Source organism: Gymnodraco acuticeps, unplaced genomic scaffold (genome assembly GCF_902827175.1).
Source record: "Gymnodraco acuticeps unplaced genomic scaffold, fGymAcu1.1, whole genome shotgun sequence".
Taxonomy (NCBI): Eukaryota; Metazoa; Chordata; class Actinopteri; order Perciformes; family Bathydraconidae; genus Gymnodraco; species Gymnodraco acuticeps.
This window is the reverse complement of record NW_022992313.1, coordinates 1,688,462-1,753,024: the sequence shown is the minus strand read 5'-3', so window position 1 is coordinate 1,753,024 and position 64,563 is coordinate 1,688,462. Positions and strand designations below refer to the sequence as shown.

At 41.2% G+C, this 64,563-nt stretch overlaps 2 protein-coding genes across 2 annotated transcripts; one reads left to right on the top strand and one right to left on the bottom strand.

Annotated features, from left to right (window-relative positions):
- Positions 1 to 4,126: 4,126 nt before the first annotated feature.
- Positions 4,127 to 30,965, bottom strand: LOC117541205 (diphthine methyltransferase-like). Its single transcript, XM_034208361.1, is given in 13 exon segments — positions 4,127 to 4,352; positions 4,355 to 4,705; positions 16,294 to 16,466; positions 17,826 to 17,891; positions 17,969 to 18,041; positions 20,228 to 20,263; positions 20,266 to 20,381; positions 23,037 to 23,131; positions 23,712 to 23,799; positions 23,884 to 23,949; positions 23,951 to 24,018; positions 29,925 to 30,097; positions 30,422 to 30,965. Coding segments are annotated over 12 exon segments (1,320 nt in total). The 5' UTR covers positions 30,057 to 30,097; positions 30,422 to 30,965; the 3' UTR covers positions 4,127 to 4,296.
- A 243-nt stretch (positions 30,966 to 31,208) lies between these two features.
- On the top strand, positions 31,209 to 58,418 carry LOC117541206 (endophilin-B2-like). Its single transcript, XM_034208362.1, is given in 18 exon segments — positions 31,209 to 31,227; positions 31,230 to 31,270; positions 31,798 to 31,939; positions 32,948 to 32,959; positions 36,437 to 36,565; positions 42,919 to 43,052; positions 47,471 to 47,563; positions 47,661 to 47,672; positions 49,185 to 49,247; positions 50,849 to 50,872; positions 55,290 to 55,379; positions 55,517 to 55,617; positions 56,876 to 56,903; positions 56,905 to 56,997; positions 56,999 to 57,064; positions 58,309 to 58,362; positions 58,364 to 58,387; positions 58,389 to 58,418. Coding segments are annotated over 18 exon segments (1,155 nt in total).
- Positions 58,419 to 64,563: the final 6,145 nt, after the last annotated feature.

The following is a 64,563-nucleotide window of genomic DNA, read 5'->3' as shown; positions in this document are numbered from 1 at the left end:
TATGTAAAATATTAATACTCTAGACGCTATGATTAACAGAACAGAACTACTACTACCCGGAAACAGGATGCAACGCGTCATCTGTGAAGCTCGTCACGTGCCTCAAAGGTTGAGAAGGTGGGGCCGTCCCGTCACGTGCCTCAAAGGTTGAGAAGGAGGGGCGTTGAGGCTCCGCCCATGTTGAGCTCCCGCCCATCTTGAGGTACTGCGCACTGCAGTGAGGGGCTTCTCCAAGCCCCCAGGAAGTGCGCCGGAGTCTGATGAGAATATTCGTGCTGGTCAAACGGCGGTACTACACTTCCTTTAGGTTGCTGGGCCCGGAAACACTTTTTCCCATTGACTTACATTGGGAAAGAGTGGTCTGTAACTCGTTGAATAATTTTTTTTAAACTAAATAAACTACCCAGTATGAACGTTTGTATAGCTCTTATTAAAAACATTCGTTCCTCAAGTTGTAAAAATGTGCTAATAACGTTATTCTGAGAGTTATTTCCCTCGGCATTATGAACGCGCATCTAACCCACGGGACCGCGCCGCCCGGCACGTTCATGTTTCTCTTTACCCATGGATGCACAATAACAACGGACCATATCGCCTTACTGCCAGCCCACGGAGCTGTAATAATGGATATATTGCACATGTTTGCTGTAATTCATCATTTGTAAAACATTATACTACATGGGATGTATGATTTAAATATTGTACCGTAAATGTTGTATTAAACAAAGTTAATATTACCGACGTAGATTAACGTTCCTGTAGCTTCTTATTGCACTTGCAATTGTTTTAGTTACTTGTGGGCTACTTAACATGAATAATCACAGTTACTATCTTTTACTCCATCACATTTCAAAAAGAAATAGGCTATTGTTATTTTAACTCCACCACAGTAATCCATCATCAGCTTTACTTTTTAGATAAAGTTTTAACTCACAATTGATCATAACAGGCTTCAACATATACATTTGTATATATTACCAAGTGGTTTCATGTACAACCCACACAAGTATCATGCTAAATGAAGCTCTGTTGCTTGGATATCACTAGATCCTGATGTCCGCGTAATATAAAAGTACATAACGATTGATGTGTAATTTAGCATAATTTACTAGCAAGCCGCTAGCTGCTAACTGCCCTGCCGCCTCGTTAATGTAAATCCAGTACCATGCTGTCATGAACGCGCGGTGCTGTTACGTGTACGCAAATTCACGTGCTTAATGTGAACAAGCCTTTTGGGCGGCGTGGTTAAAGTTGCGCATGCTCTATGAGTGCACATACGGGTACTTCTCAGGCATGCCGGGTAATCTGTGACGTTTCGCTCTCTCAAAAGTTGGGCCATTTTGTCATCATGCGCTAATGAGCAACTCTCGTAGGAATGAATGAGGCCCCGCCTCCCACGCTGTATCCAGTTCTTATTATACATCCATGGGCTTCTCCCGACACCGGCTATTCCCCAGAGTTTGCCCCTTGGTTGGACCCTGGTTGCGTTCCAATAGTCCATTTAGCTTAGAAACCTTCCTAACGGAGTAAAATGACCCGGAAGTCCCTCAGTGGCAGCCATGATAAGTGCCGTTCCAATTCTCCAAATGAAAGGAAAGGAGGTTTCAAACTTCCTTTATAACCTCCTTTAGCTTAGGAACCACTGGACCTCCCTAACCGAAAGGAGAGGAGAAAATGCTGCCCCACAATGCATTGCAGCCGCAACATTTGCCATCACAACAGTCGGCCGTTCACGGAAACAACCGATTATGACCGAGAAATTATATCATGAAAGTTACGGTACTTATTAAGCATTTTAAAACGTATGTGGTAAGTTGCCCAAGTGCTTTTTTCTGAACGTTCATCAGTATTATAATCAAAAAGAGAAATATGAACGTTAGTTTTTACTGAAATGATCAAATAAAGTCAACATCTCACAGTCTTTACTGAGCTGTGTGGGGTTTGTTCAACTTTTAAAAGATGTTTGAATGGTGATATACACAGTGATAGATGTTAAGGACTAACGTTTATAATAAATACATCTGTATTGATTTTAAGATCTTTTCATAGTTCATACAATCATACGTATTGGGATCATTTGTATTGATGTGGACCGGAGGGAGAGGGTGACGAGCATAAGTTTCACTTTCCTTTTTTATTTCAATTCCAACTTTGGTCATGAAGAATATGTTTCTCTGTTGTCCCCTTCATAAAGCATAAAGCAACAGCATCAGAGCACGGTGCAGAGTCTCTAGATGAGTTTACAGTAGTCCCTCGTTCTTATTGAACATCCATGTTGTAGTCCGCTGTATAGAAAACTGTAGTTTCCATAGTTTCCCCACAGCAGCAGACGCACATTCATGACGTCCGCTGGCGCATCATAAACACGTCGGATAGTGAAAGTGCAGTCGGATTCTCTAAAGTACCGCGGTCTCTTCTCCTAAGTCCTTTTGAATTCTCCTATCCACTATCCCTTAACCCCGTGACGTTTCACTCAGAGGTCAAGGAATAGGAGATAGGGTTAGAATTTAGGAGCTGATTTTTGGATTATCGGAACGCAACCCCTGTAGCAGAGGGGCTACTGCTGTGGCGCAGACTCTTCACAACGAAGGATCACTTCTCTTCTTCAAGGCAGGGAAGGTTTCGCAGTACGCAGTCTACTGTCCCGCAGCTGCTGCCTCTCTGTTGGACTCCGGTACTGCACCTTACTCATGAGACGTTGAAAAAAAAAGAGAAATGGGTGGGGGGCGAACGCAGTGTCACTGTCGATTTATTAAAAAGAACATTTTTCTTGTCTAATTGTAAAAGTCATTTGTTGATGGTCCCTAAGTGAAAGCCTCGTTTCGCGGAGAAGATCTCCCCGTTAAACTGACGCTGCTGGCGGGTCCGGGAATGTCCGTCGAATATCCAACCTAAAACTAAATTCACCGCGGTCCCTGGTGGATGGATGCTCCCTTAGCATTTGCTAAATACTGTTTATGCCACAGGCCGGCCCTGGGGCCTCATTTATAAAACTGTGTGTAGGATTCACGTGGGAAGGTGGCGTGTGTAGGACAAAGCAAATAAATACGCACATAAATATTCCGATTTGTAAAACACTGCGCACGCACGTCCTACGCCGGTTTCCCTTTATAAATCACAATCAACTCGAAATGCGGCGCAGCTTTTTTGGGCTATGGACTGGCCATTGGGAATACCGGGAGTTTTCCCGATGGGCCGGTGCTTTGCGTGGGCTGGAGGGCCAACAAAAAATAATTAAAAAATAAACAAAATGTATATATATTTTTTTGCCTAAATCCTACCGGCCCACATTTGTAAGTGTTCCGGCCACTCCCTTTTTTTTTTGCTTACGTGAATTACCTGGGAGTGGCTGTAGGATAGAAAAGGGGGAAGTGACGTCTGACTCAGAGGTCGCGGCTGTGGAGAAGAACGTGTTGCCCACATTCTGTTACTGAGTTTAGGCTAGTTAGCTAGCAGGTTTATTGTGTTGGGTGCAGTCACTTTTGCCTCCACTTGCTGTTCAAATAAATGTTGAAAGAAAAAGTAAATCTGTTTACAGTTCTGTTTCATATGGCTGTTGAGAGATGTATCCATAGATTTAGTCCCTAATTTTGCTCTCAAAGTGCACCAGATTGATGCATTTAACTTCAACATTTAAAAAAAAATTCCCGGGGGAGCATGCCCCCGGACCCCCCTAGAGGAGGTGATGTCCACCACCTGCCCACACCCCCTGTTAAATTGTCTCACCCACATTGAGGATGCTTCCTACGCCCAAGTTATTTATGGTATTATTTCCACATATTTCTCTCCATTCTTCCTTCTGCCAACGGTGTCGCAGTTTCTCGTCTCTCCCGTTTGTGTGCTTAGTGCGTACGCATGGGTTAGAGTTTGCGTGGAGGACCGCACGTTTTCCCGTCAAGTTAGTATTTTATAAATCGCAAACATTGCGTAGAAACTGGCGTACGCCATTTTTTGAGCGTATATCCCTTTATAAATGAGGCCCCTGGTCATAGTTTTAAAAATCACCAGCTCAGATTTCTGGGAAGCAGCAGATGCCTCACATTACTTTTCATGCTAGTCTTCAGGGTGTTTTTGCAAACATTTCTTTTCCATAATGAATAGCTGCATTTATAGGGATTATAAGCAATTTGTTTAAATCAAAGTTTTATTATAACAATCAAGTGTCTTGAATACAGGGTTTACTTATCCTTGATATGTTAAATTGTGTGATGTAGTGGGGCTGTGCATCCTGCATTACTTAGGTACATAAGTAGAAGATATTTCTTTAGTGTCAATGCACCCAGAGCTCCAGCCGGGTCAGCATTGCTCTGGTTCCTGTTGAGCCTCCTCTGGAGTCCAGTCCCAGCGCCAACATGGAGCATGTGGTCATAGAAAGAGCAGCTGGCCAGCAGACAGGACAGTGAAGGGGCGTCCTCTTTAGAGCTGAAGACAGGGGCTGCAGCAGGCAGGACAGTGGGCGCTGCAATGCTCTCTGGGATGTATCGTCCTGCATCGTCCTCCAAGGAAGTATCAAAGCTGGCTGTGGGAGATTCATACTGAATCCTCAAGTGCCCTCCGCTCTCTGTGAGGCTTTCCTTGGGTTCTGCAGTGACATTGGAGCATGGGGCCGCTTCCTCCAGGGACAGGTGGGACCAGTCGGCTCCGTACGCCAGAGAGTTGTGGAGTATGTAGGAGGCTACCACAGGACATGCTCCTCCACTGGCCTCTGGAGAATGACATGAACACACTGATGGTTTGATAGGAAGAATTCAGGGCTGTGCTGACAATTTTTTTTTTTACATTTAAAGCTTCTATTCAGGATCTGTTCTCCCTTAAGTTGAATCAAATGTCTTCAATTAAGCTTAACATTTTTTGGTATAGCCCTACTGTACATAAACTGCTCACTATTAGGTGTTCTGAAAGGCTCCATTTCAACCACAATACATAACTTTGTATATAATGTCTCAGGTCCACTGACAGTTCCCCAGTGTATATACCACCTAATGGATCTCCGTTCATTCTGTAATTAAGATTCAGGGGGGGTATACTAGGAAGCAAATTTAACAGATTAAGGGTTTCTTTGACTTAGCTGGCTCGACAAAACTAAAACTCGTGATGAGATAACGGGTTCTACAAAGCTGGTTATCAACTCTCTTTGTGAATTTGGGCTTTCCTCTTCAGGCTGTGTGCGCACTCACATAAAATTGGGAATTGTTCAAATAAAGGGCGGTGCCGGACATCAGCGAACTGGGGTTCTGATTGGCTGTTTTCGTCTCCAATCATATCTTCGATCTGAGATACGGAAAGAGAGGGATTTTAGGTTGCCATCAGGCTGTTGACGGTCTTATATACATCATTGGTTGGTTTGGTGGCACATTTGTAACGCTGTGCAAACTTGAGCGAGCACACAGGCAAACGTGAGCGTTTCAGAATTTCCTAGCTAAATAAAAAATTATATTAAACTAATCTTTCAACATTCGACTACATTATTCAAAAGTACAGTAACTTATAATAACACGGGAATAAACGGAGCGCTCCCTCTCCTGACAGCCCGTCAGTATCATGCAGCTCGCGGATCCAGTAATGAGTGAACCGACATAAAACAAACATATCTATAACTAGTTTAGGTAGTTTGAGAGGTAGCCTAATTAAAATAGCTACGTGTGATATTCTAACCTGAAGTGTGTGTTTTGCTCCGCTCACCGCTGCATGTGATCATGCAGAGCTGCGTGTCGACTCGTCAGCACCAATGAGGGCACGAGATAAGTTTGTGCCCAGATGGAAGGCTGACAGGCAGGTAGGCCATCCAGTTACTTTAGCCGGGCCGGATGATTGGTCGTGCTTTTTACAGCGCCACAGCTTCCACAGATCACTTTTTTATGGATTTGTTGTCAAAGCACTTCAGATATTCATTGCTATCGGAACGTTAAGAGCATTCCATGGAATATAACAACAAGTGTATCTCGAGCCGCTTTCTCAAACTTACCTACCCCACCTTTAAGTGTTAGACATTATAATTGACTATTCTTGTCTGTCACATACTCTTCTTGTCTGTCACATACTATTCTTGTCTGTCACATAAGTGGTGCAACTGATGCGGTATTGCGCTAAGGGGAAATAATTTTGACCGGACATTTTGACCGGAGAGATTTAGATTTGCCGGTTTTCAGCATATTTTACCGGTCAAAGTCCGGTAATCACCGGCTAACGGAAACTCTGATTCGCGCAAACTAGGGACTAGGCCCAGATCCTTTTTGGTGTGAAACCAAGACCCCGGCCACACGAGGACGAAAACGGCTAAACGCATAGGATTAACGCAAACGCAAACAAGCTTCCGTCCACACGCAATAGTTATCCGGATAGTGTCTGTCCACACGAGACCGCTCCATTTAGCTCCAACAGCTGGAGAAGCTGCAGTACATAGGCAGGAGCCTGTACGTGGCGCTGTAACTTCCTCCACAAAAGCAGCGAAGAAGCATGGTTGTCATGGTTGCCCTTCTGTTTATTCTCCGCGGTGGGGGCCGAGGGAACCGGGCAGAGTTTTTCGCCAGTCAACGTGTATTAAAGTTTAAACCTTCCGACAAAATTATAAAAGTGCCGGTCAAAGGTCTTCTTTGTTATTTATTGAGCTTTAAAACAAATGAATAACGACTCTATATAATATAATAAAAAAATACACGGAGCCTCTCTTTTTCCTCCCTCTCTTTGGACAGCGTCAGTGTCTGTCTCATGCAGCAGCTGATCCAGTAATGAGTGACCCGGCCGACAGTAAAAATAAACATATTTATAACTAGTTTAGGTAGTTTGAGAGGTGTCTCCGTCCTGTCAGATTAGACTTCTCTCGCGTTTATGTCCATATCGAGAGAAAGATAAATAATCTGAATTCAGTGTGCAGTTTACTTTGACGCGGGGGTGAGCAGCAGAGGTGGGGAGAGGCGGGGCTATTGCGCAATCATTATCAGAAAATGATCGCTGAAGCTGCAGTACATATCCACAAAAGCAGCGAGTAAGATCCCCCCGGATGTGTAAGTCTGCTGTAGATGTTGCACAAAGAACTGTAGCATGGTCAGTAGCGTCCGGAGCACGATAGCAACTCTGCGATCCGCCATTGTTGTTGTTGTTGGTGGCAAAACACATCAGCAATGGCACGGGGTACGCGGAGGTGAGCAGCAGAGGTGGGGATAGGCGGGGCTATTGCGCAATCATTATCAGAAAATGATCGTATTGGGCGCACACACGGAGCTGTTTGACCCCCCAGAGCGTTGCGTATGCCGTTCTATCCACCTTGGGACCCGTTATCGTTTCCTCAGTCGTTTAGTGCCGTATGCGGTCGTCCTCGTGTGGCCGAATGGTCAATATGACACTAAACAGTAACGCAAACGGCCGTTTTTGTCCTCGTGTGGCTGCAGCCCAAATCTCCCCTCACCCTATCGGCCTAGTTCGGGGGGAAAAGTACTCCGGTGTGAAAGCGCCTATTAGCCGCTTTCACACCAAGTACTTAGCCGGTACTTGTTCCCCCCCGAACTCTTTAATCCCTCAAACGTTCCTAGTAGATAGCGTTCTCACCGGAATAAGTCCCTGAGGGAGGATTAGGCAAATGAAGCCGCTGACGTCACTTCTTCTTCTGCTTTGGGTTTACTGGCAGGCTTACTTTGTAGTGGTTTATCTGCTATTTATCTTTGCACTAAGGTGTGTCTGCTGCTGAGCCTATTCACTATGCATACGACACACCTGGGACAGCGTGATGCTATTATTGTTATTATTCCACTATTGTAATTTTGCCTGTCTTGACTGAGAGAGAGAACCAAAAGCACTGTACAAAATATTAGCTTTATTGTCAATTTACACGCTGTTCAGATACATCATAAGAGCTGTGCGTGTGTCTTTACCGAACAACGCTCGTAAACTTTGGAGCTGGGGACTGGCTTCAGTAGAAGCTGCTGGGTCGCGTCTTCCGAGTAAATCGCCAGAAGCGTCGACACATCTAATGCGAGGAAATGCAATGGCGGCTTCACAATACTTTTCGGAGTTTTACGGGGCGTGGTTTGCAATTCGCCTAGTGATGTTTGTAAGAGAATATTTTAATCTGATCTGTTTATAGAGTTTCCTATAGTTTCTTAGATTCTGTGATACTGCAAACATGTGTTTGACTTATCAGTCAAAGACTCCTCTGTAAGTTGAGGTCACAGGTCAAACGCTTCTCCTATATCCATGGGGGAGGGTTGAGGCTTGTCTGCATCTCTTTGAGACAAGTAGACTATTGTCTCCCATCTGCTATTAATTAGGTAAACGCGGGCTTCTGGGGGCCCGCCTCTCCTCGTGTTGTTAGATGTTTTGTGTCTTTTGGGGCAGAGATCATGATGGTGGAGCACGGGACAGTGTGAAACTAAGTGATCTCCCCGGCCGTATTAATGTACTGTGATCAATAAAACTCTCAGTGCTTTGGCTAATGACGGTTCCAGACTCCTTCATTCTACCTCAACATTGCAACAACAGAAGTTTATCTTCACAGTTGGCGTCTACGAACAGGATACCGAGATTTCTTCAGAAGACTGGTAAGTGCTTTTTTCAAATCTATTTGAACAACTGCCTTACCAGACTCTGTGATTGACGGTATCAAAATTACTTGTGAAACTGCGCGAGTGCAATTTGTTTTGGTCTCTTCACTCTGTACATTTGAAGGCTTAATCATAACCTGAGGAATCGGTGTCTAGGGGATTCTATCCTGGCCGGTTTTTCCTGTGATTGTTGCTGGGGCAAGTGCCAACAAAAGCAAGCACAGCTCATGTATAAAACAATAAGAATATTTGGGGCTAATAAATAACCTCGGAACGTCAACTTTTAACGATTTCCGCTGTGTGTGTTTTCTAGAATTAAATTACTGGACAATCACACACTGCAAATATTCGGAGAGACCTTAAGGAAAGCATCAGCAAGGTGGAACCTCTGTTTCAAAAAGCAATGTGAGGATTTGTAATTGAAACAAATTGCCGAATTCTGGAGATTTCAACGGGTTAAATCAGACCAATCCGTTTTCGGGTGTCTGTTCAAGCCTGCACGAGGGAGGGCGAATTCCCCTCCCCCCTGTGGTGAACGGCACACGAGGAATGTTTAAGAACACAGACTTGTATTTTCTGTTAATCACACCATAAGCTCAAGAACTAAATGTGCTATTAAATGGGAAGGGTGGTGGCAGAATATTACATTCACACTGTTTAATAAACTAACGGATTATTGAATTGGATATTGTTTAATAAAAATAAGTACTGAATTAATTAAGAAAATCTCTGCTCTCGGTCGGTTGAGCAGTTTTACCACTACATTTGCATAGTGGTTTTGATTGAGAATAAGGTAGTTTATTGCTCATCAACAGATTACTAGTAAATATGGCTGAGAAGAGCCCATATTAAACAGATATTTCAGTGCTCCCGTTGACGTTTCCGTAATTTCGGACTAAATTAAACTGGATGAATTTTTGGCCAGGGCGCTGATTTGTTGCGGGTTCATGTTTGTTTGTATAATTGTTTCGTGTTTGTTTGTCTACCCGCCGTCTTGTGCATGCTTTGTAACAACTAATAATGAATCAGTCCACAGCCAAGGTAAAATGAACTAAACTTTAGTTATCTCACCAAAAGTAAATTACTTGAGAAAAAATGCATGATGTAGGGACAAAATTATACATTGTAATCTAAATTTCCGCAAAAGGAAAATAAATAGCAAAAGGCGTCTTACACCCGGGAACCTCAGAGGCATCACTGCGGGTCATCTGTCTGCTCAAATAGGTCAATGTTGTATTATTTGTTTCATTTATTATTAATCTATGTATTGTACGGTAATAATGAAAATAAAAAAAACCTAATGTATTGAACACATTCCGAAACAAAGCAGATAAGACAAGACTCAGACATAATGGTGATTGAACTTTTTTGCACGGTTGCTGCAAAATGAAAACTTTGTCATTATCTGTTTCCAACTGGCCACTGGAATTGGAAAATTGATATAAGTTGAAGTTCAATTACAGTTTTAAATATAGTTCAACATTCTTTATTAAACTGTTTCAAATTATTTCTAGTCAAAATCCCCTCCCTTTTCTTTACTCTGCTTGGTGCTGCAGAAGAAAATAAAAAAATAAAACGCAAGACACGGGGTCAGAGACAGGCTGACCTCTGGAAGGAAAATAATCTGAAGCAGACCACAGCACGGTGCATTGGGGGTTTTATGGCCTGAGCACAAAGGAAGATCTAATTTCAGCAGTCAGTTTTTTTTTTTGGCAGAACTTTTAGCACTTTGAAAATGTATTTTCATGCCTCTGTGCAAGGCTTAGTCTTTCTATCTGTATAGCCACTGGTGTAAAGTAACTAAGTTCATAAACTCAACAAGTACTATACTTGGGCACAATTTTGAGATACTGGTACTTTATTTGAGTATTTAAAATTTTTGCTATTTTATTTTCTACTCCACTACAGTTCAGTGGTACATGGTGTATTTCTACTCCACTACATGTATCTAATACCTTTTAGTTACTTTCAGATGTGGATGAATGATGTGAAATCTAATCAAGTGTTGAATCAGACTTTAGTTCCACCTGGAGTAAATCCACCAGCTACCCTGCAGTATACAAAGTCATTCAAACTAGCTGCACCTTTACCAGCTTTGATAACACTTTCATGATCAATCATTATAAAACATATCATATATAGTATTCTGAAATAAACCAATCTGCACAGTGACTACTTTTACTGTCGCTATTTTCACTATATTTTGATGACAATACTTTTATACTTTTACTTGAGTAACACTTTGAATGCAGTACTTTTACTGTAACTTAGTATTCCTACACTCTGGTACTTCTACTTGTACTCAAGAACAAGATCTGAGTACCTAAGCTAACGTTAGCCAGAAACCTTCCATTTTGACACAACAGAACAATGGGGTAATGTAAAGTAATTCACACAGCCTTTTCCCGAGGAGCAGCAGGTTCAGCTTCATTTAAATATGTCGTGTAGTAATACTGTAGATGGATTTATTTTTTTCCTCTCAAGAGAGAATGTGTATTTTATGTTAGTATTTCAAAAAATCTCCTGGGGGAGAATCCCCCAGACCCCAAGCGGCGGTTGGGTTTTCAGCATGTCACACTTTCACTTGTGAGGAAATGGCAGGATTGGCTCCAGGTCGCCCTTTTTATTTACTACAAGACAAATGTTTTTATTTTTATTTTTATTTCATACAGTTCAATTTGGATTGAGACAAGGAAATAATCTAAACCTCACGCGTGGCGTTTCACTGACAAGGGAGCGATATAGCGTGTATGTAATTACATTTCAAATACTGATTTGAGCCCCACCACTGTATGGGTTAGCCCTACCATAGATTATCCAACACAAATACTCTGGAGCCGATAAGTCAATTAGTTGCTTATCGCGACAGGCACACAATAAAACAGTGGAAACAAACATGTGTTTGACTTTCATTAGTGAATGAAACTGTGTGCCCTTTATAGTCTGTGTCCAATATTGTGTATTTGTATATATATATTATTAGGGCCGGGACTTTAACGCGTTAATTAAGATTAATTAATTACACAAAAATTAACGCATTTTAATCGCACTTATTTTTGCACCGCGGAACGTTTCTCACTGGATGAGTTTCAGGCGTACCGATTATACTGGAGCACCAACTAACGTTCATGACTTCAGACACAACAAACCACAGTGAACAACAGTGGGAAATGTTGTTTTAAAAAACGGACGGATGGAAGCGTCGATAAGAGCACGGTTGTGTGCAAATTATGCAAAAAGGAATTCGCATATCACCGCAGTACATCAAGCCTCAAGTATCACCTCAATGCAAAACATATAGCAGCTAGCGTGGAAGCTAGCGTGGACGTTAGCCTCTTTTATCGCGTTCACACCAAAAGAGCCGGTACTAAAATTAGTTCACCCCACGAAAGTCCCTGCTAGAGAGCAGGGACTTTCGTACGGCTCTCTTGTGAGAAGAGAGCTATATGTCTGATTGGCTGGGCGGATTGCAAACCACGCCCCGTAAAACTCCCAAAAAGTTTTGTGAAGCCGCCATTGTCGCCATATCCTCGCACTCGCATTATTAGCATTAGCCCAGCGCAGAAACGCAGAGAGACTAACTTATGGCAACACAAAATAAACATGGGAGCGGTGGAGATGAGGAGGTGTCGGCATTCTGGCGATTTACTCGGAAGGCTTCAGTAGAAGCTGCTGGGACTCCCAGCAGCTTCTACTGAAGCCAGTCCCCAACTCGGGGGACTTCCGGCCGGGGACTTTGGGCCGGGGACTTTGGGCGGCAGTATACGCCGTGAAGTGGTTTGCGGCCTGCCAGTAAACCCAAAGCAGAAGAAGAAGAAGTGACGTCAGCGGCTTCATTTGCCTAATCCACCCCCAGGTTCAAAGAGTTCTCATGAACTAAGTTCTCATGAACCTTTGTGGGAAAAGTACTGCGGTGTGAATGCGCCTAATGGTACACTAAAATCCATGTGAAAAAAATTGCTTCTCACTGTTCTTAGGTCAAATATTTATATGTGATTAAAAATGCGATTAATTTCGATGAATTAATTACAAAGCCTCTAATTAATTAGATTAATTTTTTTAATCGAGTCCCGGCCCTATATATTATATATATATATCCTAAATATATGCTAAGGTCCCGCTACTGACACGATAGCAGTCACTTCGTGCGCTTGTGTGTAATTAAACCCATGATATCAAAATCTCACTCCAGCCAGGTACCCAAAGTTAGCAACCCTGTCCATACCCCAATAATATTTTATTGCAGATCACATGAATCACACAAACGACCTATTTTGGATTCAAAACGGCAACATTTCCCCAAAAGATGACAAGTTTGCATCCCTGCTTGTTATCGTTTTCATCACGGAGCTGGAAATATGGTGTATTGATTACTGATCTGTGCAAGTCAAATTTGTTAACTGACTTTAGTTCTAATGTTAATGTTAATTTGATTTCAACCCATAAGTAATTATTTAAATTAACTCAACATTCCACATGATGGATTAGTGTTCCACATTTTTCACACTAATTTGTTTATGATTAGGCCAATGGTAAAGAGAGACATTGATGACCCTGTGTTTTTTTGTTAGCACGTGGTTTCATTTTGTCTAATGGCGTTGGACAGCTTCACTAAGAGTCACCCAGTTCTACCCTGCTACAGTCCGGCTGAGTGCAGTCACAGAGATGCTATGGCTGCTCTACATGACATTAATGGTTTGGTCCGAGAATGGGCACCATTTCCTGCACCCAGAGAGAATGACGGGCCCACACTGAACATTACAGCCTTGATACTGTCTCACGTGGGTCTGCTCCCCCCCACCGAGCCATGAACTGAAAGCTTGACATCTGCTCTGAACACTTGGAACTGTCACACCAGCACCAACCCTTGGGTCAGTTAGATGAGACTAACGGCTTCACTTAGGGCATATGGGTCAGAAATATGACTCTCGTTACCACGGAGTGGGTTGTATGTTTTTTAAGGCTATTCATACTGCTATGCAGAGTGAAGAGCCCCTACTATTTTTAAAAAATAGGCCTAATGTCAGGGGCCTCTTACTGTCTACTTCTGCATGTATTCACATTATATGGACCATTTTTCCACCTGGTGAAACTAGAGGCTGCACGGAACTCAGGCTACAATACAACCATTTTGTTCTGCTCTAACGATTCAATTTATAGATTCTACATCAAAATAGTTCGTTTTTATTGTTTCCAATGATAACGTCACCTTAAGTGGAGGAATGCAAACCTGTTTTCAAATGTAATGTTTTGAATTTCTTTGACATTTCTCAGTAATGACACCCTCAGACGCCCACTATCATTTATGCCAGTGGTTCCCAAACTTGTTTGTGCCCAAGGCACACCAAAGGACAAGTAAAAAATCTCAAGGCACACCTATTGTGAAAAAATAGCCCTTATAACACGTGTTATCACTCATATCATGTAAAGTATCTGTAAATGTGCATAATTATTTACTAATGCCAAATAAAATGTGACAAAGACAACTATATTACGAAATATTTCAGAAATTAATTTGAAACTTTATCAAATTAGGCTTCATCAAAGCAGCAACACACTCATTTACACCAGACATTCTGTGTCATAAAGAGAGGAGGAAAACATGTTCTTCTAGCTCTGATACAAAGATAACATTTGAATTGGATGATCAGATGATTACAGATGTACAATTAATGATTGTTTTTGTATTCCCAATGAACAGATATGTGTTAAATAGTGGTGATAAATATATTTTGTCAGATCAGATTACACTTTCACACTAAACTAATTAATTAATTGATATTTTCAGATTTATAAGGTATTGAACAATAAGATATTTCTAATATTGATTACAGTTGACACTCTGAATAAAGAACAGATGTTTTGATTTTTCCTTTTCAGGTTGTTATACAATAAAATGTTTGATTCTTCCTTTTCAGATTGTTAAACATTTTGAGAATTGTTTAGTTTTCCCTTCAGATTTTGAAATGACATAATGATTGATAGTTGAAGTAATGTAATTAATTAAATCATGCCTTACTCTTGAATAAAGCGTAATGAAGTAAACGTAAAGTAATGTTAAAGATTGAGGACACTATAATTTACAGATTACAGATTGATCGATTCATCACTGTGAATTTATACCTTAACTAGGAACCTTAGCTGGATCTCTCATGATTCTGATTTATACCTCAATTGATTTCTTATAATCCTAAATTCTAATTGTGTTTTTAATAAGTTTGCCTTAAAGTAAATCTTTGAGATATAAGCTGATTTAGAATTTGTGTTTGATGAATGAGATTAACTGAGTGATAAATGATAAAAGATCTTATTTTTGAAACATATATTTTGCTGTAATATTTTGTATCCCATGTGTTTATTATTGTGCCTTTTGACAAAAGATGCCAAGCACTGAAGAGAGATGATTTTTATTATGATTGACTGTGTTCAATCATGGTGATTGAAGTGTTTTCAATCTTGTTCTACTTTTAATGTAATGAATGTATCTGAGCCCACCCAACTCTGAAGACGCTTATTGATTTTAAGTATTGACTGAAATATTCTTAGACTAATGTTAATTGGTTATCAATAGATTGATAAAAAGAGTGAATCTGTAAGAGAATATTTTAATCTGATCTGTTTATAGAGTTTCCTATAGTTTCTTAGATTCTGTGATACTGCAAACATGTGTTTGACTTATCAGTCAAAGACTCCTCTGTAAATTGAGGTCACAGGTCAAACGCTTCTCCTATATCCGTGGGGGAGGGTTGAGGCTTGTCTGCATCTCTTTGAGACAAGTAGACTATTGTCTCCCATCTGCTATTAATTAGGTAAACGTGGGCTTCTGGGGGCCCGCCTCTCCTCGTGTTGTTAGATGTTTTGTGTCTTTTGGGCAGAGATCATGATGGTGGAGCACGGGACAGTGTGAAACTAAGTGATTTCCCCGGCCGTATTAATGTACTGTGATCAATAAAACTCTCAGTGCTTTGGCTAATGACGGTTCCAGACTCCTTCATTCTACCTCAACATTGCAACAACAGAAGTTTATCTTCACAATGTTAGTGTGGCCGACACACCCACAAACCATTTCCTCCTCAGGAAAGTACTACCTCTCTAGCAGGGACTATCTGGGGGTGAAAAGGTTTGCGCGAACTAGGGACTAGTTCCAGATCCTTTTTGGTGTGAAACCAAATCTCCCCCCCTATCGACCTAGTTCGGGGGGAAAAGTACTCCGGTGTGAAAGCGCCTATTGTGTTCTTTGTAACCAAATATCTCTCAGAGGGGCGTGGGGAGTGGCTCCTTATTGTCATCTAAAGTAACAGACAGAGAATCAGCCCTTTTGAAACAGGGCTGAAACAGAGGGGATTATGGCATGCTACAATGCAGGATCTGTTTGGTATTTGGAGCCAAACACTTCAGAAACATGTTTTGACCTATAATATATTGATTAAAAACAGTATAATAGGGGACCTTTAAAGAATTTATATAACCATAATTTTCAAAAATAACTGATTTATCATTGTGAGTATAAAACGACAGCAAATAGTAAAGATATAACTCTTTTATAAATGTACCACAAGTGGAAACTTGAATTTAACCCTTTTTTTCTCATTCATTTTTGCTAACCAAATCACTGAAATTACTGTACGTTTTTTCTTGATTCACTTATTGTTTGTGCTCGAGTCACTACACTTTAAGAATCAGGATTCCAAACCTAGGTTAACTAACAAAGTTCATAGAAACCATCCAGAGCAGGTACTTCCTCCTGCACACTCACCGAGGGCCTGCTGGCAGTGGAGGATGTGGAAGTCGTTGTGCATGCAGGCGGCCAGCAGCAGCTGCTCGTGGGTCGGATGCCACTTCAGCCTCCACACCCCGCCCCCCAGCGGAGTCTCACTGAGAGGCTGCCGCATGTTCCTGCCGTCCCACAGCAGAACCTGCTCATCGTAGCTGCAGAACCAGGGAACCAGGACACAGACTTTCACAGAGTTCACACTAGGGGTGTAACGGTTCACAGAAGTCACGGTTCGGTTCGTACCTCGGTTTGGAGGTCACGGTTCAGTACGGTTCGGTACAACAAGAAAAAGCAAAAAAAATCCCAAATGCATAATTCCAGGTTTGTTGTTATTTATGTTTGAACAGTAGTGCAAGTTTCAGTTTAAAAATAAAGAACTCTGACATTTTGAATAATGAACTGTATTAAACAGTTAAAAACAAACCATACACAGTACACTCAGATGGCCATAGTATCTATAATGGCTGATGTCAAACAAAAAGGTTTCATCAAGCTGTAAGCTAAAAATAATGTCTTGAAAATATTACATCATAAATAATAAGAAAGTGTTTCAAGAGCGCAAAGTCGTTGAAAAACATATGCCAAAAGCTTCCGTTATTTATTTTGGTCTCTCGGCTCTCATGTCTATTGGCTTCTTAAAAACAGCGGGGATCAGCTGTTGAGCAGCTGCTGTCTTTTGCCGGGCTCCGGTGATTGGCAAATCTGGTGATGCCTTCTTTATGATTTAGCATGTTTGGCGTGTGTTCCCATTAGCATACCGCACCACTGTAGAACAACGCCGACACACCATCCTCGTCCGATCCACCACTCGCACACTCCATCGTTATTGTAGTCCACAGGGAACCCGAAATGTTCCCACACAGCTGATTTAAAAGAAGCAGGTGGGTTCTAGCTCCTGTGTGTTATCTGAAATCGCCATACTAACTTCTCTTCTTCTTGTAGTTTGTTCGTTTTGTTGTTGTGTTTCTTCTTGTTCTTCATTTGTTGTTTAAGGGCAGCTGGCAAACAGCTTTTAGGAGCAATACCGCCCCCTGGATTATATATAGTGTAGTGGATACTACCCTGAATGACAGACTTTTTTCCCACTCGTAAAAAAAAGGCGTATTCGTCGTGTGACTGCGTGTGCCGAACCGTGACGTCCGAACCGTAACGGTACGGGACGAATACGGATACCGTTACACCCCTAGTTACACACATTCAAGGACTTTCGAGGCATAGTTCCCTCAAATTCAACAACCTAACACGGCATAGTTTGAGACACTGATCAAATATATAGTGCAAGCGAATGGATATAAATTCAATCAATTTAAATGACTTGTAGATCTTTGAAGGCCTGGATTTTACCCTCAAATTGACACATTTTAGGGATTTCACTGACCAGTGGGAACCATGCTCACATTATGTCACAGAAATAGTGAGACCAAAGACAGGAAGCAGTGGTAGTAAACAGACAGTGGAAAAGGTCATTCTCAGATGACAACAAGTTATCACAGATAGTTAATTGGGATGTTTACCTGCCTGTTGCCAGGATATGTTCTCTGTGCGGGTTGCTGTGAATACTGCACACACCCATTGAGTGCCTTCAAGAGAACAAAGTGGAGAGTGTTATGTAGCTGGCCTCATTAATGAGATGGATGACAGCAACTTCAGGACTCACCTTTTACTGGTGAAAGTGGGGCAGGCCGGACCGGCCCTGAGATCCCAGCCTCTCAGTTTGCAATCATCACCGCCTGTTACACACACAGGGAAACAGAGAGAGGACGCATACACACAGGCAAACAGACATTATCATTAGTAAAATCATTCAAATGAGTTCCCTCCTATGCACCACAAAGGATGATTAGGCATTTACACATCCAGTAACAATAGATTAATAATATAATCATACTGTGCAATACTGTGCAATTTTTGTAATATCAGTATCAGTCTGCAGTTTATGTTAGCTGATAAGTAATAGGAAGTTGCAATAGAGAAATGCTTAACATAAATCAAACAGTTTGTAAAACAGTTTGTCCTTACGGAGAGCACATCAATGATTTTGAACTGCAAACTGCCCTGCTTGGTAAATGAAGGGAATTATAAAAATTGTACAGTATGTCATGTGTTTATGTAAAAACAGATCAATTTATGTATGATTATCAGATTTTGGTAATTTTCAAATCAACCTCTTGACATCAGTAATAGTTGGGATCAGCGACGTGCAGTCAGGGGAGGCAGGGGAGGCAGAGCCTCACCTGTCATACTCCAATGTAACGGAAAAACAACTAAAGAAAAACTAAATAGTAAATAATAATAACATGTCTCCACTGATCTGTGTTGTAAATGTGATTTCTGTTTGATTCCAATCGCTTTTTATAGTCAAAATTAGCAAATTTGCCGAGCTCCGCTACAACTACATGGGAAGCGATGAGGAGTGAGGCAGGGACGAGCTCTGCTTCTCGTAAGCCCACAGTAACTGGCTGGAGCGCGGGCACTAATGTAGCGCGGGCACTTATTTTGTGAGCGCGCTCAAGCCAGTTACTGTGTGGTAAGGTGAGGCACAGATGAGCTCTGCCTCACCTCAGAATGCGTCACCCCACAGAAACTGGCTGGAAAGCGGGCCCTAAGCGCATGCCTGCACCCATCTCACTGTATGTCACCAATGTAAGGTTTGTAGATTCCCCTTTATTACATTTATCCTCGCCATCCATAGTCTCTAAATAACTTATTTCACGTATATATGATATTTAGGCTCGCTGGTCTCATCATACAACGGCAATGAAAAAAGCACCAGGGGAGGCAGCCATAACCTCTGCCGCACTGAAGGGGGCCCAAGTGAGGCCACCAGGTCTTGTTGCTACTGTTATTCTACGCAGAGACGGTATAGACGCGAACAAAAGCTAGACTTTGAAACTAGAGGAAGATAAGGAGGACTTTTACAAAATGTAATGGAGATTGTTGTCCAGAAGGATAGCATGGACTTCATCTTCAAGTCAAGGTAAGACCACAATTGTAATGAAAATGGGATCTTACTAAGAAAGAACAATCCAATATTTAGATTTTGGGTATCCTTTTGTTGAACAGTCTGTTAAACTAAAAACGCTTTTGAAAATAACCAATATGTCGATTATGGTCAAAATATGATATTTGTAAATCTGACTCTGAAAGAGTCAGTGCCTCACCAGCCATGAACCTCACCGCAGGTCACTGGTTGGGATCTATATAATGTTTTGTAAATAAATCAAGAATTCAGCAATATCTATTCCAACGTACAGATTATTCTGAAAATAATAAACATCCCCAACCTGCTTGGGACTGCGGGATCAGGTATATACAGTATACCACTGCAACAAGAGAGGATTAGGCCCCACAGGGGGAAAAGGTCCAAACGTAGAGCATGAAGTCAAATCATAAGGACATGCACCATGCTAGAAGTTGTTTCCCTCTCAAAAGATTGGCATCATTCTCAACCTTTGATCTATATTGAAAATTAAATAAATAGAATGGTATTTCGCACTATTATTGAATGCTTATTCTTAAAGTTTTGACCTGAGTTTAAAATGGAGATTAAAAAGAACCCCCGCTCCCCTTTTTTCTCCTTATTTCCTGAGCCAACACTCTACACCCCAGCTTTCCTAATAATAACCATGTCTCTGGTAAGCACATGCTAACAGAGACAGCTCACTCTGAGCTCTGCCTGAACAGGGCACCATGCTGCACTGACACTAATGTCTGTTGATGGAGATGTAATATTGCATGTGTAACATTATCAATTCATTAATTAAGGATGTTACCTAAGCTAAACTATGCAAGGATATACAAACATGCTATATTGGTTACATTTAGGCAGGCTGACAGCCACGGTAAGAATAAATAATATCTGCGTAGGGACAGCCCTGGTTAAAAAGGAACTGTTTATGATTTGAAAGAGTGTTACCAGAGTACACCAGCTGTGTGTCCCAGTAGGAGAAGCAGAGATCCAGGCCTCGAAGTCATGAGCCTTCCACTGGGAGAGTGAGACCAGAGCGCCTTCAGCCAGAGAAAGCACGCTGACGCAGCCCGCTGAGTCACTGCACACCACCCGCACATCACTTGCTGCTCACACACACAATTAGTGATTTATTATGAAGACATGCCGTCAGAACAACATGAACAAGTCTGTCCGAGGCAAACACATAAACACAAACCTTTGAATTATGTTGTTCATATTTAACTGTTTAGGCAAAATCTCAGCAGAGTTTTTATTGACCTCCGCTGTCACTGCAGCGGGAAAATAATCTCATCTGCTCCTTAGACTGTAGCTATATATAATAATAATATATGATACAAATAATATTAATACTTTTAATAGTAATAATAATATATAATTATTATTTATAATGATTGTGCTGAAACAGTGATAAGTGAAAATTATTTTCTTATATGTTAGTCTCAAGAAGGTTGGTGACCCCTGTTTTAGTGTATCAGGTCATATTTTGCAGTATGTGTTGTGCACCGACAGAAATGTTGAGATAGTCACATTTTATGTTGGTTGTATTGTCTTCCACTTCCTGTTTTGTTTTGTCACTCACCGTTTTACCCTAGCCTCATCCCAATACCCCTCCTCGACTCCTCCTTTCCCTCACTCGCGTCCCTTCCTTGCATCTTAGGCTCCGCCTCCGTAAGATGCGAGTGAGAGGACACAAGGGGCCCTTTCTCACTTCTCTTATTTTTCATTTCCTCGCTCCTCGGTCTCTGTCTCACCGGAAGTTGATTTGTCTGCGCCATCTTGAGTAGCGTCTCAATGGCCTTATTTTTGCAGGAGGAGCGAGGAGCGATAATGGAGGAGCAATAACCGAGGAACCACCAGACCATCCTCTGATGAAATCCTCAGACACTCGCCCCGCCCCCTTACTGTGTATCGCTCACTGATTGGACGATGCAGTGCATGCACTGATCTGATGCTTCTTGACATGAGAGCAGTTTCCCAGCGGAGTGAAGAAAATACATGAACCTCACGGGAGTCACTCCTCAGTTTATACTGTGTTTTGTTTCAATTCATGTTTCATTTAGTTACAAATATGTGATATATCTGAACAACAACGTGGTCAAAAATCATTTTCTTCATTTATTGGAAACATTTTCACGATCGCTTTTTTTCGTTTATACATTTTAAGAATGGCATTTATCTTTTTTGAGAATGAGTTCTTATTTTATTTTATTTATTGGGGTCTACAACAGATGATACACATGTTTGTGTCAGTAAATGTGTACTAACAGAGGCGGGTGTGTGTGGAAATAACGGGGGACAGAGCTGCGTCAGACGATCAGCTGTGCAGCGTCATCACAACGGACGTCGCTTCACGTGACGCTCCGGAGGAAAGGACGTCCCATTGCTCTTAAAACTAATTTCCCTGCTTCTCGTGGTTTCCTTGCGTCCCTCCATGCTTCCCTGGTGGGAGGGGACTAGACGCAGGGACTAGACGCAGGGAAACGACGCAAGTGAGGGACGCAAGGAATCCATTTAACCGAAGTGAGAAGGACCCAGGGAGGAGAGGCGAAGACAGAGGAGTCCTCAGGTATTCATTGGGATGTCCTCGTTCACTCAAACGTCACTCTTAAACGACGTCTGTTAATGATGACATGTGCACAGCTGTATCCCCTCTCATCGGGCTTAACTGAATAACTCCTTAGAACCGGCCCATTTCCGGTTAAATATTTAAATGAATGAATCTTTCTCTTGTTAGTCAAGGAATTCAATGATGGTTGGTCCTGCTTTTGTGTTCCGTTTTGGTGTAAAATGTAGCCTACATTTAAATAAAAATATAATTATAGTAATTTAGAAATGAATTGCACATAATAATTCCCACGGAGCTGTGAGCACTTATACATTTATGTGACGCTTTTCCACTCATCTTCCAGTTGTCGGTTTTCCTCTGTTCAAATGGACCAGCTGTGAAGGTGGGGGCGGGGCTTTTATACGCGAGTAGTGAAAACACTTCCGCGTAGTCTGCTCGCGTGTATCCTCCCTTTCGTCTCCTCCCTCACCCCTCCTCGACTCCTCCGTGTGCATTTCAGCTATTGGGACGTCCTTCAAAATGGCGTGTCTTGATCGATTTCCGGGTCAAGTCCCGGAGGAGGGGAAGAGAGGAGTCGAGGAGGGGTATTGGGATGAGGCTCCTGTCATTCCAGGCTCCCTGATTGTCTACCTTTTGTGTGTCTCCCGTGCTCATCAGCACCAGCCCCGCCCCTGATTGTCTCCACCTGTGTCTTGTTGTCGTGTGTTTCAATTCCCCAGTCTCCCAGTGTTCCTCGTCAGTTCGTCTTGTCTCATGCCTAGGTCAGATCTATGCTCTCCTTGTTGTCAAAATATGTTGTTCCTTACTACGTGAGCCATTTTCTTTTGTTCTCTTTTTGTCATCTCATCCAGAGATTTGATAGTGATTATTTTTGTTCGTCTATTGAAAATAAAGTATCTTACAAATACTTTACCTCTGTCTCCTGGGTCGTGCAATTGGGTCCTATACCCTGAGTATCTGAGTTCGTAACAGTATGCAACAAACATGTTTTTCTTGCTATTCTGTCCCCAAAATCTTTTGAACAGGGCAGATATGATTAAGAGGGACAAGTTTAAGGAGCCGTGTTAGGACTAAGTATTATGTCCCTACTGCAGACATACTGCATGTAACAGTAACACGTTATAATAGATACATAGAAAATGTGATGTGAACTTTGATGGAGAAAAACAGATGCAGATCGTTTGTTACCTGTCCATTCTTCCAGTAGACCAGTCTAAAGACAGAGCCAGCCGTTCGGCCCCCACCTCCAAACTGCACAGAGGGTGTAGGCTGCGGCCCCCCTCCTACTAGAAACACACATCAGTGAGTGCAGAGGACCACAACAACACAATATATTGTCCATCTATTGGGAAGGGATCCTGGTGTTTTGTCAAATAGAGAAAACTCTGCTTTAAAATCTAACAGTTCAACACGGCCCTGCTAAACATCAGAGGCACATATGGTTGTGATGTTCTCATACTTTTTTTTGGCCCTTTTGAAAGATCCATGTCTCCAATGCAGCACATAACCTATTACGTTTCCCTGATCCATCTATTTTGTTCTTTGGCTATTTCCTAAAGGCAATGCAAGACGAGACTGTTTGTATTTACGGTACGGACAGCAATGAAGTTGCTATTTGGTATACAAACTCAAGCCGTCTGATTTTGCGCATTGTATACAGTTTTTGCTAACAGACACATGAAGCAACATTTATAAGTGAGTTTATTCAGAGTTATGTTCAGCATTTATGAGAAAAGGGCTCATATGGACTTCTTATTGTTGGAGAAAAACTGCTTTTAAATCAGTTTTAATCTCAAAGGCTGATGTATTCAGCGATCATGTGTCAAAAACTGGTTGTGATTCTACTGATGCCACATTTCTCACCTGACTGTGTGACAGTGTGTACAGCTGCAGCTCTCCGTTGGCAGCTGCCAGTCCCAGCACCGCCTCCCCTGACACCGGCACATGGCACCTGAGAACAATAGCTACAAAATGAACAGGAAGGAAGCAGACGACGAGGTCAATAGTTACAATCGTCAAAACTATGGTCTTTTACCATTTCAAATCTAAAATAGCTGCTGTGTCCATGCGCTGTAGCTCAGTGAGAGGGGGGCTCATCGATACTCTCTCGCCGAAATTCAAAAAGGTACAAACGACCGGTCCGGCTCGGTGCAGCATCCTCCTCCCCAGCCTGCAGGAAGAATGTGGAAGTGAAATCATCAGTCAGACAGCAACAAGAGGAGTGGCTGTAGCTCCAATATGTTCTGCTGCAATTCATTATATCCCAAATAATCATGTAATAAGTATGTGCAATACATTTAATTACAATAATATTTATTTATTTTTGATTCGTTGGAATTCAAATGAAACAATCAGAATCAGGTGCAAATAAGCAGATATGTGCAGAAGCAATGTTTCTGTGTACAATAACTCCTCCAAAAAAGGTTTGATGTCGTGCCTTTTTTTTTTTTACAGACAGGGAATATATGACAGGAATAAAGTGAAAACAGGTCAGATTAGTTTCATTAATGATAAAGTTTCTCTTTTATTAACCTGACACCACCACTCCACATATGTAATTATATATATTAACTGCTTGTGTTTATGTATACACTGTTGATATGTACACAGGGGCGGCGGGTACTGTAGGCTAGGGAAGGCGAAGCCTTCCCAAATATTTGTGTCACTGCATCCTGGTAAAATAAAAATATAATGTATAATGTTTGTGTCTTTGACATTAGCGCAGCTATGCAGCCACCTGTGCCCTGTACCACGAAGCCAGTTCAACAGACCCTGATATGCTTGAGTTATCTTAACTAACCCTAACAAACGAGATCTCGCTAAACGGTCCTACGGCGCTGGTTATCAACTCGGTAAATCAAGCCAGGGTTTCTCTCTCCAGCTGAGAACGCGTTCACGTGAAAGGGGCGGGGTTAGCAACATTTGACCAATCACAAACATGGACAAGCATACTGACAACGCAGTGTCATACTTCATTAATGAAAAGTAAACTATAATATTAGACAAATATGAAGAAGTTAAACTTTAAACATCCATGATGACTAGAACACATAATCCAGGATACAAGCCACATAGTTTCACCTGCAAGGTGAATACAGAACAGCTGGTTAAAAATAAACTACAGAGTGTTTGAATGCGTAGGCTACATTAACAGGTTTATGAAGACACGAGTGGATCTGACTTTAAATTACATTTGTCTCGAGTGTTTCGTCAACTTAACGTGTTGCTTAAAATAATACTTCTGCATACAGTATGTGACACTGTGAGTGTTGCACGGCCAGATACGGCTCAGCTGACTCAGATAAGGAGATATATGATACATTATGATATTATATGATTGATGATGTGATATGAATGGTAAGTGCGACACGTCCGTGACTTCCCTGCATAGGCCTACGGGTCAGTGTATGTTTTGGTCATTGGATTTTCTTTTCACAAATGGATATTCAAAAACAAAAAACGACTGGACATTTGATTTTCGTTTTCAAATTGAAAAACCAAAATTGAAATACAAGGCATTTTTCTTTATCATGGTCAAAAAGGGATTTACTTAAAAAAACGGGATGATTTTCATTTTCTACTTCTCAAAACAAAAAATAAAATCACTAGAAAACAGAAACAAAAAAACTACAGTTTTTTTTCATATTCTGTTACCTTACAAAATAAGAGCGCAGATCAGGTCAGAATCTGTGTAGTCTCTCCCAGCATACACGCGGTTTGATTGGCTAGCGATTGTACGGGCAGATTTGCATAAACGGGATTTCATTGGCTGACGCTTCCGTCGAGGCGTCAAAAGTTGAACATTGCTCAACTTTTGACGCCAGCAACGCTCCACGTCGCTTCCCAAAATGCAGTTCGGCTAAAAGTGACGTCACCCCATTCAAAGTGAATGGGCAGAAGCGTTGGAAGCTTCAACACACGCCGCTGTGTGGACGGGCCGTTCATCTTCAAGTCAAGGTAAGACCACAATGTAATGAAAATGGGATCTTACTAAGAAAGAACAATCCAATATTTAGATTGTGGGTATCCTTTTGTTGAACGGTCTGTTTAAATGAATTGAAGCATCAGACTAAAAAAGCTTTTGAAAATAACCGAATATTTCGATTAAGGTCAAAATATAACATTTGTAAATCTGACTCTGAAAGAGTCAGTGCCTCACCAGCCATGAACCTCACCGCACGTCACTGCTCTTGACCATTTAGTAAAGTGAAAAGCAAAAAACGCCTTGCAGACGCTCTTCCGTTCACTTGTTTAAAAAGAAAAACTAATGGACCGGAGAAACACGGATTCTGACCTCGTCTGCGCTCTTATTTTGAAAGGTAACTTCCGGTAGCAGAATATGAAAAAACTGTAGTTTTTTTGTTTCTATTTTCTAGTGATTTTATTTTGTGTTTTGAAAAGTAGAAAATTAAAATCATCCCGTTTCTTAAATTTAGTAAATCCCGTTTCGACCATGATACAAAAAAACGCCTCGTATTTCAATTTTAAAACGAAAATTAAATATCCGTTCGTTTTTGAATATCCATTTGTGAAAAGAAAATCCAATGACCAAAACATACACTGACCCCTATGGCAGTTTAAACTGTATTTCCTTTATCCTGTAATATGACTTGATAGCTTTAAACTCCGCACACAGAGCTCTGATTGGTCAGCAGGCGGTGCTTTCACTGAGTTGATCTCTTATCTATATAGACGCCGCAGTCGGGCAGCGCCAGGTAAAAAAAGTTATGTAGCCTTCCCAAACCAGAGCCTCACGGGCCGCCTATGTATGTACAGTATATTAACTGTTTATAAAAAAACGTTTCAATAGTTTTATTTTTAACTAAGGTGCAATGCATTGTTTACATGCTGCTGTGAAAAAAAGCAATTTCCCAATTTGGGATCAATACAGTCCTCTAATCTTATTTGATCTCATCGCTAACTCAGGTTAGTAACTCTGCCCACACAACAGGGATGGGATGTCCTAGCCCAGGACATCCCATAACCGAGGTTACGGGTGGCGCAGTGGTCTGTGCATCTGATCATCAGATCAAGGGGGGTGCTGGGGAACTCCAGTTCGAAACCCGCTCCTGCCGCCACTGCGTCAGGCCGTTGTGTCCTTGGGCAAGACACTTCACCCGGATTTGCTCCTGTGGGTATTGTCCACAGTACATGTATGATATCAATGTGTACTTGTAAAAGCGCCTCGATGACTTCGAGGCGTGAAGATGGACGGTGTGGCGCAGTGCGCTGTGCAATGATCATCAGATCAAGGGGTGAAACCCGCCGCTGCTGCGTCTGTAAAGCCGTTGTGTCCTTGGGCAAGACACTTCACCTGAACTTGCTCCTGTGGGTATTGTCCACAGTATCTGACCATTGCATGTATAAAAAATATGTGTAATGTGTATTTGTAAGTCGCTTTGAGCATCTGGAAAAGCGCTATAATAAATGTAAAGAATTATTATTATTATTATTACAGACAGAAGTGTCCCAGGACTCCTGAGACACTTCTGTCTGTAACCTCGGTGTGTAACGCCACAGTGGCGGTTCTACGGGATGGCAGCTGCCACCTCAGAAAAATGCCTTGCCACCCTAGTTGCCACCCCAGTTGGCAGCTTTGTTTTGAAAGAAAAGTTGTGGCTCATCGGAAATTTATGAGAGAAAATCTCTAATGTCCGAGTGCAAGTGAATGCAGCACAAGACGCGAGCCTTGTAACCCCTCCCCCGGCCCTGGCGCGAGGTTGAGGCAACAACATTAACATTAGCCTTTCTGCTGGTCGCTTGTTAGCAGACCCTTCACGCGATGGCAGAGCGAACAGGTACAGGAAGGGCCCATAGTGATAGCCCTATAGTTTAAATCTACTACCCACAAATAAACATATGGACATGGGTTACTATTTTTTTTAAATGGTTAATGTATTTAGGAACCTATCCATGTGATTTTAAGTGGGGGTGGACCTCAAATCCTCTAGGGGGTCCGGGGACATGCTCCCCCAGTAGATTTTTTTTAAACGTTGGAGTTAAATGCATGCAAAATAAAGAGACTACATCTATGAGAACACCTATATGAAACAGAACTGTATACATTTCAATAATCATAAAATCACTTAACAGGCCATGCCATCGGGAAGCCCCCCGGTCCTCCCGATGGCCAGTCCGGGACTGGGCACAGGAGGCATAGAGCGAGGGATCATTGTCCACAAGTTAATCGATCGCAGATGGCGTCGTGGTCACGGACGAATAAAAATAAAAATAAAACTTAGAAAAAAAAAACGAAATGGGTCGCGAAATATACTTGGGCGGCCGTTAATATACCTGGGCGGCCCGCCCAAGTATAGTCTATGTGTGGGAAACCCTGAACTGTTTGCAATGAAGTTGTGTGGCGCTGAACTGTTCCTTTGATTTATGATAGTAATTACTTTCAAATTTGAAGGAGGCGAGCAAGCATCTTGAGGAACATTCATCATTAACTCCTGAGTGGAGCCTCGCAGTTTTTCAGCTTGATATGTGAAGCTCATTAGATAGCCAACATGTATCTAGCAATGTTTAGCAAAATATTAGAAGTGAGGCTACTAGACTAACGTTAGGCTTACTGTAATAGCCTCACTTTTAATAGTTTGCAAAACATTAGCTAGCACTAGTGTTTTGCAGTTGCTAGCAGCTTATTGGGATGTTATGCTAGATAGACAGGCATTGTTTTGATATAATAAATTAAGCAGTATTGTTAGTTAAGCATGTCAGCCTGCAGCCCCACTTTTAACTCTCTGTCTCTCTCTAAACTCATTGTAGATGGCTGCACTAAAGAAAAGGGCACAGAGAGGAAACCAGTTGTAAGATGTTTAAAAGTTCATTAAACATAATATATGCTTAAATGCATTTCAAAGAAGTTGTGTTGAGTTGTGTTGGAGTTTGTGTTATTCTACATTTTGACACCAAGATTTTCTGATTTTACTGCAAATGTATATCGGTTCCAAATATCGGTTATCGGTCTCCTTGATTACTAATAATCGGTATCGGTATCGGCCTTGAAAAACCATATCGGTCGATCCCTAGTACTTATTGCAGCAGTCTGCATATATTTGGTACTCCTGCTGGTCTAAGAGTGAGACAAACTCATTCAGTTAAAATTCATTCAATTATGTCTGCCACCTTATATTCAATTTAAGGCTTTACTGATGTGCCACAATAATATGTCACTAGGGATGCTCCGATCGCCGGAATCAGTATCGGCCGATACCGATCGCCGATCCGATCAAGTGGGCGGGGCCTAAATGGAAGATTTAAACATCACTTTAAATCTTCCATTTAAAGTGATGTTTATAACTCAGTTAATGGGGCTCATTCACTGGAGCTTCCACAACAACAATCAACTTAATTATTACATTCAAATGATGTACATTATTCAAGTTTACATTCACTTTGGATAATAACACGGGAGAAATTAGCAGAAGCACTCTCTTTCCCTCTCTCTCTCCCCCCTCTCTCTCTCTCCTGACAGCCTGTCAGTATCTCATGCAGCTCACTGATCCAGTAATGAGTGACCCGACAGTGAAGAATAAATATATTTATAATAACTAGTTTAGCTTGTTCCAGAGGTAGATCAAATAGCTAAGTGTGTTAGGTCTAACTCTTGTGTGTTTCGCTCCGCTCACCGGGTCCGTCACAGCGGGCGGAGCTGCAGGATTTCTGCTTCACACACGTTGCAATCCGCTATTTTACTGTCTTTTTCGGACACCTTGAAATACTGCCAGACCGGGTGAAGCCATTTTGGCGAGCTTGTTTTGCCGCACACAGAGAAAAGTGTCATGTATTTTACGTCATGCGATCGGCATGTTTAGAGAGCACCGATCGATCGGTAGTAGAGAGTGAGTATCGGCCGATCTCGATCGGTGACCGATCGATCGGAGCATCCTATATGTCACCTAATGTTATTGAGTTAAAATATAAATATTGTGGCTTTCCAAGTTAACATTGATTGATATGACTGCGATTAAATCAACATATACTTCTGCCAGGGGATGCCACCCGTCAAATTCTCCTGCCACCCTCTTGCCACCCCATGAATATTTTCTAGATCCGCCCCTGCGTCACACTCACCCCTTTCTGCAGCTGATAGGTCCCACAGGCCAGGAGGTGTTGCATGGAGGACAGAGGACACCACTCCGCCGTGTCGGCGCTCAGCTCGGTGTCAAACACCTGCAGGTTGCGGGTCCTCGACTTCCAAGCCATGGCCCCCTGCTTTGCATAACGTCACTGTGCTGGTGCAAAAACTAAAAGACAAAAGTTATCCCGTTACGTCTCGACTGTATAACGAGTACACTCAGATATATCTATCTAGTAGTACATAAAACCGTAAGCAATAGTTTAAAGCTAACTTCGAGTAAACTAAATCTGAGCTAACTGAATAATCTGTGGTAGAAATAGCTAGCAGGCTATAACGTGATTTCACTTGCTGGAGTATCACACAGCGCTAACTGTCAAAAGTAAATACCCTCACAGTGAGCGGATATTCAACTGGTACACAAAGATAGCAAAGTTAAGTTAACATTTGTTTAACACTTAATATCAACAGGACAATTATCAACAAAACTCACATGTGAGCCAGCTCCGAGACGACAGCTTTTTACGTAGTTACGTCATAGTTCAGACGCAACAACATTGCCCAACCCAATTGTAGGCACGTTTTATGTTGAAGGGCTGCACCGGAAGTTCTAGTTAATGGTCACGATCTTCATGAGTAAAAAAGTGATCTTTTTACATCCATGGTAGTAGTAGGCTGTCTATATTTTAAAACTGTCTTTGTATGGCTTTCTAATTTGTTGCATTGCTAATGCCGCTGCCTTCAATTTTGATACATTTGATGGGATGTTTAATAATATTGGATGTACTCTGCCAGTTCCAATATGCAGTAACATTTACAAATGTCACTGTTATAGTTTTATCGTCAGTGTACATATTAGTCGGACATTTACAGTCGGACAGCACGTTTCCGGGAAAATGTTCAAAATAAATCTTAAAAGATTTGAAGGCAAAACGCTGTTTAATGGTGGCATCTGTTGGCCAACTGTTGGTATTGCATATTTAAAATGAAAAGCAAGACCATACGACTAATGTAACAGTTGCTCAAGCCTTGTGTTACTGCTGTAATTTATAAAATATATAACGATATTTTTTCTAAAGAAACTCGCCTGTAGTCCAATATTTTGCTTTTAAAATGTGGCAGAGCGATGCGTGTTTGAGGCATGGTTTGACGCTCCTAGGGCCATGACGGTCACGTGATCTTTGCAGTTTAGCTGCGTATGCCACAACATCCAGCCGTGTCGAGTGCTAGTAGTCTGCTTCGAGTCAGTGTATGACCACAAGCAAGCAGATACAAACATAATGGATTTCAACGTGAAGAAATAGCCTCCGGTGCTGGAGTGTTTTTCACGCGGGCTGTCCAGGTAATGTAACCCTCGTGCACAGTAACATGGCTGTGGTTCGGCTGATGATGCTTCCTTTCATTTTGACAGCCAGCTGTAGTGACGCTACTCAGGGACTGCTGTTGGGTTAACGCTACCATGGCTATTGCCCTAACAAGCTAACATAACGCTACCTATTAGCATAGCAGGAGGATACATTACTTTATATTCAGCTTGGAACAGTCAAGGCCTACGTTTTACTTTAATTAAACACAGGCTGTCCAAATACTGTTTGCCATAGGCGTTTACTTGTTAATGTAACGTTATATCTTAGGCCAAGCATGTGCAGGCTACCAGTCTCTAGTAACCATTATCATAAATCAGTTAAAATACCTCAGTAAAACATGAAACGTTGTTGTAAACTTAATGTGTAGACAAGTTTGAGGGTGACTGAATAATGAGCTGTCGTGAATGCTGTCCCTATGTTTTCATAATAATTGATGAAAGCTTGACGCTATGGAGCGTTGTACGTACTTGTGTGTCAGTTTGGCTGTGTTGCTGTGCCTCAGTTCACAGAGGAGAAGCTGGGCCAGGCGGAGAAGACGGAGCTGGACGCTCACTTTGAGAACCTGATGATCCGCGCAGACTGCACCAAGCTGTGGACGGAGAAAATCTACAGACAGACTGAAGTCCTGCTGCAGCCCAACCCAAGTATGCCATCACTACACCAGTCCTATCATTAGAGCTTTAAGGAGTATTCCAGAGAAGGCTACATATTATCTCCAAGCAGAACTAACACTCTGCTGAAGTTGTATTGTCAGATAATTGATTTGTTTAGCAGTTATTATGGGAAATAAGTTATAGTCTGCATGCCCTCTGCAGTGTACATGTTATAATGACAAACAAAAAGTAATTTATTTCACATAAATGGATCCCCCTGCAAACCTGTTGTTTAACTTCAGTAGTAGTAGTTCTACATGACGTGAGGGCAGATTAGTCATCAGGTCTTACTCGTCCAACACGCAGAGTGCTTCTGGTAGGGATCTTCTTATTGTGTATTAATATATAACTCTGAGGTGCTGTAAACACTGATGATCCGAGTCTTGCTGCCCTCGTATGCCTGCAGGACAGGTCCAGTTTAAGTTGTTTAAGTTGCTGACGGTAAAGTTTAAATAAAAGTTAGGTTCATATTATAATTCACCAAAATGTACTATGTATCCCTTGGGTATGAAAAACGTGTTGAATATTTGTTCTCATTAAATCTCAAGGCCAATGCTCTGAATATTCAAAATGTTCATCATTTTTTAGCTCCATGTTATCGCAGTCTTTTTCCCTTCATTTTGTAACAGTGTTGTCTCTCTGTGCACAACGGCTGATAACTGTTGATCAGCAGAATATCTTAAACCGACGGCAGGAATGTGTCTTACGTTGCATGCTTGTGCATTGTCATGCACATGCACAATACACACTAAAGAATGACAAGCCTTAAACAACTTTAAATGATTCTCAAAGTAGGCACCTCTTACCACCTGTCAGTCAGCATAGTTGCAACACATCGTGCAAGAAGTTAGTGGCAGGTTATTTGTAAGAACGCCTATAATCAAAGAGGTCAAACACTAGGCATATTATTATTCACACTGTGGGTTAACAGTGATATGGAATGACATGCTAGAGAATAGGGAACTCTAACATGTTACTTTTTGATTCTCCATGCTACAGTCGATCACACTGGTAAGTATTCTGCCTCCCTATTTTAGTGCTGTGTTGTGGAAACCTCTCATGTCTTTGAGTTATTAGCCATAGTAATTAGTAATTGATTAACATGACCAAAACCCATTCAGATATTGGTTTGCTGCAAAAATACATGTTGAAGGCTCAGGGATGAGGATAGTGGCACACACTGATTGTTGACCGGAATATGCTGTACAGGACATTAGTATTGATACATTATACCAAAGGGGTTTTTAATGGTTTAACCTTAGCCCACTTTTACTTTGCTATAAAGCTAAAGCATGATATGCTGGTATTCTGTCTGTACAGTATAAAAAAGAAGAACAAATGTTTATCCCTGGTTTTGGGCATTTTAGATTTGAGCACCTACAAACTTAAATACGCAAAAAAACCTCTGTTGCATTCCGTCAAAAATCAATCCCTTTATGACCTCATCTCTTTTGAGTAAAACACATGTTTTGCTGTGTGTTAACCATATGAGCGATTCTTAGAATGTTTTTGATTAAGCAGAAGAACCTCGCAGGAGACAGGGGCCCTTAGAGCTGACCTGTATGGAACCTCCACCATAAGACCCAGATATTTTCTTTCAAACTAAACTTAAGTGTGGTTATGTAAACTCTGATCATGATCATTTGAAGGTATTTTGGTACCTCTCAAGTCTAATGCACATCTCACCCATATCACATTTATATCTTAAGAGATGGACACTGTTTGGGCTGAGTTGGAGGTTAATTAGACCGTAACATTTTTAAGACTATATTGTTAAGATAAGAGTTGCTGTGCAGACAGTAGACACAATAAGAGAAACCTTACAGTACATCTTTGTTGAGTTACAGAAATATTGATGGTATCTATAATTTCATAACTTTGTGTATCAATTGTTTCCTAATTACTTCATGTCATGTTACTATTTTAATAAGTGCTTCTTTTTTAAATACCAATGTATTTTGATCCTTGGGAACCCCAGTCAAAAAGACTCATTTGCAGCGTATCAAGTTTTAATGGATACAGTTGAATACATGAATCCAATGTTTGCCATGGGTCAGTCATGTTGTAAGAGATTATTATTATTTCCCCAAATAATAATCATAATAGTTCCTTCAGATAACATCAATTGCATAAATAATAATGTTAATGAAATAAGTTAACATTTTGCTCATAGTGCTTGAAATTGATATACAGTGCATCCGGAAAGTATTCATACCCCTTTACTTTTTCCTAATTTTTGTATGTTACAGCCTTATTTCAATTTGGATTACATTTGTCTTCTCAACATTCTACACACAATACCCCATAATGACAAAGTGAAAAAAGTTTTAAAATAATTTTTACAAATGAGTTAAAAATAAAACACTCAAATATCACAAACATAAGTTTACTTTACTCAATACTTTGTTGAAGCACCTTTGGCAGCAATTACAGCCTCAAGTCTTCTTGAGCATGATGCTACACGCTTGGCACACCTATCTTTGGGCAGTTCCTCCCATTGTTCTTTGCAGATTGTCTCAAGCTCCATCAGCTTGGATGGGGAGCACAGCCATTTTCAGATCTCTCCAGAGATGTTCAATCGGGGTCAAGTCTGGGCTCTGGCTGAGGCACTCAAGGACATTCACAGACTTGCCCTGAAGCCACTCCTTTGTTATCTTGGCTGTGTGCTTAGGGTCGTTGTCCTGTTGAAGGGTGAACCTTCGCTCCAGTCTGAGGTCCAGAGCACTCTGGAGCAGGTTTTCATCAAGGATTTCTCTGTACATTGCTGCATTCATCTTTCGCTTGATCCTGACTGGTCTCCCAGTTCCTGCCACTGAAAAACATCCCCACAGCATGATGCTGCCACCACCATGCTTCACTGGAGGGATGTTGTTGGCAAGGTGATGAGCGGTGCCTGGGTTCCTCCAGACATGATGCTGCCACCACCATGCTTCACTGGAGGGATGTTGTTGGCAAGGTGATGAGCGGTGCCTGGGTTCCTCCAGACATGATGCTTGGCATTCAGGCCAAATGTGGTTTCATCAGACCAGAATATTTGCTTTCTCATGGTCTGAGAGTCCTCTAGGTCAGTGGTTCCCAACCTGGGGGGCGCCAAAGATCGTAGGGGGGGGGGGGGGGGGCGCCAGGCCTCAGATGATTTGACTCCAACAGGAGTCATTTGGGGGGGCTCTTGGGGAAAAAAGGTTGAGAACCCCTGCTCTAGGTGCTCCATGTGGGCTTTCATGTGCCTTTTGCTGAGGAGTGGCTTCCTTCTGGCCACTCTACCATACAGGCCTGATTTGTGGACTGCTGCACAGATGGTTGTCCTTCTGGAAGGTTCTCCCATCTCCACAGAGGAACACTGGAGCTCTGTCAGACTGACCATCAGGTTCTTGGTCACCTCTCTGACTAAGGCCCATCTCCCCCGATGTTCAATTTGGTTTGGGCGGCCAGCTCTAGGAAGAGCCCTGGTGGTTTCAAACATCTCCATTTGCAAATGATGGAGACCACTGTGCTCGTTGGGACCTTCAATGTTGCAGACATCTTTCTGTACCCTTCCCCAGATCTGTGCCTTGATACAATCCTGTCTCTGAGGTCTACAGTCAATTCCTTGGACCTCATGGTTTGGTGTGTGCTCTGATATGCACTGTCAACTGTTGGACCTTATAGACAGGTGTGTTCCTTTCCAAGTCATGTCAAATCTATTGAATTGACCACAGGTCGACTCCAGTCAAGTTATAGAAACATCTCAAGGATGATCAGTGGAAACGGGATGCACCTGAGCTCAATTTTCAGTGTCATAGCAAAGGGTGTGAATACAATTTTGAAATAAGGCTGTAAAATGTGAAAAAGTTAAGGGGTATGAATACTTTCCGGATGCACTGTATGTTGGTAGGATGAGGCTAAAGCTAATTTAAGCTACAAAATACATGTTTACAATATACTAAGCATATAGTTTGGTACATCTTTGATCAGGAATTTAAGAATACACAGGCTAAGCACAGGGGGCTGAACACTATTACCATAAGTCACATGTTTACATATTCATTTTGATGTTAGCTATCCATCCATACATCCAGCAGGCACACCTAATTAACAAAAGTCCAAAAATTACCCCTATTACTTCTGATTTGTCTTCATTGACCCTGAACACAATAAATACGTGTTCTACTGTGTTATGTTAACCAAATACCCCTGTAATTATTTAACATTTAATGTTAAATAATTACTGAGTTGTCTATGGTGGTTCATATTATTGGCTTAAAATCAACTATAAATGTGTGAAAAATAAACCACAAAATAATAAGTATGAGCAACAAGAAGCTAAAATGTTATCATAATGAAGTGAGTGCAATACATCAGTGAGTAGTAGTTAACTACACTTAAGTGTGTTCTTTTTGGATATATATATATCGTTTTTTTTATCAGTGTAAATAAACGTATAAATCCAAACATTTCTTTTTTCCTGGCTGTGCCGCAACTGAAAGCTCTTCTTGGCTCTCTGTGTAGGTGCCAGGATTGAAGAGTTCCTCTATGAGAAGTTGGATAGGAAGGCCCCCTCCAGAAATACCAATGCAGAGCTGCTGGGCCATTACATGCAGGACGCAGCAAAAGAGTTTGGTCCAGGAACTCCTTATGGTGAGTATGCATCCAATAACAAAGTCCAGATATTGGTTAAGTGGAACATATGTAAACCTTTCTAACTAACATGGTTTAAATATTACAATTTAACCATCAAAATGAACACAGTATTATTAATGGAAAAATAATTATCCTGCAATATACCAGTAGTAGATTGGCAACAAATGTGTCCCAAACGCCTTGTTGGAGCTCCTGCCCCCCCCCCCCCTCTCCCTGTGAGCCCACTGTGCTCTGATTGGTCAGCTCGCCCACTCTGTTCTGATGAGTCCACCACCGTTACAGCGGAACATCAGTGATTATGTGTTACAATGGTATTACCAACCAGAAAATGACACCAGTAATGACAAACAGATGAGAATGCTGCGTAGGCATACTTGCCAAGCTTGAGACCTCAGAAATCAGGAGCATTTCAAAACCTTTCAGGCTGAGAAATCCGCAGTGAGTGAGTGTGTGTGTGTGTGTGTGTGTGTGTCCACGGATTGGTCCATTTGGACCTGGGTATCGTTACGTCATCATACTCAGGTAGGAAACAATGGAAAAAGAGAAATGTCCAACGAGGCGTTCTGGGGCAGCATAGACAGGTCTTTCTGTGTTAGAGTTGTACTCGCTACAGGGTGCACTTTGAGGGTTTGTGACTCTGCAGACCGTTTACATGCAGAACAACCTTCATAACACACAAGGGGATGGGTAATAACCGGAAAAGCATGACATGGGACCTTTAAACATGTTTAGGAGTATTTTATAAATAATTTAAATATTTTCTATAACTAATTCTTAGCATTAGTTTAATAAAAAAGCAAAAGCTTTCAAAATGAATGTTTAAAAGGCTTTATGATGATATTCTCCTCTGATTTCTTAGTGATCTTTCTTTTTTCTATTTAGAATAAGTGAGGAAGAATGTGTTAACTTACGAAAAACTGTGTTTTATGTATAAGGTCTATCCATCTCTCTCATGTTCACTCCACTGTGTGTGTCAGGCAGATAGATCAGCCCTCATCCGTGCTGTGCCAAATTAAAGATCATTTTGCTCTCAGAATGTCTACCTCGGGCAAAATTCATAGCTCAATCCAGAAATTAGATCTATACAAGTTTTAGAGCAAAACTGAATTTGACTATTGTCACTCATCATTTCATCTGAATGTGATGTATTTTCTGCAAACAGACTGTGGGATTACTCTTTGTCTTGCAGAAAATGTCACACTCAAATATAAAGGCGTAGTTTAAATATAAACATTTACCAAATAGGGAGTAGGTGCTTCGCCTAAATGAGCTATTTACAAATCGTTTTGCAATATTTGTAGATGGAACAATTGCCCAGGTATTTCCCTACTGGTAAACACCATAAGTTATTTATACACTTTTACATTTGAGAGGCTAGAACCTGCTCACTGGATTAACGGTTGCAGCTAAAGTGAGGACTGTTGCCTCAATGCTAAGACGTCCCTTGTTGTGGACCTAACAGTCTTGAGATTGTTATATTGGTTGATGTGGTTACTATTTTATGAATAACATTTGAAGAATGCTCACACTCATTACAGAGGAATCCATGCGCTCTCTACGTGTCATTGTTAGGCCACAGTAACTCGGCTGCAGGCTTTCTATTATTCATGTGTAGGAAGAGCCACTGAAACATGGTTCGTGTGTTTTTACAAATTCTGATCATTTCAAAAGAGCATGTCTTCACCAGAGATGGGGTCGTTACTAAAAAAAAGTAATATATTACATATTACTTTTTTTTAAAAGCAATATATTACACTACTTTGTTACTCTCTACATAAAGTAGAGTATGTCTCTGAACGATGGTGATTCCATGGGCACATGGGCAACATTTCCTCTACTATGAAGGATGCTACAAGCCTGTCCATCTCTGCTTTGGTTACCGGTCCTCCAAATTCTAATTGTTGCTGCTTCGGAGTCGGCGGCGGCGCACTCACAACATCCTCACTCTGGGTTCGGGGGTCCTTAGCTATTAGCTTCACCTTAGCATGTATTCTTTGCAGGTGTTTGTTGAGGTTTGACCACGTGGTGTTTCCAGCAGTGGATAACAGCTTCTGGCCTGGACACAGTTTGCACCTCACCGTCACATTCCTGTCTATTCTTCAGACGAACTCAAAATAATGGGCATACCTCCACCCCTCGAGAGTTATCGCTGACTCAGCCATGTTTATGCAGCACTGCACGTGGAGATGTGGACGTGCAAATCGCGCAAATACGTACATATAAACCTGCGGCAGAAACCCCTCTTGTCTGTCATTGTGATTATGACTGATTTTAGTAAGTAACGAAGTAACGCGTGTCGGGGCAATGTTAGTAACTGTAGTGTGATTACTGAATTATAAAAGTAGCGCGTCACACTACTCCGTTACCGACAAAAGTAATATTATTACAGTAACGCGTTACACCCAACTCTGGTCTTCAGCAGTGCTGGGTGTAACGCGTTACAAAAGTAACGGAGTTACAGTAATATATTACTTTTTGCTGTAACGAAGTAATGTAACGCATTACTAATGAAATGTGGGTAATATATTACCCGTCACAATGCTCAGTAACACAGTTACAACACATTTCAACCGGAAATGGTGTTTTGTTTTTTAAGAATGTACTAATATAGCGAGACATTCCGACACCAGACAAATTGTGCGGGTAGATTAGTAGACCTGGTGTTTACCCTTCAGGCTTCGCGTCGGGATCTTCGGGGCAGTTGAATGTTATGCACCCTCTATTCAAAAAAGAGAACGGAGCGAAAAATACAAACAACAAATTGTTTCAGGTGCGCGTGACCTGCTCCGCTGCGCGTGCATCATTTCAAAGTGCTTCCACAGCAGTGACACACATCTGTGGATAATCATTTATACGAACATGGTTAAAGCAACCATCACTAAACGCCAGCAACACTGCATCTACTGCAGACAGTAGCAACAGGTCAGATGGGGACATCACGTGACCCTCCGTTGTGGACACTAGCTTACGGCCTGACGCCACCCTCGCCCCCGGAGCAGCAGTCTTTGTCGCCCGAAACTACGCCGCCCCTCCGCGGCCCGCAGGTGCCAGGATACCACGGCAAAACAGAGCCTGCCCAGGTATATCTAAACAAGTACCCGCCTGTACAGTGGGGTTAGGCGGTCATCTTGCAGCTCGTGGTATACAAATAGACAAGGGCTAGAATATTCATGTGAAAATAGTGCCATATTCTGCCATGCCTGTAGAAATGTTGGGTCAAACATAATGCATACAATAGCACAGATGCCTTCACCACGAATGGCTACAGAAAGATCTCATATCCCAAGCTTATCAACAAACTAATGTTGCAGCTGAAATGTTCTCCAGGTCACAAAGTCAACCTCACATGATGATGTGATCCAGTTCTCAAGCACAGTAAATATTCTCTTCCCAGAGGATATGATGGGACCAAAGTGATGTTTAGTACATGGTTTTAATAATACTTTTGCTTTTCAATGTTTGTCATTTCAAACCATGAGCTGGTTCAAATCATATTTGCCTTGATTTACAATATGTTCTCATTTGTTTTATCAGTACAGTTTTGAAGCTGTTGTGCTTTTCTTTGCCATAGTCCACTTTGGACTATATGAGATATTTCAGGATTGCACTTTTAACTCACTTGAAATGTTCTCACTTGCTTGGTTTCAAAACATAACAAATGCCATAATCTGTTCATTGGGGACCATCAATGCTATTTGTCATTGCTGTTGCCGGCCACTATTGCTCATGTAAACCTGCTACTGCTGCGCCCCCTGTAACCTCAGAGGCACCCTGAGTCATTTTGTTCTGGAGCCGGGCCTGTACACGGCCATATACTAAACACACTACAGAGCCCACCCGTCCCCCAGGGACGGGTGGCGCAGTGGTCTGTGCATCTGATCATCAGATCAAGGGGAGTGCTGGGGAACTCCAGTTCGAAACCCGCTCCTGCCGCCACTGCGTCAGGCCGTTGTGTCCTTGGGCAAGACACTTCACCCGGATTTGCTCCTGTGGGTATTGTCCACAGTACATGTATGATACTACTGTGTACTTGTAAAAGCGCCTCGATGACCTCGAGGCGTGAAGATGGACGGTGTGGCGCAGTGCGCTGTGCAATGATCATCAGATCAAGGGGTGAAACCCGCCGCTGCTGCGTCTGTAAAGCCGTTGTGTCCTTGGGCAAGACACTTCACCTGAACTTGCTCCTGTGGGTATTGTCCACAGTGACCATTGCATGTATACAAAATATGTGTAATGTGTATTTGTAAAGCGCTTTGAGCATCTGGAAAAGCGCTATAATAAATGTAAGGAATTATTATTATTATTATTATTATTCTGTGTCCTGTTATTGTTTACTTCCTCTCTGCCTTCTTCTGGTGATTTATCTGACGTCCAGCGCTCCGTCTTTTAACCTCTTTTCCTTTCGCTTTCTGGATCCTCCTTAGCAACCTTCATCATAGTCCTTGACAGTGGTCTGTACTGCTGTATTAACAACGTGTCACATGTTAAGAAGTTACAATCAGAATCGAGTATTCAACTAAGCCGTGTAATACAAGTTGTCAGTAGCCTTAAGGGCCTACACAGTTGTTATGCTAAACCACATTGCCCTTCACTGGATGTATAATGAGCTGCACTAAACTACATTTCAGCATTCAAAATACCTAGCCATTCTTTTGAGGTTATTTTGGTGAAAGTAACTACAAAGTAACTAAAGTAGTGTAACTCATTAAATTTCAGAGACAGTAATATTGTAATATAACTTATTACTTTCAAAAGACAGTAATATGTAATATATTACATTTTGGAAGTAACTTGCCCAACTCTGGTCTTCACAATATGCAGAGCCAAATAATTGACTCCTTGATCTTTTTAGAAAAAATGCAACAGTTATGACGGGCTGCCAGTGACGTACTTCCGGGTCATTTTACTCCGTTAGGAAGGTTCCTAAGCTAAATGGACTATTGGAATGCAACCCTTCTCTTGGCTAAAGAAAAGACAGACAGACTTCATCAGTGAGGAATTTGATACTCAAAAACACCACAATTTAACGCTGGGTTCAAGTTTCCCTTTATTTTTTGATAAGTGCCGTTCCAATTCTCTAGATGATAGGAAAGGAGGTTTCAAACTTCCTTTATAACCTCCTTTAGCTTAGGAACCACTAGACCTCCCTAACCGAAAGGAGAGGAAAAAATGCTGCCCCACAATGCATTGCAGCCGCAGCATTTGCCGTCACAACAGTCGGCCGTTCACGGAAACAACCGATTATGACCGAGAAATGATATCATGAAAGTTACGGTGCTTATTAAGCATTTTAAAACGTATGTGGTAAGTTGCCAAATTGCTTTGTTTTGAACGTTCATCAGTATTATAATCAAAAAGAGAAATATGAACGTTAGTTTTTACTGAAATGATCAAATAAAGTCAACATTTCACAGTCTTTACTGAGCTGTGTGGGGTTTGTTCAACTTTTAAAAGATGTTTGAATGGTGATATACACAGTGATAGATGTTAAGGACTAACGTTTATAATAAATACATCTGTATTGATTTTAAGATATTTTCATAGTTCATACAATCATACGTATTGGGATCATTTGTATTGATGTGGACCGGAGGGAGAGGGTGACGAGCATAAGTTTCACTTTCCTTTTTTATTTCAATTCCAACTTTGGTCATGAAGAATATTTTTCTCTGTTGTCCACACGTTCATAAAGCATAAAGCAACAGCATCAGAGCACGGTGCAGAGTCTCTAGATGAGTTTACAGTAGTCCCTCGTTCTTATTAAACATCCATGTTGTAGTCCGCTGTATAGAGAACTGTAGTTTCCATGGTTTCCCCACAGCAGCAGACGCACATTCATGACGTCCGCTGGCGCATCATAAACACGTCGGATAGTGAAAGTGCAGTCGGATTCTCTAAAGTACCGCAGTCTCTTCTCCTAAGTCCTTTTGAATTCTCCTATCCACTATCCCTTAACCCCGTGACGTTTCACTCAGAGGTCAAGGAATAGGAGATAGGGTTAGAATTTAGGAGCTGATTTTTGGATTATCGGAACGCAACCCTGGTGTTTATTATGATGACATATACACTCGTGTTTTCTTTACTTTGAGTCTTCTGATTCCATATTGGTTCAGCAGAAGTAAAAAAATAAACATACACATTATTTTTTATTTTATTCATTTGTGCAAGTTTTTTAGTAGTGTCAAGAAGTCGACACAAAGCATTTGCAGCACTCGGCTTATAGCGAGGCTTTAGCTTAGACTAGAGCAAAACACAGACGCTGCAGACTGAACTGGGAGGTCTGCAGACTGGGAGGAGAGGACGTTTGAAATAAGGACTTTGTGGTGATTGGATGAAGTCTGTTCTTGCAGGGAGTACTTTGATGGAGGTGGGGGAATGTGAAAGAAGATTAGGAGCTGCAGAGAGGGACTTCCTCCAGACGTCTGCCATCAGCTTTCTCACCCCGCTCAGGAACTTTCTGGAAGGAGACTGGAGGACAATATCCGTGAGTCTGAAACATGACACATTACACCACATCAACATTTCTCCTTTTGAACTGATCAATTGTTCCATTTAGCATCTGAACCAATGGGTCTTTGTGATGCGAGTTGTTTAGTGAGGGTTCTGGTTTTCCTTTTCCCATTGTTCGCAAACTGTCTTTCTATCTAGCGTTTTAAAGGCTCTAGTTGGGATGTCTTATATTAGTCTCTCAGATATAAACCTAAACAGTTTGTTGTCCAGAATGAAATCTTTATCGATTTATAGCTTATGAAGTCTGTCTTATCTCCCCCAGTCTTGGTATAAGCTATGTACAGTAGATGCTTACGCTCACCGGACACTTTATTGGGTAGAACTTGCTAGTACCGGGTTGGACCCCCTTCTGCCTTCAGAACTGCCTTTATTCTTCGTGCTTTCATGTTGTTTACCACAAATTCTGACCCTACCGTCCGAATGTCGCCACAGAAATTGAGACTCATCAGACCAGGCAACATTTCTCCAATCTTTTATTGCCCAATTTTGGTGCGCCCGTGCAAATTGTAGCCTCAGTGTCCTGTTCTTATCTGACAGGTGTGGCACTGTGGGAAATGTGCGGTCCTCCACGGACGCATTGACCCATCCGTACTCACAAAGAAAGAGGAGGGATGAGAAACTGCGAAGCCATTGGCAGAAGGAAGAATTTAGAGAAACATGTAAAATAATACCATAAATCAAATGAAGAATATATTTGCAAAAATTGATAAAAGCCAATCTTAAAGGGGACCTATCGTGCAAAATGCACTTTTTGATGTATTGTATACATAAAGATGAGTCCCCGGTGTGTCAGGGAACTCACGCAGCGTCAGAAAATAAAACCCTCTCTCTTTTCCTCCGTACCCAAATCTCTAAAAACGGGGCTACAACGGAGCTGATCCAGATTTGCGGCCGATATGACGTAATATCGGCGGCGGACCCACGGCACTATCAGAAACGTTGCTATCAGAAACAATGTCCGACTGTTTTGGACGTAATATGGTCGGTGTTTACATTAGCATCGCTAACACTCAGAGCTAACCTGTACTGGAGAGCATGTGTGTGAAGAAGCAGGAAATACAAAGGAACTCACCTTGTGGTATAACCGGCAAGAGAGAAAGCCTTTGAGCTCCATACTGTTTCAGAAACAATCCTTGATCTAATAATCCTTGTTTCATCACCGCAGCATTTTAGACAGTATCTGCCAAAAAAAGCTTTTATTTTTATTTTTTGTATTTATACAGGTCAAAATCTCATTGAGACACAGGAGCCGCGTTCACACCAAGTACTTTGCCGTACTTAGTTATCAGCACTTAGTTCCCATCACTTAGTTCCCCTATGGAACTAAGAGCAGATCGCGTTCACACAGGAATAAGTTCCCTGAGGGAAGATTACGTAAATGAGCCGCTGACGTCACTTCGTCTTCTTCTGCTTTGGGTTTACTGGCAGGCCGCAAACCACTTCACGGCGTATACTGCCGCCCAAAGTCCCCGGCCGGAAGTCCCCGGAGTTGGGGACTGGCTTCAGTAGAAGCTGCTGGGACTCCCCGAGTAAATCGCCAGAACGCCGACACCTCCTCATCTCCACCGCTCCCATGTTTTCTTTTGTGTTGCCATAAGTTTGTCTCTCTGCGTTTGTGCGCTGGGCTAATGCTAATAATGCTAATGCGAGGATAATAAAATGGCAGCTCTACAAAAGATTTCAGAGTTTTATGGGGCGTGGTTTACAATTCTCCCAGCCAATCAGAACTGGGGCACTTTTTTTCCCCCAGGAGAGTACCACCTCTCAGCAGGCACTAAAAATGGGGGTAAAAGTTCCCGGCACTAAGTACTGTTTTTGGTGTGAACGCGACATAAGGGGTACTAACGGAACTAAACGGGAAAAGTACGGGGAAAAGTACTCCGGTGTGAACGCGCCTAGGGTCTCATTCTCAAGAGAGTCCTGTTTATACCCAGAATCAGCACTTTTGTAACAGGAAGTGAGATAGAGGGATATGAGGCTAGACTGGGTGATCAGTTTGGTTTTTTGGCCAAAACACTTCATAGATATGTTTTTATATATCTGAGACCTATGGTATTGCCTAAAAATAGCATGATAGATGACCTTTAAAATGATTAAACAAAGACCTGTTTGTTGCTCCTGAGTGCACACAAAAATAAATAACTACAGATATGTTTTTGAAAACCACCTCGAATATGTTCTCTTTTTTATGAAATGTATTCACTTCAATGTAAACAGAAAGACAGAATTACATTTAAACTGATGCCGTTTTGCATTTCTATAGGTTGTATACAGTAAATATGAGTGCATGGTTTTTTATACTATATCCAGTAATTATGTTAAACATTTTTAGAACTTTGTTTTTGAACGGTCCTTTACAAATATAGTGGATTATTATTATGCCTTTCGACAAAACTTGAAGGGTCGCTCCTAAAACACAAAAGGTATGAAAACTAATTCCACCATGTATTTGGTAAATTGTACAGCTGATATAACACAACACATCTGGTTTATTTCCTTTAAGTGGTGGATAGAGTTGCTGCGGGGGGTTGAGATGCACAGGGTGCAGTGGAGACGCTGCGCACAGCTGATTGACAGCTGGAACACAAACCACCAAATAAATTGAAATGTATTTTGTAAACAAAGTTCTAACTCAAGGTTCTTTATTTTGTCATACGAACATAGCTACAGAGTGGTTATGCCGATGAAAATCTTAGGTCACAGGCTTCTCCAACAGAGCAACACAATAACACCTGCCTGTTTTTAAATAGCTTCTTAAAACCCACCTCTTCCCCTTGGCGTCTTTTAGAGCGTTGCTTTTATTGCTTTTAAATGGTCTATTGTTTTTACTTGTACTTGTTTTATGGTGTGTGTGAGCTGTGCTGTGTTATTTTTTGTATGTATTGTTTTGTTTATTTGACTGTACAGCACTTTGGTCTGGAGGTTTAAAGTGCTTTATAAATAAAGCTGTATTGCATTGCAACACAGAAACAGAAAAAATATATTGCAAGTAAATAGTAAATACAAAAAGAAAAATAGTTTAAAAAAGTGAAATAGTGCAATAAGAGTCTATATGCAAGTTATTGGAATTATATATTAGATAAATAATTTCTAAGTAGCAGATGGATGTTATGGATGTTGGTTCAACAGTTCAGGTGTTTAATAGTCTTACTGCCTGTGGGATGAAACTGTCCCTGAGTCTGGTGGTTGTAGTCCTGATGCTGCGGTACCGCCTGCCAGACGGCAGCAGACAGAACAGTTTGTGGCTGGGGTGATGGGGGTCTTTGATAATCCTGAGGGATTTCTTCCTGAGCCGCTGGGAGTAGAGGTCCTCCATGGATGGCAGCTCCGTCCTGGTGATGTTCTGTGCAGTTTTCACCACCCTCTGTAAAGCCTTACGATTGAGGGCGGTGCAGCTGCCGTACCAGGCCGTGATGCAGCCAGTCAGGATGCTGTTTGTAAATACATGTGCAAACCCAGCTTGGTTGCACTTGGCTTACTATCATTTCCTGAAAGGGAAGAACCTTACGTTACATCTGAGTTACCATGTGTGTCCGGCAAACCTGTTGTGACATTTTACATTTTGTAGCTGTTCTGTCGGCTTTTCCTGCGATCTTCTTCATGCAATCAGTCTAAATGAATATTCATACAGGACGTTTCTTTGACTATGTATAGGCAAATATGGGCGTTACTTTCAACCCGCAAAAGCTGCGCCGCTTTTCGAGTTGATAGTGATTTATAAAGGGAAACCAAACCGCGGAGGACACGCGTCCACACTGTTTTGTATATCAGAATATTTTGTGAGTAGGCACTTCCTTTGTTCCTACGTACGCCATCTTTTCACGTGAATCCTACGCAAAGTTTTATAAATGAGCCCCAGGTCCTCTTCACCATGTCTCCATGCCTAAATGCATGTAGACATGAGGATGAGAAAAAAGAAAGAGCTTTTTGAACATTAAAGCACTTTAGACACTAAATACTAATATGATTGGCAAAATGATCATCTTTAATAGCCTCTTGACCATGTCTACCCACTGATTATATCATTTTAAAGTGATTGAAGTAGTCATGTTGAGTCATGAGGATGGGCTTTTATAATACATTTCTAAAAAGTATCTTTAAGAAGTTTGGGGTCCCCACCAGACAGCAATACTGTTCTTTGGGTCTGAACAATGGAAGAGTTGGTAACAATAGCCTGACAGAGGTTGAATCTGGATTTATATTTTTGTGTCCATGATTTGTTTCTACAAAGGGTATAGAAAACCAGTTTGAGACAAAGTAAAGAGTTCCACAGGTGCAAAGCCTCATTCCTGTCAAATTTGAACGTGGCCACCAGGGGTCAGCATGGTTGCTTTACTCATGCTGACCCCCGGTGGACAGTATTTTCTCACTGTGTCATTGTGTGTATTTCAGAAAGAACGGCGTCTTCTGGAAAATCTGCGCTTGGACCTTGATTCCTGTAAGACCCGTCTGAAGAAGGCCAAGGCGGCTGAGGCCAGGTCTGCGGTGAGTCCTCGCGCAGCCACATCCTGTTTTAAAATGTACTTAAAGTGTTACTGGCATTAACCATGACTAACCCTCTGTGTGTTCATAACCTTTGCAGTGTGACGGGGAAGTGAGTATTAAATGTGGTTTTAAGGTATTTCAGTGTGGTGCACATGTTGGGTTGTTTTTCCTTTCTCACTTGCTCTGAATTAATTATTTGTTCCATGCAATTACTGGTGACAAAAAAATATTAATCATCGGTATAAAAAAAAAAGCAATGGACTGGAAAAACAACTTCGACCTGAAGTTGACACTTTGCAAAGAAAGCTTTAAACTTATTGAAGAAAATGTTACTTCATTATTGGACAATTATTCACTTATAGTCTCTATGACTGTGCTCTGTTTGGTATGCATATGTAACCTGAATATTTATCAAATGTAACTTTAATAGAAATATGTTTTCTGAACAGTTCTTTATATTGCTGCTGTGAATAAAATATGGCGGGTTAAGTGTGAAGGCATCTGTCAGAAAAATATAATAGAATCTGGTCAATAAACAACAAAGACAGAAGGTGCACATAAAGCCAATACAGAGCAAAGAGGTCCTGACTGTGGAGAAGTGTCCAATACAGCCCCACTTTGAAAGACGAAAAAAGCACTGGGTCATTCTGGGCCCTCACAAGTCTTCAGACTGAGAACACACGTACTACATGGTGTGTCCAGCAGGTGGCTGTGCAGCACCTTCAGCCACAGCAGCAAGGAGTTTGGGTTCCTTACACATTGTAATGAATCCTGCACAACATTCTATTTGAGGTTTAAGCTTTGTTTCTACTGCTCAGGCAGAAACCAAGCCATATGCCAATAAAAGAAGATTATAATTCATCATTTTCTTTTCATTTTTACTTTGTTCTATGACAACTAGAAAAGTCTGACTTGTATTAGCACTTCTGTTTTCAGACTGACCATAGCAATTTGGTGACTGCCACATTCAGACTTTTTCTACGTTTATGCATGTTAGCATGTGCATGACAAAGCACTGCTTAAGGCTAAAAATAGAAACAAGACCTGTTTGCAGTGTCAGAGTCAAGTCAGTGAACCGGACAGATTAGTCACTAGTTTCACTGGTGCGAATGTTTACACAGTTGTGTTGCATCATTTCTCTGCACCTTTCTTTTATGATTTCAGACACACCCAATGTTAAAATGTGCTGTCAGGTGTTAACAGGTATGCAACCGCCCCCACGACTTTGAATTTCTAAATCAAGAACAAATTGGAAAGCTTGTATTTAACAGTTTTTAAATTAAGAGAAAAATCTAATTTAAAGTCATCTTTGGGAGACTTTCTGACTTCTATTTAAGAGATGGACCACATAAATTACTTTACACTCATATCATACAATATGATATTAAATGATTCACTTTTGTATGAATATTCTGTAAAAAACTGAAATCTACCCAGTGTTACTAATGCACAGATCGTATACTGTTCCATGTCATCTTACAGTGTAACTCACCAAGATCATTGTTTTATTTCTGCTGAGCTTTCTGATTGTTGTTTTTTTCTGCATTTCTCGATTCATATCATGAGCCAAAGTGTGGTCCACTGAGAACACAGTAGTTTGAATCCCTTACTCTTTCTGCAGACGGCTCCAGATTTTCAGGAGACCAGACCCCGAAACTATGTGCTTTCTGCCAGTGCATCTGCGGTAAGGAGTGATTATTGTAAAACAATCCTGGAAATGTAAAATAATCCTTTTAGAATAATGAATCCACTTTGGGATCAATGTGCACATTCAGAGAGTGCTTTCAAAAATCCTTCAGTACTGTACATCTGCATTCACTTATTGTAAATGGCTCTGAATCGGTGCTTTATTACTGTTCATGGTCCGGATGTGGTAACCTCAGAGTTGCACTCCTGATCTCTGTGTAACGTCTGATTTATGCAGGAATGCTAAATGTTGGCCAACCCTCCACAGCAATCGTCTAGCAGAGCACAAGGATGTCGTTCATTAACCAAAAACAAAACAAGACAGAGAATCTGCCATGGGAGTAGGAGGGTTAAAGGAAGTGTGTTTTGGGTTAAATGAAATATGCTGTATATAATGACCTACTATGCTCCTCCTCTACTCCTATGCAGAGATTAGCAGTTGTAGTCAGTATACCACACACTCACACATATTGTCCATAAGAACGTCATTTTAAAAAATATGACAAAGATTCATACTGAGCGTCACATTCACAGGTTAACACAAAACTAGTTTGACATATCAAGTTATATTTTGGTTGATGCTTCTCCAGATCTAGTGGTGAAGCTCTAATCTAAAGACAAACAATTGTCAGTAAAGAATTTTGAAACCTCACACTGAAGCTGCTGTTTTTGGTGTAACACTTATATTTTATAATAATATATCATTTTATTTTTTGTTATTCATCACCCTCCAATTCCTTTAATTCTTCACGTTCTCCTTCTGTTTCTATTTGTCTTGATCCCCCTTCTATTTTTCTTATCTGGACCAGAAATGGCCAACTGCCCTGGCACTGATTTCTCAGTCTCTTGAGGAACATGGAGCTGTAAATATTATGACTAAGTGCAAGTTACCGTAACAATCCCTCTTACTCAATAGTTGTGTAATTAGTGTGGGGGATTCACGCATCCTAAATTGACTCACAGTGTACACCACAACGAGGTGTCACCCATAGCAACTCAGCCTTTCGAACTAAATATGTGACCATTAAAGATATTTTGTGTAGCACAGACGCAAACAGAGAGCAGCAGCTGGTTGGAGCATTTCATAACTTAATCATCTAATTAACCCCTTTCTCGTTGAAACAAAGTCATCTCCAAATAAGTAAAGTAGTGGCAAAATGATATTTCAGTGTAAATATCAGGCAAAATACAGCGTTAATCCAAAAGCATTGTTTGCCTTTATTGACTATCAGAATACATTCTAAAGACATATTACCCCTAGATTCCACCGGGTCCGTCTGCGTCTCGTTACGGCTGCGCCGCGACGTTCGCAAAGATCGCGGCCACTCTAGTCAATGGGTGCTATTCCACCAGACGCGCCGCGTTACGGCTCAGAAGCGACAGGCAAGACGCTCCGCTTCTGAAACGCGCCTGGTAGGGTATGACGCCGGAGGAGGCCGGACCAAAACCGCGGCGCAGCCATGGCGCGACGCAGACGGACCCGGTGGAATCGAGGGGTAGCCTACCAGTAATGAGAGAGGCTTCTGGCAATAAAACAAATATCCTTGTTATGACTTCTGTTTTTCTCTTCTTCTTTTTTTGTATGCTTTGGCCTCTCAGCTCTGGAGTGAGGAAGTGGAAAAAGTAAGTACATGAATGTTGTGAAAGTGAACTTGGTTTAGATTCCCAGTCTCTACATTCTAGCCCGTGAGCTCCCAGTTCGAGCGACTGACTATTCCCTCACAATGTAGCATTGCATTGGATATGGGCTGAACTTGGCCTGGAATGGAAATGTTCCGGCCATTTCCCTAGGAGGCCTTTGCAAAAATGTGAAGAAAAGGCATGGAAACTGAATATTTTTCAAAATGGCCGACTTTCTGAGGAATGCAATTTGAAAGATGTCCGCAATTTGAAAGATGTCCGCAATCATAAGAGCAATGTGTATACAACGTCTCGTGCATATTGGAACAACCATATGCAAGTAGTTTGGAGTAATTTGCGACGTGTAAATCGGCAAACATTTTATATTCTCAGTTAGCTTACGACCGCCCCGATTGAGCTAGCAACTTTTTTACTACCAATTTAGCATGGCTGTGGATATGGGCTGAACTGGTCCTGGAGTGGGATTTTTTCCGATAATTTCCCTGAGAGCAGTGTGCAAAAATGTGCTCATAATGCATGAAAAATGGCCATCTTTCAAAATTGCCATTTTTGTGGGGGGCGGGGCTAATGACAAGCCATTTGAAATATGTGTGCCATCCAGTGGCGTAGCTGTGGGTGGGCCCAGGCCCACCCGGGCCCACCCACATGCACGTCTGGCCCACCCACAGCCAATCAGCGCTTCATAGCGCAGAGCCGGGAAGCCCAGAAGGAAGTGCCACAAACTGCAGTTCATCTAGTGGCCGACAGGGGATGGATGCAAAAAGGAGCAATTCCCATAGACCCCCCATTAAAATGCCCAACTTTACAGCAGAAATAAACATGTTTCTAGCCTGGATCCAATAAAACGTATTCTGGATATAGTTAGATTCCACCTTCATGGACAATGGAATAGGGAGTGCATTTTTTTACCATGAGTTTTTATAGTAAGTAAAGTAACTTTTGCCGTGAGTGAATGAAAGTATTATTTCTTCTTGAGGTCTGCAGTTTAGCGTGTACACATTTGCTGAATATGAAAACACTCAGTGTGTGCCCACTGTGCGACTGTCAAGGATAAACAACCTGTGGCCGCCGATATATATCGTATGTATTATTGCTACACAAACATTACATTGCTGTTTAAGTGTCGCCAACTCCGTTTCTAATATGCAAAAAGACAGCAAAATGCGTCTGATTATTTTTAGTATTTTCGATCTTTCCAATCCAGTCGAGAGATATACACACACGCAGCTGCTACACTGCAGCAACACACACACACACACGGAGGAGATGGCGGATAGAACTAAGCGCTCCGAGGTGTGGTTAAACTTTACCCGTCTCGATGCTCGTTACCAAAAGTGCAATAAGAGTTTAGCATGTAAGGGCGGTAAACACGAGCAATTTGTCTAAACATTTATCAAAAGTGCTCCACATTCAGACGGAGGAATGCACCGGTTCGACTGTCTTTCTAGTAGCTCTGTAGCCCCGTCCACGAGTAACGTTTCCACGTCAGGTGTTCTGTATGCTAGCAGCAACACACGGAGTTAACTCCATTATACAAACATGGGGTAATGATTAGAGGTAACTGAGTTATTTATTTAGTTAAAGTTTCAGCTATTCTGTTTACAATTCTGTCATCAGATTATTTAATACCATTTGTTAAAACATTGTTTTCTTTTTTATGTGAAAATATTATGTATTTAATTTAAATAAAAAGCAATGTTAGTTTTGTTCACTATTTGTTTAGTTAGTTTACCTTGTTTTTTTCTCCAAAAGAACCGATAAAAGTAATGTTAAAGGACCGGATCGATAAGCGCTATCGATACAAGTAGTAGTACCGTTAAAAACCTTAACGATACCCATCCCTATGTGGATGTCAGTTGTACACACATTCTGAGGCTGCCGTGCCTATGTTTTTGTTTTCACTGCTAATTTATGCTTATGTTCTATTAGTGCATTAAAAAATGAAGTTTCAGCTCAAACCCCACGCTTAATATGTCTCCCCCTGGCCCACCTACATTTCTCCAGGCCCACCCACACAATAATTCCTGGCTACGCCACTACTGTGGCTACTATCATAATAGCAATGTGTATACAGCGTTTCGTGAATATCGGGAAAACTATATGTGAGTAGTTTGGAGTCATTTGCGTCATGTAAATCGTCAGAAATGTTAGCTTATCTCCGCCCCGATTGAGCTAGCAACTATTGTATTCGCAATTTAGCATGATATTGGATATGGGGCTGAACTTGTCCTGGACTGGAATTTTTCCAATCATTCCCCTAGGAGGAGTTTGCAAGAATGTGCTTAAAATGCATGAAAAACGCACACTCTTCAATATCGTCAACTTCCTGGGGGGCGGGGCTAATAAAAGCCAATTTGAAATATGTCCACAATCATAAGAGCAATGTGTATACAGCGTTTCATGAATATCGGAAAAACTATATCCGAGTAGTTTGGAGTAATTTGATGTAAATCGTCAAAAATGGTGTATTCGTTGTTAGCTTACGACCTCCACGATTGATTTATAAAAAATTGGCTTCACAATTTAACATCACATTGGGGGCTGAACTTGTTCTGGATTTTCCGATCATTCCCCTAGGAGAAGTTTGCAAAAATGTCCTTAAAATGCATGAAAAACATTTCAAAATGGCCAAATTTGTCGGGGGAGGGGCTAATGGAAGCTAATTAGAAATATGTCCGCAATTCCATGAGGAATGTCTGTGCCAAAATTCGTGAAGTTCTGAGAAACTATATGTGACTACCACACAATACACAAGTGATCAGTTTTTGTGAAAAATTACGTTTTTTTTTTACAGTCTCGAAAAGGTCGTGGGCTGTGACGTGTGTCCCAAGTTTTGCGTCCGAAGCTCATTTTATGCTATCACAATTTTTAAAAAATGTATAGGCCACGTCCACATTCTGCATTTGTTGCGACACTTTAAATCTCAGTTCGTAGTCACCCCCAGAGTATGTGTAACATTTTTTTTTTTAAAATCGTCCATCCGTTCTTGAGTTATAAATTGGTGGTGTTTTTGGCACCCCCTATAGTCCAAAATGAAAATGCTTGGGTGTGCCTATTCCCCAAGACAGACTGAAGCTATCCACCAAAATCTGTGATATATGGATACATTGTTGATGAGTTATGAGCATTTATTTCTAAGCCCCGCCTTTTTGCGAGTACGTTTTTATTCATGGCGGCAATATTTGTCGTCTGAACATGCTCATTTGTAGGGTAATGTGTCTGACCCTCCACCGATGCTGTATATGAAGTTTGGGTGTTGAAAAACAGAAAATGAAAATGTAAGTTAACATTTCACTGTTTTTGAAAATTATGCTAATTAAAAAAATGTAGGCGGAGCTTAGGGTCCCAAGAGGATTATTTGTAGAGCAGGTCCACCCGGATATGTGTGCAAAATTGCAGGTCATTCAGAGTTACGGTGCGACTTTGTAATGTATTCCGAATTGGGATTTTCATAGGTGGTGCTAGCGAGCACGTTGGATAATTTGAACCCATTGACTCCAGAATATTGTAAGAATATTGTAGTTTTCACCAGTCCTGGCGTCCGTGCAAAATTATACAACTTTTGAAGCGTCCTAAAGGCCTCAAAAACAGGAAACGCCAGCACAAAAAAAAAATACCTAGGATAACAATAGGTTCCTCGCACTTCGTGCTAGGACGGCCGTTGGGTCCTAGCGCTCCGTGCTTGCGCCCTAATAACCTGCTATCATTGTGGCTAGGCTAACAGCATCCATGTTTACATTATTTACTGGCTATGTTGCCATACATTGTCAATTCTGAAAATAACATATATATATATATATATATTTGGGGGGAAATATGCATCAGGGGAAGCCAATGAGAGAGTGAATCACTACTTTGAAGCAGCTGGAGTAAGGAAAGGATGTACAGTTCAGAACTGGGTCGCTAGTTGAACCAACTGTTAAACAAATGAACACATTTCAGTGGGAAAGTGCTATAAAATGCTATCCACAACAAACTGTTTTTGGTGATGAGACACACTCTAATGGGGCTTAATACATTGTAAAACATCTGACACAGCAATTTGTTTAAGCATACTGAGGCCTTAATTTTCCCCCCTATGGATCCAGCTCCGGTTTACTCTGTTCTGCACACAAAGTTACAAACAATTCAGCAGTATGTTTCATATAAATGTACCTTGGTGTAAATTACACAAATGAGTATCTTCTTTTGGTAATAGGGCATGGAAAAATGTGAGACTTCATCACATATAAATCACCAGGCCTATCAGGTTATTATTGTATTGTCAGCCTTTCGTTATTCATTATCATTGCTAGTCATAGTTATGCATGTCTCTAAAGAATCAGGACTTGAGATGTGGAAATGATTTAAAGAAAAACAAAGAAGGAAATATGTCACTGATATGTTCCCTCTGTCCCAGGCCGAGCATGAGCTCAGAGTGGCCCAAACTGAGTTTGATCGCCAAGCAGAGGTTACACGGCTGCTCCTGGAGGGCATCAGCAGTACACATGTAGGTCTGACACACACACACACACACACACACACACACACACACACACACACACACACACACACACACACACACACACACACACACACACAACACAATAACAGTGAATAAGAGACGTGTTGTCTGTCTGCCTGCAGGTGAACCACTTGCGCTGCCTGCATGAGTTTGTGGAGGCCCAGGCCGCCTACTATAAGCAGTGTGACTTCCACATGAAAGAACTACAGAAAGAGCTGAGCAGGTGAGAGTCACATGGTACAAAACGGACGAATGTCGTGGGATTCACTGGGTCAGTGATTTGTATACAATGAAAATAAGCAGTCAACTTCTAGTGTGATGGGATCACGTTCCTAACTGAGAACTCTTGACAAAGAAGCAGCTTGGACTTCCTCAGTTCTACTGTTGTCTGATTCTGTTATTTTTGGTTTGGTCAAATCTTGATGAATCCCTCTCATTGCCTCCTGCCGTCAGTTGTGATGAGAACGTGTGAGTATGGCTCGCCTCCTGTGTGATCTTTCTTTGTGTTTGTTTTGTGTTCTGACACACATTGAATTGCTTTACAATGCTTCTCAAATTCATATGCTGCAGACTGAAAATGATTGCATTAGGTTAATTTCCCAATATGGAACAGAATGAGATTCAGGTCCTTGTTGGCTTGCCAATGAGTTGTTCCTTATTTTCCTGACCATAAAATGATCTTTGCCCACCTGCAGCAAACCAGCAGGGAATGCACAAAAGGTGGGGTTTCTCAAATAAGGCAGTTGAAGAGAGTTGCACAGAAAACTTGTTAGACTTGGGGCCTGTTTCTGGCCAACACCCCTCCGCTGCCCCTTTGCTGCTCTTATCAACGAGATCAAAATATATAAAATATCTCGAAGGAAAGGTTATCACCGGATGATGGTTAAAATGTAGACAAACTATTCAATAAAATATATATATTTTATATAAATATTTGATTCTAACTAGTTTTATTCTACCTTCTATTGGACATTTTACTTTAACTTCTTGTTTATATAATATCTTAATTGTATTGAATATTTGTATAATGCACATTGTAACTTGTGATGTTTAAATATTTGTATTCTATATTTTTAAACTTTTATTATATTTCATTCTAAATGTCTCAAAGCCCAATTTTCCCCCCAGGATCCTTAAAGTCTTCTGATTCTAATATCAGACTGATGTGTTATAAATGTCCTTCCTGCTGCTAATGCAGGTGATAAAGATCAACATCCACAGTACAGCACAGTCCACTGTGGGCCTGTAGATGTCCTGCAATTGAAATAGTGTAATAATTGTGTCGGCCTCAAGTTTTCTCGTCAGCATTGAGTTTTGATGGAGCATGACTAATCATTTCTTCAGTGTCATATGTTCCAGTGTAGACGTACTGAAGCATAACTCAAGATATGTTTGGTTTTCGGCTGTTGTGTGATTCTTTTTGTACTATTATTGTGTTCTTTTTGATCTAATATGTATGTTCTCCGCCTGCTTCCCCTCAGGCTTCCCAATGCGTTTGCACTGAGCTCCCACTCACCCTGCAGCTCCGGCATCAGAAGGCAGCCCGCTGGAGACGGACACTCTGAAGATAGAGGAAGTCCAGGCCCCGGCTACAGGGACCCGCCAAGGCCAAAGTCCTTTATGATTATGATGCTGCTGACTCCAGCGAGCTCTCCCTTCTAGCTGACGAGGTAAGATTTCATCATCAACTGCAGCTGATGTGTTGAAAAAGGGCCACAAGCCAGAAATGTCACTATGCTGATAAGGGATGATCCTAATATTAGCCCCACAGCCGGTAGTGTTAGAGCAGCCGAAGGGACAGTGGCCCTTTATCCAGTGGACCGGGTTACTGGAACTCTCAGTCTGCTATCTTAGATCTGACATCATATGCCCATGCTTTTGTGAAGACACAATGTAGTCACAGCAAGGCAGGTACAATTTGAACGAAGGTTTATAAATTGATCGACCGGTCCACTATCGACTTGAGTATTAAAAAGTAAATGCTGCATTCAAAATGAAGTTACACACCTACAAACCATGGTCTAAAACTTCAGACTTCCTTCATCTGCTGGCATAATGTAAGGCAAGGCAAGTTTATTTATATAGCACCTTTCAACACAAGGCAATTCAAGGTGCTTTACAAAAATCGTAGTTAAACCTATTTGTACATGCTCTATGAAAACTGCGTTTCAGCATTATCCCCTGTTGTAATTAACCTTAGCATAGTTCAATAATAACAATATATACAAATAAAGATGATAAGTCACGTAAACGATATTCAAAGAATATGTATCTGTCTGTTTTTGAAGAGACTGTATACCATGGGTGTCCAAACTACGGCCCGGGGGCCGACTGCAGCCGTGATCCATATTTAATTGGCCCGCAGCTAATTCTAAAAGTCTAATGGAATATGGCCAACACATGAAACTTCTAATATTGTACTTCTTAAATATATATGTTAACATATATTGCAGAGTAGTATTCATGTGTTAATACTACTATTGTTAGAATTTTTTCTAACAAATATTAGTTGATAACAAAGGCCCTATTCCCTTCCTATTTCCCCTTATTATAATCAATCTGAGGCGTCTGTTTTAAGGGAGGAGCTGGCAACACTGTTAGTAACAAAATAAATGAAACCCTCTGGAGAGCTGGGATGGAGGCAGTCTGTTTCTTAAAGCATATTCAAGTATAGTATTGCTCTAGTCCGTATTGCGATTTTGTTCAAATGTTGGTTAATGTGCAGCCTTAATTATAACACCCCCGACAAGCACATGGCACGATACCATCCCCCACATGTATTGTCTTAAATGACATGTTCTCCTTGTTTCTGATAATGCCATGTTCTAGGGCCTCCTTTCCCCCCGTTATTTTGGCTCCTAGCCATATACCTTGAAGATAAGTCTCATCAGTGACCATGCACTCTGTGTTACAGCTCATCACAGTGTATACAGTGCCAGGGATGGACTCGGACTGGCTGATTGGAGAGGAGAGGAAACCAGAAAGGAAAAGTGGCCTGTCACATACCTGGAGCTCCTCAGCTAAACAACACAGATGCACTGACACACATTACACGCATACCATTGACTCATAAGTGTGTGTGAATACTACTGAAGCCATGGTATTTTCATTTGCTTTATACATTTGACACCAACCTGTAAGTTTAAACATCACAGCTCCTCAGTAAGCATTAGCAAAAAAGTGTTTAAACACAACACTCCCATCCCCACACTGGAGACATTGTTACAATGTGTGCAGGAGAATCAACATTCCTTTTGGATCCGTTTGGTTGATCATTATGAGGATTTTCTCCCTTTTCTTATTTATTAAACTATTTATTGTTGTGCATCCCAATAGTTCACGTAGACCTGTCGTACTGTCATTAGGGGGATTTCCATCAACATTTGAATGTGACTCCATAGACCTCATGGAGTTTTTGTCATGGAGGAGTGGGGATCAAACTGAACACATGATTCTCCTGATAAAGGGCTGATGTACTTTGTCCTTGTCTTGTCTTGTCCTCATTAAGAAGTGAAAACAAAAGTGGACAGAACACAGATTGTTGACAGACGCTTCCTTATTGTGTTGTGTTTCCTTGTGAAATGTCCTGAAACTACCAGGTGTATTATTCATTTATAAATGCAAATGAAAGATTGACTTCTTCCTACTTTGCTGCAGAACTACATTGTGTTCCTCCCTGTTCTTCCAATACGACATGAACAGTAAAGCATGTCTTGTATCTTTTGCATCCTGAAAAAACAAATGACAACACTAACAGCTTTTTTCATGGACGTTTTTTTTGCATCCTATCATCCTCAACTCTTGAAAACAGATTTGCCTTAACTGCTTTTGAGATGAATGTAATAAACTGTTATCTAAAGCCATCGAGTCACTATTGTTTTGATTAGACTATTTTGTGCCTGGCGCACCTTTCCACGGCACTGGAATGATGTCCCTTTGAATTTTAAACACCTTTAAAAATAAATAAACATGACCTTGCCCTAACTGCCTTAACATGATGAGAAAGAACTGCTAAAGCCCAAAAATGTGCTTCTCTCAACAAAATTGTCTGACACTTGTACACGACTGCATGCAAGACTGCAACTACTTTAAGCACGTGTGTGTGTGGGATTTTTGTTTGCCCCTTTTGTGTTTTCTGAGTTAACCACGATACTGTCTGTTTGTACAAGTGTCTTCTGTCTTAGTGCTGGCATGTGCTACAGCAGCCTGTCCTGCTGGACATGTGTTGTTGTGGTATGAGTTTATGAAGTCTGTGGGAACTGCAGCACCCAAAATGTTTGCATATATCTGATGTGCTATCTGACATCCGGTATGTGTACATGCACGGAATGCACATGTCTTTTGACCCACCAGATTCGTCTTAAGGGTTTGTGAAACTGGCTGTCATCAAAGAAGAAGTTAGATGAACCTGAGCTGTGTGGTGTCCTCCGTCCTGCTCTTTACTCTGTGCTCATTGCATTTATTTCTGTTCAAAATGTTTTTACTTATACTGACTGTTGTGAGTCTGTTTACCTCATATTGTAGTAGTATTATTATTATTATTATTATTATTATATATTTTGTCAAAAATATGTATTGCCCCTCCTTACCCATGCTCAATGAATGGATAGGATTGAACTTAATAAAAAGTAAGATTACTTGGATCTATTCATTTTCACAGCTGCTATATTATTTGTCATTGACAGCCAAAAACACACTATGTTCTCTCTCTCTTTTGTCCTGATCCATTTATATAAAAACCTGTCTGTAAATGAGCTGATCAGATTTTTGCCACTTTGTGATGTCACAATTACACAACAACCATTAGTCAATAACCAACCAAGGTAACACCCACCCACCTTATCACCTGAATCTCCTCCTTACGGAGCCCCTAAAGCAGTGGTTCCCAACCTGGGGGGCGCCAAAGATCGCAGGGCCTCAGATGATTTGAGGCCAAATATCATATTTAGACTTTTTTTTTTTTTTTACACATATAATTGTAAGGCAATACATGATTGTCACTAAAGGCCTTGTCTCTACATTACAATAAAATATACAAAGTAATTGATTAATTAATTTTAATAAAAATTCAAGTTAGTAACTAATAAAGGCATAACCAGACAGAAATGTATAATTCTTTCTTTAATAGAAATATTCTTTCTTTCTGTCTGGATAAGTGTGTAACTACGGAGCCCCCTAGGGGACATGGAGAAGAAAAAAAAGAATAATTTGAACAAAAAAATAAATAAATGTTTTGCGAGATCTCGCAATACTTTTCATTTAGTACTTCCTGGTCAGTTCGGCTGCTACGGCAACACAGAAACCACAACAATGGAGTGGTTCATCGATTTAACTTTGAGCTTGGCCTAAATATAAAGATACAACATCAGTGCTTGGCAATAGGCACGGGTTTCACACAGACTGTATATATAGAAAGGGTTTCACATAAGTGAAGACACCTCAAGAAAACACTCAGAGCGAGGGGACATGCACGTTCCTCTGAGCTGAGTTATTAACAGATTCGGATTTCGCGGATCAATAACTTACGGAGCCCCCTAGGGGACATGGAGAAGAAGAAAAAAAATTATTTGAAAGAAAATAAAATAAAATGTTTTGCGACATCTCGCAAAACCTTTGCGAGATATCGCAAAACCCCTTTGCAAGATCTCGCAATACTTTTGCGAGATCTCGCAAACACCCCGTTGCAGTTTGTAGACGGTCCCTAAGCACTCCTCTCCCTCCTCCAGCTGCGGATTGTGACCAATTATTGATGTTTAGCTCGGATGACGGCGCGTATCGAACTGTTCTGATAAAAACGACTCTGTAGCTCGTTGTCTACCTTGCTATGATTGTAAAGTCATGTTGTTTGTATTTTTACAAACGTTTACAACAATTGAGTGGCCTGTGTTCGTCGTCCATTACATACGCCTGCCCATACCATAACCCCACCACCACCATGGGCCACTCGATTCACAACATTACCCTAACCCTACCCCTAACCCTACCCCTCACACCAGATACTGACTGGTTTTCGGACCCCCCCCCCAGACCCCCCTAATAAAGCAAAACTGCACGTTTCAGAGTGGCCTTTTATTGTGGCCAGCCTAAGGCACACCTGTGCAATAATCATGCTGTCTAATCAGCATCTTGATATGCCACACCTGTGAGGTGGGATGGATTATCTCGGCAAAGGAGAAGTGCTCACTATCACAGATTTTTGCAGATTTTTGAACAATATTTGAGAGAAATGGTTATTTTGTGTATATAAAAAACTGTTTTAGATCTTTGAGTTCATCTCATGAAAAATGGGAGCAAAAACAAAAGTGTTGCGTTTATATTTTTGTTCAGTGTAAGTAATCATGTTGAAATATGACATTATTTGTAATATACACACATCTTATTGTGAGGTTGATTTCACATACACTACTTCGACATTAGCTTGTCTACATACTTGAGCATAATAATTCCTTACATTTATAATAGCGCTTTTCCAGATGCTCAAAGCGCTTTACAAATACACATTACACATATTTGTTATACATGCAATGGTCACTGTGGACAATACCCACAGGAGCAAGTTCAGGTGAAGTGTCCAAGGGCTTTACAGACGCAGCAGTGGCGGGTTTCACCCCTTGATCTGATGATCATTGCACAGCGCACTGCGCCACACCGCCCATCTTCACGCCTCGAAGTCATCGAGGCGCTTTTACAAGTACACATTGATATCATACATGTACTGTGGACATTACCCACAGGAGCAAATCCGGGTGAAGTGTCTTGCCCAAGGACACAACGGCCTGACGCAGTGGCGGCAGGAGCGGGTTTCGAACTGGAGTTCCCCAGCACCCCCCTTGATCTGATGATAAGATGCGCAGACCACTGCGCCACCCGTCCCTAGCCAATTTAAATTAACCTTAGCGATGCATACAGTTCCTACCTACATAATAAAATATCTCTCTAAATTACAAGGATGACCTTATTTTATCAACCTCAAACAGAAGCCGTTTGTTGTACAGTATTATCCCACTTAACGCGTAACACTTCGTTTTAACTTTTAACATTTATATATATAGTCTATGTCGATTTTAACTTGGAGGCTACTATTAGCATCGTTAGCACCGATGTAGCTACCACTCGCTTACACGCTAACCCAAGCCTTATCATTCATTACATAGCTGATTAAAATCATTAACACATAAAGTACTTGAATTTCACTTACCGCAAAACCGCATTCATGCACCGTCTGTTTTAACCGCAGAGCGAGTCACAATAGTCCGATATATATGGGCATAGATATGTCTCATAATTATTTGTATGAACATAAAAATAATTTGTGTGTAAATATGTGATTTGTAAATGTAAAACAACATCCACAAATGCATTTAAAAGATTTGCAAACTCACAAATACATTTGCAAGTGTAAAACGGATCTGCAAATACGTTAAATATGTTCACAAATAAAAAAAATATCTGTGAATATCTCTTTAACATTTACACCTTTCGATCAGGCATTTGTGAATCCATTTTGTATTTGTGGACCAAAAATGCGCTTGCGGATCTCAAATCTCTGTTCACGGATCGTCTTTTTACACACACAGAATTTTGAGACATATTTTCCGCCGGTCTCGGCTAAAATCTACTCGTGTCACTCGGTTATTTTCGGAAACCACGTGATGGCCTGCTGATGACGACATTTCCGCATGATTTCAAAGTAAGAGCATGATGGTTTGTTTAATGCTCTGTTTTTGTATTATAATGAACAGCGGAACGTTAGATGCATTCTTTATCACCATAACCCTGACCTAAATACGGTGCTTTTCTACAGATTACTTTATTACTGCACTGGTAAGGTAAAATTAGGCCGATTAATAAGATGTGAAGTGCTTTGTAACTTCGACCCGCTTGACTGAATACACAACAAACAATGAAGAAAGAGTTTTATCTGGGCTGTTTCGCTGCCAGCTGCTCCCCCGGGACCCGAAAGTGGCGTATAGCCTGCACTTCAACATCAACGAAAGTGCTCGATATATGCTATATTGAACCAATAACACAAACTAACTGTATCACTATAACATGATGATGATGGTGATGAAAGAATGCATCTAACGTTCCGCTGTTCATTATAATACAAAAACAGAGCATTAAACAAACCATCATGCTCTTACTTTGAAATCATGCGGAAATGTCGTCATCAGCAGGCCATCACGTGGTTTTCGAAAATAACCGAGTGACACGAGTAGATTTTAGCCGAGACCGGCGGAAAATATGTCTCAAAATTCCGTGTGTGTAAAAAGACGATCCGTGAACAGAGATTTGAGACCCGCAAGCGCATTTTTGGTCTACAAATAGAAAATGGATTCACAAATGCCTGATCGAAAGGTGTAAATGTTAAAGAGATATTCACAGATCTTTTTTTATTTGTGAACATATTTAGCGTATTTGCAGATCCGTTTTACACTTGCAAATGTATTTGTGAGTTTGCAAATCTTTTAAATGCATTTGTGGATGTTGTTTTACATTTACAAATCACATATTTACACACAAATAATTGTTATGTTCACACAAATAATTATGAGACATATCTATGCCCATAGATATATAAGCATGAAGAACAAACAACCACGGCCGGCTTCAAGTTGTGTTCCCTGGATGAACTGAGCAGGCAGAGTCCCTGTAGCTTCACGGAGCAGGTAGCAGAGAGACAAGAAGCTAACAGCAGCAGTCACTTGACAGAGCCGTCACTCAATGTGACCACGCCCTAATATATGCATAAACTTTAAGGCTTAATATTAATTAAACAGATGAGTTGAGAAAAAATGCACCCGCCACACAGTAGTCATGAAGGGGGAATCTAACCTATACAGAGAATATGGTTTTTTGAACCACGATGTAAACATGTTATTTCTGCTGTAAAGTTGGGCATTTTAACATGGGGGTCTATGGAAATTGCTCCCTTCTGCAGACCTGCTCCTACTGGCCACTAGATGAACTACAGTGTGTGGCACTTCCGCAGGGCCGGCCCTCGGCATAGGCAGTATAGGCGAATGCTAAGGGCGCATCAACCCATAGGGGGCGCCGCCGAAAATTGAAAAAATAAAAGTTAGAAATTTAAAAAAAAAATGTTTTTGTATTTCATAACAACACAATTTCCCGATTTTGGATCAACAAAGTACATCTTATTATCTTATAC